The sequence below is a fragment of the Cnephaeus nilssonii genome (assembly GCF_951640355.1).
Source record: "Cnephaeus nilssonii genome assembly, chromosome: 14".
Classification (NCBI taxonomy): domain Eukaryota; kingdom Metazoa; phylum Chordata; class Mammalia; order Chiroptera; family Vespertilionidae; genus Cnephaeus; species Cnephaeus nilssonii.
Window position 1 is genome coordinate 22,684,361 of NC_137085.1, and position 72,089 is coordinate 22,756,449.

Consider the following 72,089-nt stretch of genomic DNA (forward strand, 5'->3'; position numbering starts at 1 on the left):
TGCAGCTTTATAGTAAGTCTCATAGACATGTAGTGTCCGTCTTCTCACTTGTACTTCTTCAGTATCATATTGGCTGTTCCGGGTCTTTCTCATACAGATACTGTACATATTTTGTGAGATTGATTTCTTAGTACTTAATTTTGGTGCTAATAGAAATGGTAGTTTTTAATAAACTTTATTTTTTAGAGCAGTTTGAGGTTAATTAGCAAAATTGAGTGGAGGATGCAGAGATTTCCCATATACTCCATGCTCTCAGATATGCATAACCTCCCTCATTATTAACATTTTCCACCAGAGCAGTATATTTGTTACAATTGGTGAACCTACATTGACACATCATTTTCACCCAGAGTCCATAGTATAAGGGTTCACTGTTGGTGTTGTACACTGTATAGGTCTAGACAAACCTATGATGACATGTATCTACCATTATACTATTGTATGAAGTAGCCTCACTACCGTAAAAATGCTCTGGGCTTAGCCTATTCGTCTCTCCTCCCCCACCCCCTGGCAACCACTGATTTTTTTTCTTTACTGTCTCTATAGTTTTGCTTTTCCTGGATGTCATATAATTGGAATCATACTGTAAGTAGCCCGATTCTCTGACCTTCCGTAACTTTCTTTGAGGACCCTTGTAAGGTGCCTTCTGTTCACACAAGCTCAAGTGGGCTTGCTGTCGCAACTGAGAACTACACCTGGACAGAGAAGGCTCACGGTGGTCCTTGTGACAGGCTGAGCTTCCCTAGCTGCTTTCCTGACTGAGAGGAAGGGTCTCCATGCTTGGATGAAGGAGCAGGCCATAATGTCCAGGCCCAGTGCCTAAACCACACCTCAGGGTCCTCAAGCAATGACCGCTGCCTTGGCCCTGTGCCAACCCCCAGCCCACATACCAGCATATTTGTTTCTGTGAGGGGGATCTGCTCAGGGGCACAAGGGGGTGAGCCCTCATCTCATTCAAAGTCAGGTCAGGTAGAGTCCATTTGGTCTGAGTATGCCAGGTGATGCCACGGTCTCATGTCTAACAAGAAATGGGCCCCCTCAAGCAGAGAACATAGGTCCTCCTGTGGCAACTCACCAGGCTGTCCCTAGAGGAAGAGATAGGAGCCCCTGGTGGTGGGGGGAGCAGGAGAGAGGGGCGAGGAGGATTTTGTGGATGTCAGTCTTCTAACCGATAACAATAGGTCCTGCTTCCTAGGCTTATTGTAAATGAATTAATATGTCTAAAATTCATGGTAATAATAAGAGATAGTCTTATTAGCTGTTCTGTCTCCAAACACCTGGACAGTTTTCCTATAAGAAGTTACCTCTGTCTGAGATGACTCAAGAATTGGTAATGAGGGAAATTTTCAGATCTAGGAGAACATTCTGAACAGATAGAACATCGTGAAAGAAAAGTCACCATGAAAGAGATACTCAGGGCAATGTAAGCCTTTTAAAAATGTTTTTATCTTTATTGTTGAAAGTATTATAGAGGTTCTTCTCCTCAATTCCGCCCCTTCCCCCACCCCAGGCCTTCACCGCACTATTGTCTATGTCCATGGGTCATGCATATAAGTTCTCTTAGACCTCTGGTCCTCTAGTTAAAGGTGGGTGTGTCATGTGGAAGGGAGATGAAGTTGGAAGACAGACAAAAGGCCAGATAGTGTAGAGACCTGTATAGCATGTACTTGATCCAGGCTAATAGCATAGAAAAAGAGAATTTTAATCAGAAAGTCACATCATCAAATTAGACTTGGACAAGGTATAGGAATTCATTTGAACAGGTAGAAACTGGCAGCCAGAAAAGCAGTGGAAAGAAATATGTTTATAATAGTTTAGGAAAAAGATAGTAATGGCCCAAAGCCTATAGCTGTGGTGTTGTAGAAAAAGGCATGATTGTGAGAAGTTTTAAGATTTAAAACATATAGGACTTAGTGATTTATTGAGTTTGTGGGGTGATTAAGGAAAATAGTCTAGGCTGTCTCACAAAAATGACTACAAAATGAAAAAAGCACATTCTTCTAGATGAGTTAAGTGATGACTATTCCAATTAGTGCTGCAATTTGTTTCCACCATACTTACCCCTGGGTGAATTAACAGTTTTACCCACTGATTAAGTACTCACCTGGTTGAAGATAGGCAAGAACATTATTGATTCTTAAAGGGCTGTAGTTAATTCTATACCTAACCATTAATGAAAACTAGTGCTTTTGCTACAAAAATAAAATAAATTTCAATGATTACTTGTAATACAGAAAGTTAGATCTGTGACTCAACAATGAACTTTGAGTTTATTTCTAATTCCAGCCTTTGAAAGCTTTAAAGGCTATTCATTAATAGATTTCATTCCCAATGCAACTATTATGTGGAAATTTAATCAGGCAGTTCCATTAATTCTGTTGGGGAAAGGTTTCTTGTCTATGTACACAGTTGCTACATTCATTTTTATATAGACCATAAAAAATAACAGTATTTTCAGCTTTATGGTTTGGAAAATCTTAAACTCATCCTTAGGAAGCCTAACATAGTCAAAGGAAGGGAGTAGTTTGTGATTATCAATTGGAGAATTTTATATCTACCTGGGCTAGTCTTCTCCCTTAATTGTTCTACTGGTGAGAAGATTTCTCACTAATCCATGTGCTCATCCCAGGAGACAATCATATAGTCAGTGGGCATTCTGTGTTGGTTAAGGAATGGAGGGTGAGTTATAACCTCCCTTCAGATTAGGCATCATGAGGTAGGATGAGATATTTTCTTTCAAAGTGCATTTTTTTCTCTTTGCTAAGTATGGCTTAATCTTTCTAATTTGTGACTATTGGATATTAAGTGAGGGTATGTATTAGTTAAGCAGTATAATGTGTGCCAAGATGCCTACACTGACCAGATGCATCCATACTAGTTAATAATTATCAAAAGTTAAAATTAACACAAGAAAAATAATGTTGGATATATGAAAATATTCTAGAAAGAAATACCAAAACCTTTTTGTTTCCGTCTTTATGTAGAGAAGCCTAAACACTTATTATGAGATGTTGCAGGAAGGCTGAATCAGGAGGTGACTAAAAAATGGTGAAATATTCAAGAGTTTATTATATATACTAGAGGCCCGGTGCACGAAAATTCATGCACTGGGCAGGGGGGAGTCCCTCAGCCTGGCCTGCCCCCTATCATAGTCTGGGAGCCCTCAGGAGATGTCCTACTGACTGCAGGAGCGATCAGTCGATCAGGGAAGGCACCTACCCTCATCACCCCCTCTTTGCTACTGCATCTGGCCTCCCTCTGAGGGAAGCGACCTGGTTGATCATGGTAAGGCAACGCCCCCATCATGCCTCTGCTGCTACCACTGCTGGCTACTGTGGCTGCCTGAGCCTCGGGCCAGCCCTGGCAGCAGCAGCCACCATCTGCAGCTTGCCTGAGCCTCAAGCAGCTGCTGCGGCTTTGTCAGGAAGGACTTCCAGAAGACATCTGCTCTAGTCAGCATATTACCCTTTTATTAGTATAGATATTTTTGGGAAAATGTTTACTTTTTGAACTGTTCTTAAGATTTCACAACTTCTACACCAATTCCATTTTCTCCCCAAAGAATTGATTGAAGGAAAATATACTTCAAAATATTAATATTAACGTTTTAAGTATTTAAGGAGCTTAAAAACGATAGAGTTTGGACCTGAATTAGTTTTATTTTCAGGTTAAGTTTCAATCTTTACTAGGAGAATAACCATAAATAGTTATTAGGCTACGTTATTATAAGCTATGTCTTCCATGGTTACTTAGATTGTTCCTCTTGGGTAAAGTGGCAAGAATTCCATGAAGGCCAAACAATCATTTTTATTTTGTGTTATATAATTTCTTCAGTGGATCATTAAATTATTTGAATCATAAGCAAATAGTCAGGCTTCTGATCTATTTTATGCTTCTCTACTTTGTGATTCTACTCCTCCATAAAATGACAGTACAACTCATTCGAAGGAGTACCCAAATTACAGTTTTTGATCTGCAAAAAACTCTTAGATAATAGAAGAAAGAGAAAATTTCTATAAATACTAGCTAAGAAGGAAACCAACATACAAATGAGCAAAGAATAACAGCTTATAGATATATGTGAAATTCCTTGCTACACAGAAAAAAAATGCTTTGAAAGTATAATAATCTCTAGTGTTATACTACAGGTGAAAATTGAGTCTTACTACTACTAAATTTTGGTAAGACTCTCCATCATATAACAAATAAGATCCATATTTATGATTATAAGAGGTAGAGAAGGGATACATAGTAATTGTTCAACTCAGAATGGTTTATAACTGTTGAATTTATTATTTTGGGTTGTGGGGAGAGTATTTTCACATGGCTGAAGAGGCAATTCTTTCAAAATAGCATTCTCAAGGTGTAAAAGTTCAATTACTATATCATCAAAGAATGTGTGCAACAAACATTTCTGAACCTTGCCCAGTTCATTGTTTTCTCCTGTATTTTTGTTGCTCCAGAACCCTGGGGGTGATGTGAAGAATATGTAAGGTTGAGAGATGGAAAAGTTGTTTGTGTTGTACATCCCCTAATTATTAAAAGGTGAAAAATTTTCTATTTGTAAATTTATTAGGATTATATTTAGCATATTTTTTCTCTAATATAGTTGGTGGACAAGTAGGTCTTTCTAAGCCCATGACACTGAAGACAACAAAATGGAAGAATAGATTGACTTGACCTGTGCAAATTCATAAAATTTAAAAAATATTGAAAGGCATTTAGAAATAAACCAAAAACTTCAATTTCAAAAGTCTATCTGAAGGACAACTTCATGAGCAAAAATAGTTACAAGATATATGACAGGTTAAAGGTTGATGTTTTTAACAGATTCAGAGCTATCATATGTCCTTTGCTACTATTAGATCAGCGAACACTGGGATCCTGGGTAATGCCAAGTGTTGTTGTGGAAGTGAGGGTATAGGAAGCCACAGGCACTGCTAGTGAAAACATAGGTTGGTGCGGCCATTCTGTGAAGAAATCTGCTAGTATTGGTGTGAAATTCAGTGTATACATACCCTGTAACCCAGTGGTTCCACTCCTGGGTAATTGTCACAGATAAATAGTCACATTGATCTGTAAAGGGACATGTTCAAAATGTTCATGAGGAAGTGAGTAACAGACCACAGGTTTCTAGCCAGCAATAGACTGCCTGTACATAATGCAACATGGTCAGATTTAAAAAACTAAGGCCTGTGTTTAATGTGTGTGTATACACACAAATACAAATATATATACATACACATATTTGTATATATAATAAATTAAGTAGAAGTAAACTTATAATACCATACTATCCATATAAATTATATATACATATATGTCATAAAACTATAATATACATTTTCTATATATATATTTATCAAAGAATGTATTAAACATATTAAAATGGTTGCTGGGGTGGGGATGGAAAGAAATGGGAAAGAGATCAAAAGAATAAATCACCTACAATGCTAAGGCCTTGTGTGCACACTGATGACAATGACTCGAACTGAGGAATGTTAAACTAATTAAACAAGTAGGTCGTTAGACTGAGTTAGCTCTAATATCTTAGCAGTCTATGTAAGCAACCAAAACCTAAGCCTGTGAATAGCTATGGTTGAGAAATCAAGACCTAAGGCAAACCAATCACTGACAGCCAACTAGGGTTTCCCAAACAAACAGCCAATCAAGTAATTTCCTTGCTTTGCTTTTCACCTGATCTCCATAAAAATCTTTCTCCTAGCTCCTAAGGCAGAGTGCTCCTAACCACTCTGGTTTGATACTGCCCAATTAATTACTCTAGTAACTGTAACACATTGTACTCCACCATCATTTTGTACATTGTCTATGCTTTCTTGCTATATCATTAATTTTCTACATTTTGTTCCTGATTATGATGTTTTTTGGTTTACATTCTCTCTATCAGTTTGGAAGTTACTCATCTTGTTTATCATACCAACAGGATTAGTATAATAAATGTTTATTGGGCACTTATTATGTACCAGGTTTTGTGTGTATGAGAAAATACAAACTAAAAACGAGGCCTTAGATATGGGGTGTTAGGTTCCAGAAGTTGAGCCCAGGCAGGGAAGAAAACACCAAACTCAAACTCACAGCCAGAAAGAGCAATATCAAGAATGCCACTGGAAAGGAAGGCTAGGCATGGGGCCAGATATTTCAGTCCTCAGCAGTAGCAAACACAGACAGAGGACAGAAAAGAAAATGAGTCCTTAGTTCTCCTTATTGAAAACAAGGGCAAAGACTTTTTCTTCCTTTATTTACATCCTCCCCCCACCCTTGAAAATGGATTTCATCTTATTGAAATTAGAAATATTCTGTGTTTCTCTCACCAAACACCTTCAAACAAAGGTCTCCTCTTTTTCCCCTTTAGGTATGAGTTGTTTGATTTTTTAAAATAAAAGTTGGATATATTTAAGTTGTGCAACATGATGTTTTGATATATTTATTTTAGAAAATCTGTAATTGAGTTCTTTCTCTGTCTTTCTGAGATGTACATAGTGTTTTAAAAACTAAACAAGCCTCTTTCTAGCTTTATGGCCCAGGGAGGTCTTTTTTGAGGACCTGAGAACCATCTCTTTGAAATGTAATCATCAAAAAAGACAGCGCCTTTGTCTCCCAGTTTCTGTGTGAGGTTAAGAGCCTACCTTCAGTGAGTGCCTTACTCCAAGTTGCAAAACTACCTTTTGTCATAAAGATATTAGAAATGGATATTCCTTTGGACAAAGCCAATGAGCTAACACAGATGGCGGCCCCAATTACCAAGTGATTTAGGATGAACTATGTGACAAATGGGGCCGTCAAGTCCACTTACCTGAGGACAAGCTATTGTTTATCTCGAGAACATGTGTGTAATGAATTGTACCTGCTTGGCTATATAAAGGGGTGAGATTTATTTCTGTTTTTACAATCCCTTAGCAAATTGCCTGCGATGTGCATCACATTCTGGTTTAATGCTTATTCAATGATGAAATTGTTTCTTTTGTCTTCTCTCTTTATGGAGGTTTTCTGGGTTAGGAAGAAAATTTATTTTTAATTATATATTTTCCAACATGTGCAAGAACTAAAAGTTCAAGAGTAAAGAGTTAAATAATTGCTTGGAAAGATTTATTCAATCACAATGCTCACATCAGTCTGTGCTTATATATGAGTTTCTGCTTTCATAAATATGTCTAATGTTACCCCCCCCCTTCCCTCGCAACTGAACGTTTAATAACTAAACATCTGCTGCTTTGTTGAATAAAAGGTGACAATTTGATCCATGGAGCACACAGTTGCCATCGATGTGTGCTAAATTTATAATCCAGGTATACTAGGTATGCCATTGCCAAGATTCTAAATTTGAAACTAAGAAATCTGCTCTCTGGTTCATGAAGAGCTGAGTGCCTTGAGGGATGCTTGTAAGGGTTGGGCTTCATCTTTCACCAATGAATACCATGTTGGCTTCATCCTACCTCTACTCTGGAAACTGGGGCTGTGGCCCTGAACTGGAGCAGAGCCCCAGGGACCTTGAAATATGTAGGTAAATTAGCCTTAGGTTGCCTGCATCCTTGCCCAGATTTTGGAATATTACTAATTTATTCATCCCCCTTTATCTCTAGCTACCACTGGTGAATACCACAATACATTTTATTCTGAACTATCCCTGAAAAAAGGTTAGAGAGTGGATCACGGGTTGGGAAGGAGCTGTCTCATACAATTGCCAAGTAATTGGGAAAGCAGTGGGCAGAGAGAAATGCCTTGGGTTGTGGGGAGGGGCAGTAAGGAAGGAAAAGTTAAAAAAGAAATTATTGTAAACATGCTAATATAGTATTATGTTTTGCAGGTAATTCTGAAGTATATATGTGTGAGCATGTGTGTGAGTACATGTGTATTTGGACTCAGTCACCTTTAACTATAATTATTCAAACCAGCCAATACAGTTCAGTTATTTGAGTTGCAGTTTGTATTTGGCTCTAAGGGGCAATATTTAAAATCCTTTTGTTTTTAAACCAAGCCTGTACTTTTTATGTGTCTAAGCCATCTAGATGCCGGTGGCCTGTGCCCAAAAGTGGAGAGCTCTGGACCGGACAGCCATGTGTATAACTTAAATCCTCTTTTGCCTCCTGTCTGAGCGCTTATTCTTGCCTGGCTTCTTTCTTCATCAAGCGGCCCGACTCTTGCATTGCCTACAGCGAGGGATCTCGGTGCTTACTCTTCAGAAGTAACTGTTGACAGATGCACATTAGCTTTGCTTCTGAATATTGGCTCTCCTTCTTAGACATAGCTTTGTTTTTTGGCCTCTCAAGGTAGCTGTCTCTCTTATCTAGACTCTCCTGAAAGAGAATTTGTATTGTTTTATATTAATTGATTTATTCTAAATTGCTAGAAGTTTAGTTCCTAAATATTTTAACCAATATTTTACCACATATCCAAAATTTGTTTAAAATATCCACTGATTGCATTTGTAAATATTGATTATGGGAAGCAAATATGAGTGTGTTCCGGGGCCACATAGAATTCATGAGGTGTATGGATGCACAATTGATCTTGTTTATCTGTACCAGATATGTATTAATCATTAACAGAAAAGTCCACATAACCAACGTAAGCCTAGGGAAGTTTAGAGTAAAATAATAATTCTGAAGTAGAATTAGAGGTCAGAGTGGCAAAGGTCAAAATCTAAGAACTGTGTGTTATTAAAGAGCCATGTTCCAATGTTCACACTGCAAAAGTGGTAAAATCAAAAGGCATGGTCCAGCATATCGTATCATTTGCCTAGAGAAATAATGGTCAGAAAAGGGGGATTAGGACAGTTCAAGGGGTCTGTGAAAGGGACAGAGAATGAACAAGAAATATTTCCATTTCTTTTCAAGGCAAAGGTGCCATTAACTTGACAAATGGCTAGTTCATGGTTGTGTTGTTGATCACATACATTTATAATGTCAGAAAAATGTGGTGTGACAATGAGAAATAGGGTGGTTGGAAACTGTGGTTAGCCAAACAAAAATGAAAATAAATGAAAAATTGTCTTAAAAGTTTTCAAGATAATGGGAATAAAAACGCCATGAGCATTTGACAGTCTCTGAAACTCCCTGACCTTTGAATATCAAAATTAAAAGAGTTAAATTTATATAAAAATATCAGCATCACCTAAAGTCAGTTATTTCTTGGGGGAAATTCTGAGAGCTTATATCCATTAAAAACATTATGCCAAGTGTTTCGATAAATACTTCCCCAAACCTAAAATTTATTTTGCTGGGCTAGAGATGGTATATTTCCCTGGAAGGGGTAATATAGGAGGCAAAGCAGATTGGAGGATCCTAGAAAGAGGGAAAGTGAAAGACTGTTAGGAATGTGGCAAGATCTAAAATAGAAATGAATGTATACATGTCGTCAGATGGACCATACATAATCTTACAGAAAAAGGTTCCATGTCCTTCACATGAAATTGAAGTAGCAATAAAAGAACAAAGGCCTCCATGTGAGGCATTGTTTGAGTGCCCAACAGCTTCGTGGAAGCTGAGTTATCCACAGACGACCACCCAGCCTTCATTGAACCTGTACCCAGGATCTATGATGTTGGCTGTATGAATTTTGATGTGGGCTTGTGTTCACCAGTAACTAGAACCTAGCCTAGAGATGTCCCAGCAGTGATTTAATTTTGACTATGCCCTGAGGTTTTGTTTAGACCCCATTCTGTCTGAAGCTGTGTGGACACGCAGCAACCATATATACAATGTCGAGTGATACCCACAAATTCAGGACGTGATGTAGGCCCACTCTCCTTGACATAGGTGAGGGAAGAACTTGCTTTTGGGAGCAGGCTGCATGAGCATCTCAGTTACATTTTTATTGAATCAAACAAATGATAGGTATTCCATAAATGGTGATGATTGTCATTATCATCATAATTATTTCACTCAATGTATGTTTATAATTTTGGGAGAAATGATTTTTATTATTTTTATTATTTTTAAAATATATTTTATTGATTTTTTTACAGAGAGGAAGGGAGAGAGATAGAGAGCCAGAAACATCGATGAGAGAGGAACATCGATCAGCTGCCTCCTGCATACCCCCTACTGGGGATGTGCCCGCAACCAAGGTACATGCCCTTGACCGGAATCGAACCTGGGACCTTTCAGTCCACAGGCTGATGCTCTATCCACTGAGCCAAACCTGTTTTGGTGGGAGAAATGATTTTTTAAATTACTCCTTAAATATTGTAATAAATACACGAACAAGTTGAATTCAAAACTGTGATGTCAAAGGCCAGTCTTCCTTGTAATGTGATGGAGCAGGACTTGTTTCTGACTGGCTGCTTAGCATATCATGTATCTAATATTGAAAATTTTATTTTCCTGGTCTTGGTTCATATTTGCTTTGTAATTCTGGGACACATGTTTTACATAAGTTGGCCACAAACTTATTTCTTTGTATGTATTTTATACTCTTTTCATCTTTTTGAATAAAATAGTGCTCTATCTCAGTGCCACATCTGTCACTCCTACTTTCACCCCATGATTGGTTCAGATGATCTATCTGTTTAGCAGTTCCACTTTATCTTTTACTTGTCCAGATGTTCTTTCCTAAAGCTGTATAAACTGAAGAGACAATCCCCTCATTCATTCAATGATAGTATTTACTAGTGGCCTAGTGCACAAAATTCACGCACATTAAAAGGGAATTAATTAGAGGAAATATTTTAATATTGCTATTCACGTCCCCCAGCCCAGCGCTGGGCAGGGAGGCAGCCTCACGCCCCCGGCCAAGTGCCAGGCTGGGAGGCAGCCTCACGTCCCAGGCCGGCGCAAGTCCCCGCCCACAAACACTGCAAGTCCCCGCTCACCCACACCTGCCTCGCATGCAGCCTCCTGCTGTTTGGTCATTACAGTGTCAGGGCATGATGACCATTTGCATATTAGCCTTTTATTATTATGATGATATCTGGCCCAACTTATTGATTATTATGTGTGATAAATGCCTGGAAATGTAATCATCCAGCCCAGGAGCCTGAATATTTGCTACATCCTGTCAAACTGTCTCCAGAAATGCTGTCCCCTATACTCCGTAGCAGTGCTATCAGGTGTCTGTTTCATCACACCCTTTCCAGTACTGAATATTGTGATTTTTTAAATGTTCCAGGTATCTTTCCTTTGCAATTACTTGATTACCTTTGAAGTTAACTTTTCTCGTGTATATTAGTTACTTTATTTCTTCTTTAGTTCAAGGTCTTTGCTCAGACATATTCTTCTTTGATTAATCCTATTTTGTTTGAGTTCAGAGGAAGCAATAGCAGCTTCCATGGAGGAAGGTGGGGGGCTGAAAGGGGGAGAGTGGTGCTGGGCCAGATGTGGTTGGCATTGGCTCCTGTTAAAGGTTAGATCAGAGGTGAGGGGGTTAAGGGAGGTGTTAGGTTCTGAGACTGAAATGTTAGGGTGAGGGCGCACAGTCAAAGGTCACCATTTGGGAGGTTGGGCCCCTGGGGTCTGTTGGGGAGGATGAGGGTCAGACCCGGGTTTGGTGAGGGATGCAGGAGGGGAGCGGTCTAACTGGGAAGGCCCGTGGGTCTGGGCGGCTCCCCAGATTCAGGTGCCCAGCACTTGTCACCAGCGCCTGGGCCACCGCACTGTCCAGGCCCCACGGCAGCCAGATGGACCTGCAGCTTCAGCTCTGGCTGCACTGCAGGGGCTGCGGGGAGTCGCGTGGCTCCCAAGCCTGTACCTCCTCGCCTCTGAGCTGGCGCGTGCCCTCTTCAGGGAAACTGTCTGAGCAGCCCCTCTAGGTGACGTCACCTGGTGACGCCATCAGCGGGTGCGCGCCACACAGCCTGATGCTGCCTGGGCTGGGGGAGACTTTATGGGAGGAGGTCCTCTGTCCCCTAACTCTGCCACTGCAGGCCTGGAGCCCTCATCCCTGCACACATGGTTATCTATAACTGGCACCCAGAGGCCTGGGTGGGGGCAGGGGTTCACAGAGTCGGAAACCGCTTGTCCCAAGGGTCCCACGGTCTCAGTGTTGCCACATGACTGCATGGCCTCGGTGTTATGCTACTACTTTCTGATGCCAGTTTTGCATCTTAAACTCTTAAATTAATCGCAAGGACAGCTTTCCTCTTCGCCCTCCCGGGACTCACAGTTCTGTTGTATACGCTCTTTTCAAAGGGCAGTTTCTAGTTCTTGGCCATGTGGGGTGTTGCTGACTTTTCATTCTAGGTTTGCACGTGGGGCATAATGAATTCTGTGAGGCTGGTGACTCGGTGAGCGAATAAATATTATCCCCATTTTACATCTACTCTCTCACTGTAGTAACATTTCCCCAAGTGGGACTGGATCCTATAAACCAATTCCCACGCTCCACTACACTGAAAAAGAATGAGGATCCGAGCTCACCTTTCACATGAGGAGCTAATGAGGCAGCCTCATGTCCCTGGCCAGGTGCGGGGTGGGAGGCAGCCTCATGTCCAAGGCGGTGCGAATCCCCGCCCCCATCTCGGACGCTGAAAGTTCCGGCCCACCCGTGCCTGAAACGTGTGCAGCCTGCTGATCGGTCGTTATGTGATGGCATCCTGACCAATTTGCATATTACCCTATTATAAGTATAGATTGTTTCCCCGGCCTTATAGAACTTAGAGTCTACTAAAAGGGAGAGATTAATTAATCAATTTATTTGTATGCAATTAATTACTATATAAACTAATGTTAAAAATTTAATGTGATAAATGAGATGAGATGAGAAAAGACTCTCAGGACTCTAAGAGGGTATAATGTAGGGCAAGCATGTCAAACTCATGGCCCATGGGCCACATGCCTCATTTATTTGGCCCATGTTAGCCTTTGAGTTTGACATGCTTGATGTAGGGCCTTCCATCTATCGATGATAGTCTTCATTAAAAGCTTTTCGAAGGACAAATGTTTGTGCTGAGATTAAGAGGATGAATGTGAGTTTATTAGACCAGGGAAGTGGCAGGAGGGATGGGATTGAGAACACCATTTGAGGACATATATTTTGCTAGATTGCAGTATGATTTGCTAACAATAAAAGAGAAGATTTTTTTTACTGCTGATTTTCATTATTTCATTTGACATAGATTTATTGAGCACTTACTATATGCCAGACATTTTACAATATGCTGGGAATATGATGGTGAGTAAATAGTTATTGCCTTGGTTGTTTGTTTATGCAATTATTTATTCACTTAGCAGGTAGTTTAGTGAGGTAGGAAATAACAAAATGATTTTAATATAAGTATAAAAGTTCAAGTGCAACAGTGTTATTATAGTTACAAGATGCTGTTATCTATCTATCTATCTATCTATCTATCTATCTATCTATCTATCATCTATCTATCTATCTAAAAGCCTAATATGCAAATTGTCCCTGCAGGAATTTGACCAGGAGACTGATCGCTCGCTATGACATGCACTGACCACCAGGGGGTGGCATGGAACAAAGGAAGGCTGCGGCTGGCAGCTGGCAGCCGGGGAAGGAAGGCCCCAGCAGACAGCCAGAAGGCCCTGATCGGCTCTGACCACCGGCCAGGCCTAGGGACCCTAACCATGCACGAATTTCGTGCACCAGGCCTCTAGTAATATATAATAGAAGGAAAGTTTCCCTGAAAATTATATTCTTAAGCTGGGAGATGAAAGAAGAATAGATACTAAATAAGGAAAGAAGGGAGGGAATTAAATTCCAGTGTTAGAGAAGAGGGTATCAGAGAAAATATGTACAAGATGAAAATGGATGAGTAGGAAGAGGCTAAGCCATACTGGACCTTCTAAGTAGAATGTGTTAGTCTGAGTCCTCCAAGAAACAGATATCAAGACAGAATTTTATTATGGGGAGTAATGTGTGAAAGGAAATACAAAGGAATCTGGAAAAGCTAGGAGAACTTTCAGACCATAATGTAAATTAGGTGGAAGTATCTCAGACTGATATGCAATCTAAGGAAATTGCAGGAAAGCTTCCAGGGATACCTGGCACCAATGTCTGTAGACGAAGGAGTCTGTCTCTCAGGAAGACGTCTTCCTCAGTAACTGGTAGAGAGTAGTCCATGGGTGTCATGGCCTTGAAGTAAAAGAAGAGATGGGTTTCAAAAACCAGCAGATTTGTATTTTGCTGATTGCACCTCTAGTGTCACTTTAACATATTCTTCGGCGTTTATAATATCCGTAAACTGGTAGCTACGTATAGAGACTAGATCAGAGTCAAGTATAATTTCTTTATAGGTATAGCTTTTCTCTTAACTTTTATTAGGATACCTTTTGGTGTACAGACATTTTACATTTTGCTGTATTTAAGTCTGTCAATATTTTCCTCTTTATTCCATTTCTTGTTTACAATGTTTACTATGTGCCTATCTGGCTCTAAGTAGTAGTTTAAGAGAATGCGGAATTTAGACTGCCTGGGTTAAAATCCTGTCTTGTCATCAGATAACCTTGGACAGGTTTCTTTACAAAATTTTTATTGAGTTCCTACAATATACCAGGTGTAATGTAAATTTTATTTCTTTGGTATTTGTTTCATTGCATTTGTTTTGTCCTGTTTTGTTTTGGTATTTATTTTCCATTTTTGTACTTTTATTCATTTTGTACTTTTGCATTTTAGATGTACCTTTCCTGTCTAGGTTTTGTGTTTTTATTCAGCATGACAATCTGTTTTTTCCCCCCAGTGGAGCACTTAGTCCACTTACACTAAAAAAAATCATTGACATATTTGGAATATTGCAGAAAATTAGCTTAGGAAATTTCATACAGCCCGGCCGGCGTGGCTCAGTTGTTGAGCATCGACCTATGAACCAGGAGGTCATGGTTTGATTCCCGGTCAGGGCACATGCCCGGTTGTGGGCTAGATCCCCAGTTGGGGGCATGTAGGAGGTAGGCAATCAATTATTCTCTTTCATCATTGATGTTTTTATCTCTCTTTCCCTCTCCCTTCCTCTATGAAATCAATAAAAATATATTTTAAAAAAGAAAATAAAATTCCATACAAAAGGCAGTGGAGTTTTCTCCATGTGAAATGGAAATAAAAAAGTTATTTTAGGGATGATAGTTATGGCCTTATTTTTAAAGAAACTCTAGCATCAGTATAGAAAAGAGACTTTATAAGTAGGGAAATAAATAACTGCACTATTACAATAATGCAGATATAACAACGAGGGTTCCATCTAGGGCAATGCCAGTGGGAAGAGAAAGGATAGGAAAAGTTAAGACTCAAAGGACAAATAATTACATATGTTGACTGAGGAAGGGCAGAGCTTTGTCATAGAATTTGTCATAGGCTTTTAGACCTTTGTAACTTACAAAGATGTGTATTTAGTCCTTTCTATAAGAAATAAAGGTGGATAAGGAAACTTCTGCTAAAAGAAGTAATAGTTATTCTCTTAGATAGGAGCCTGGAGGTAATCTAGGAGTTTAACATTTAAATCTGAAGTTCACGAGTTAGATTAGAATATAAAATGTCACTTAAGGAATCACTAACATATAGGTGATAGAGGTGATAGTTGAATTTATGTGAGTAGATTATTCCAAAATAAGAGTGCATACATAGAAAAGTGAAGAGGGCCAATAATAGACCCCCAGGGAACAGCAACACATTGAAAGAGGAGCAGACTGTAAAGAAACACGAGGAGAGAGAGAAAGCACTATCATAGTGTGTCCTGATGGAAACCGAGGAGGGGAAGCGTCTGACAGCAGGAAGTGATGATTACTGTCAGAGACCTCAGAGTGTTTTCATAAAGTAAGGCATGAAGAGAGAGCACCTATTGGGTTTAGAAAATTGGAAATAATTTGGAAATCTTAGCAAGGATATTTTAAGAGTTGTACTGATGAGTACTGAAATTAAAATTCTTGCCCCAGGTCACAGGTCGTATGTGCACCTGTGGAGCTTGAAAAATGCCCCTCAGCTAGGATAGCCACTGAGAGTGCCGCTGGGTTCTGGCAACGAGAAAGTATGTGCCATCACCCATCGTCTTCTCGTTCATCTTGCATCCTGCTACCACAGGGCCTTAGATGTAGGAGATACTCATTTGTTTAACAAACGTTTACTGACCATTGACTCTAGACTAAGCACTGGGAGCATAGAGGTGAGCAAGACTGAATTCTTCTCCATGAGCTCCTCTTTGATGAGCTGGGGAGACAGATGGCAGCACGTTAGGGAACTGATTGCTCTTCCTATAATAGCATCATCTACTAGGTACAAAGTGAAGGTATATTAAAAGCCATATATGTATTATTTCCATGAACTAGTCTTTTAGAACTAGAGTAATTTTTTTTTCTCTGTAGTGGAGTACAAATAATTGAAAGCATGTGCTTTCATGAATAAATAGCTAGATGATCAAAGATGTCTATTAAAAGATAAGGTCCTTCCCTGTAAATGCAATACCTGCCTCAGATCTTTTCTGCAATAATGGACAGATGCTAAATTATTATTAGTTTATGTATATACAGATCCAATAAAATGATTTTTATTGTGTCTACACAAAACCAATAAAATGATTTAGATATAAATATTTGATTATTGTTATTTGATCTGCAGCAAATATGTCAAACATCTGATATGCACACTTCCAGTTGCTCTTTCTGCTAATCAACTTTTCCCTCCTTCTTTTTAGTCACAGTGCAGACACAAACTCCATTTCAACACAGTGTTCCAGGCAGCTATTATAATCAATTCACATGGTGCATGAAATGAAACCTAGTTGCTCTCCATGATCTACATAGTGTAAAAATACAACATAAATGGCATGATCAATCATTTTAAAGAAAGTCTCTTAAATATGTACCTGCCTAATAGGTATTAAACTTTAACAATATAACTAGCATTTATAGATAGTTGATTATATATTAGGTGCTATATAAGTACTTACTGGTATATTAACTAATTTAAATTTTATAAAACCATTAAATAGATACCATTGACATGTCCACATTACAGGAAGGAAACTGAAGCATAGAAAGATTAAGTATGTGTATTGACACATCCCGTGAGCAGGAGACCTGGGATTCATTCTGGCTCCGGAGCCTATGTAGTTAACCACCATGGACCAAAACTGAGTGTGTATAAAGATGCACCTTAAAATTGATTTATCCAGAAAAATTAAGAGAAAACAAAAACTAAAATTTTAATTTGTGCTAAAAGATTGTATATATACATATTTTTAAGAAAAATGGAAATTAGACCCCATGGTAAATATGAAAGTTAGCTACTATATTAACATATACTTTTTGCTTGTGTGCTATGCTCCACTAAAAACATTACATGGAAAAATCAGGAACATGGTGTCAGTACTGGTGTGGCTGCTTGCATCTCCAGGCCCCAAGGAAACTGGGTATTGGCAGCACTTCACGAAATAAATACACACATTCATTGCTGTCGGCAGTGTTGATTTAAATAATATACTTGGAAATTGGTTTGGCAATAAGTACCCAGTCTTGAAAATGTTAATATTTTCTGATCCAGTAATTCCAACCTGGGGAAACTTCTAAAGAAATTTAAAAATTAAGAACTACAGACATTTATACCTCAAGAATATTTTAACAACTTGAAGTTATAAACAACTAATATGTCCCAAAGAAAGATGATGTGGAAGGACTATTATAAATTTGTTATTACCATTCTCATTATTGTAGCTTTAAATATGTAGCATAGAATAATAGATGCCAGGAGTGAAGAACAATCGCCATAGTAAGTTTAATGGCTTTAAATCAAAGAATCAATTGTAGTTGACGTGAAAATTATAATAATGAACCAAAATGGTTTTATGTCGATAAATGAGTGAGAAAAAAGAGTCTGCCATGCATGTGTGAGTGGATGCAAAGATGGCAAACTTCCAGGGAATAGAGTTGGTTCAAGTAGGATTTTAATTGAATTGCTTACCTAAGGAAATTCTTCCAGAGAGAATTACAAATGGCTGTCCTGATGGCCAGAAATCCTACTAATGTCAAGACATTGACCTGTGGCCAAAGGATGCACTTGCCAAGATGCCAGGACTTCCTGACATGACCTACTAAGCTAGTTATTTAACACATCGGAATGGATTGTGGACCTTGCAGAATGACAAAGAGGGAAAATCAAGCCATTGCAAGTAGAAGGGGTAATGTGTGTGCCACAGTCCCATTACTGTGCAGAAAATATCCAGGGAAAAAGGACATCTTCAGTATATTTTATCAAAATTAGTGACTAGAGTCTCTTAACTCTTACAAACCAAAAATTAGAGCAATTTGTTACTTTAATGTGTCCACTGAACATTCATTATGTGTTAAACAGTCTATTAGGCCCTTCCCAAGTGTTATCTCACTTCATCTTCACAACAGCATTACTGATTTATTTAGCAAGCAATCATAAGAAAATTATTATTATTTTTACATTATAGGTAAGGAAAATAATACTCAGACATTAGGCAACATATCTGATGCAATGGAGCAACTATACCATATGCCAGAAGAATTTGAACTCAGATTTGCCTAATGCCAGAGCGCTCTCTGCTAATTCACTTTGCCCCCCAGATGAGGAGAGGGTTTCCTTCCTCTCTGTTTAGTAATTTGGCAGCAATGGAGTACACTGCTCAGGTCTTCCTTGAAGAAAGACTTTGTTGCCGGCTGTAAAGAGTGTGAACCTCCGGAATAGAACTTACAACCACAGCCACATTCAGCATTCAAGTCCAGGCCACCTTCTTCTGGAGAGGTCCTAGTCAGTGATTGAGCATAGCGGGGAGACTAAGGCTTAGAATTTCTGCCCAACATTTGCCTCTTCTAATGGGCAAAATATATTCAGAACTGCCTATTGGGTTAGACTGCCGATTGCCTATTCAGAAACAAATCATTTCCTCATCTCTTCCCCAAAATTACCTCAGGAATTAGAAAAGACACCAAACTAAAGAATTTCTTACATATTTATTATTACTTTAAATTTTATGTTACATTCGTTTTTAAAAAATATATTTTTATTGATTTCAGAGAGGAAGGAAGAGAAAGAGATAGAAACATCAATGATGAGAGAGAATCCTGCCTCCTGCACGTCCCACACTAGAGATCTGCAACCTGGGCATGTGCCCTGACCAGGAATTGGGCATGTCATCTCCTGGCTCAACCACTGAGCCACACCAACCAGGCTTGCTTTGTTTTTTCCATCACCTTTTATCCCCTCTATGCCTTCTACTACCTCCACCCATCCACCTCCTCTACCCCCACAATCACCACACTGTTGTCCATGTCTTTTTCTTTTTTTTTTTCTGCTGAAGTACATCCTGAATGAATTTTCAGGGCAGAGAAAATACAGTTCTAAACCTTCCTGTTTCTGAAATGGTACCTATAATATGTCTTCACATTAATTTGCCAGTTTGGCCAGATAGAGAACTAAGGACCAAATTAATCTAATTTTCAAATTTTGAAGACATTGCTCCCAGCTCCTCCATCTTTTTGTGTCCAATGTTGATGAGAAGTCAGGTGCCTTCCATAATGGGTGTCCCTTTTCCCTTTTCTTCTATCAGTTTTCTGCAAAATGAACTTGTAGCTTGTCATGATGGACTGGCCTGACTCCACACATCCAACTCTACACTTTAAGTTTCTCTAGTGTTATCCTGGAATAGTATGTCTGTCTCCATCACAGCATCTCCCAAGGTTGTATTCGCACTGGAGTCTTCTCCATGCATATAATATGATGCTGCCCAATCTCCATTCTCTAGAAATTCTTAAAAATGTACTTTATTCATGAAAATTTATTTTGCCTTAAGTTGCACTAGTGTTAAAAGCTACATTACAGTTATTCCAGTGGGATCTAGGGAGGTGGAAAAAGCATTTGTGTGTACTGTCACCTGATACAGGATATACTTTATTGCTGCTGTCTATAGATCCTCAATAAGGGAATCTACATGTTTTCTTGAACCAAGTGGATACAGGATAGTAGTGTGGTTAGCCGAATGGGTAGATCAGATAAAGAAGATAAAATTATCATAAGTGATCTTTTCTTAGCAGACAGCAATATAAAATTAAACTACATGTAAAATCTGATCAGCATAAAGTATCAAGGTTTTTATTCTGCTGATGAGGAAGCAAACTGCCTTTTACAGTCATCATTGCTTTACTGTATTTTTTTATTCCATTAAACTAATTATTTTTTTACTATTAGGATTTGCTTACTCAAAGAAGTGGAATTTTAAAATAAGATTTTTGGGTGTTAGTATATCTAAAAGGAAGGTTAAATGGTCTCAGCTTCAAAATAAAATAGCTAGTTCTTTTACTAGCACTTATTCGGGAATAGCATAGAATTGCAATTCAGGACAAGGAAGTTATGGCTATCATAGGCAATTCTGAAGCAACAAAGGAAGATTAGCTTTTATTAGGTTTTAGGAGGAAATTGGGGAGGGTTGTTTTGAACAAAAGTTGGAGAAGAATGAAAGTTTGGGTTATGGTGGTTTCTCATTGGCTGTAAGTAATGGTTAATGGGTTGTTGCTGGGAAAAGAAGAAATCTTCCTTTTCTTAAAAGCGGGAGATAAAATTTCTATGCGGAAAATATCCTCCCTTGTCAAAATAATTCTTATCTTTCTTCTTCCTGCTGGTTATGGAGGCTGAAACTAGTGGTATCTGCATGAGATATCACCCTTCAGGGCTCCCAACTCCATTTTAAACGAGGTCACCTGTGTTTATTTTCATAACAGTCAACATGGAAATGGCAGAAATCAGGGACGCTCTAGGAGCCCTAGCCATCAGTACTTATGAACCCTCTTTCAGGGCAGGAAATTGACAACTTTATTGACTTCCATTTACTATATCCATTCCAAATTCTTGTTAAGGAGAGCTATTCATTAGCTCAGCATTTGTTAGGACTCTGCCCTTCAGTTGTAAGGGGTATAGTTCCAAAATACAGTCAACCCTGGGTACCTCAGGACAGGGGGGATTGGTTATAGGACCTCTGCAGATGTTCAAGTCCCTTAGATCAAATGGTGTAGTATTTGCATATAACCAGCATGTATCCACCTGCATACTTTAAATCATCTCTAGATTTAATAGAATGTAAATGCTATGTAAATAATTGTTATGCAGTATTATTTAGGAAATAATTACAAGGAAAAAATCGACATGTTCAGTAAAAATTCAAACACCACTGGTCTAACTACATAGTACATGTCAGCAATGTAAATTTTTTTTTTAAATTTTTGATCCGAGGTTGGTTAAATTTATGGATATGAGAACCATGGACAAGAAGGACAGACTGTATAAACAGAGGCAAAGCTCAGCCCTGAAAAAAATGCTAATATAAAGCACTAACAAAATGCCTATGTTTTCTGTGGTATTTATGGCTTTCAATTCACTCAAAGAACGTTTCAAGGTCAATGTCACATTGAAGCTTATTAGTCAATGGCCCAAAGGTACAAACATCCTTACAATAAACTTCTCTGGCTGGTATTGCTAATCAGGAAATTCATTAGCTCACGTTGACAACAAAACCTTCCCTTCTTTCTATGTATTTTTCATGGTTTCAGATGTTGTTTACTTAATTTATATCCCTTCCAAACAAATAAGCAAGCAAACAAAACCCAATAAAATTGAGAGTAGAAGAAAAATTACTCAATCAACGAAAGGAAGCAAAATAAATGATTAACCTTAGGAGGCATTTCATGAATAAGTCACTTGGATGTAATAATTGCCTTATAGTAGTGTTCCAGTTGTACAACCCTAAATTAGAGATTGTTATATCTATACTTAAAATAATAGAAATGTGTAACTCAAAATGATTACTTAAGTAAATTGCCTCAATTTATAGACAATAAACCAGTCTCAGGAAAGAGAAGTAGTTTTCTAAGACTAAAGAGTTTGCTATTGCAAGAGGCAGACTCTAATCCAGACCTCCTTACCTTAAATTCAGGGCTTTTGGGACTACTTTCTAAATAGTATTACAGTATTTCAAGAGGTTCTGTCAGCTGTTGGAATCTTTTGGTAATGATTAGGCTTATTCTACTGAAAAAGCATCTTTCTAGATTCTGTAAAATAATGACTTTTTACCAGAGTGATCTCTATTTTATTTTTTTAGGATATTTGTCTGGAGAGGTTAAAATTGCCAGTGATATAATTTTGGTTATTTTCAGACTTTTATTTGAGGAATTTTATAAAGCTAAGCAATATGACAAGCCTATTGCTCTGAGATTCTAATTAATAATTAATTTTAATATGATTTTTTTCTGATGACTTCTGAATATCTAATTGCATTTTATCAAAATGCCTTTAGTAATTTATTTATTAAATTTCTAATCTGAATGCTTATTTAAAATAGGAGCCGGCTATTTTTTAATATAAAGACATAAAGTGAAATTATATATGGCTTCTACTTTTGAGGAATCCATAGGTTAGATAACAAGTAAAAGATACATTAAAATAATTATAATGCAATGTAGCAAGTGTTATAGATGGAGAAGAATTAGAATGTACATGTCACAGGGAGTATGTGAATGTGAATAATTACAGTTTCTTTCCTCAAGGATTTCACAGTTTGTTCCTCAAGGATTTCACTATTGTTTTCTATCTAATGGGGCAAATGCCCTATTGTGACCTCAGTTTGCATGCACATTTTTAGGGCAATAGATGTTAAAGAACATGAAACTTTCCTAGAGTTTTTGGAATTAACAAAATGAGACATGCATTTTTTTCTTCTCTTTCTAATATGAAAATAAGATGTCAACAACACAGGTCAGAAAGTCACAAATTTTTATAAAAGTGGTACAGACAAATGCTATGGGAATTGAGAGGTGGGAAAGGTCTTTTCTAGATAGGAAGAGTAGGCTCCACTGAGGATTTGGTCATTTTGCTAAGTAAATGTATGATCAAGATGTGAGAAATTTATCAATGGGTAAATATTAAGGATATTTCTAAAATGTGAATGGCATCAGCATGCTTAATATTTATTTTGCACTTATGGGGAAAACAACTATATCTGTGTGGTTAAGAGCATAAAGTGTATCAAGAAAAGTGGTACAAAACTAGGTTTAAAAAGAAAGTTGGAGCTTAAATGCTTAGGTCATTAAATAGCAAAATGCTGATTTTTCAATTTGTCCAATAACCAGTTTGGAGCCCTTAAAAGACTCTGAACTATACAGTTATGGTATTAGGGTTGTATTTCAGGCAAATTGATCTGCTAGTCTCAAGTAGTCTGACTTGGAAGTGAGAAACACTTCCAATAGAGATCAATCAGAACACTATTTCAATAATCTAGGTATATTATAAAGATCTAGACTAGGGTAGCAATAGAAGAGATAGTTGGGAAATGTAATGCAAAATACAAATTTTTTTCACATTCAGTTTATCTGCTCCACATATTATTCACGTCTTACTAGGGATATTTATTATATATATTACTAGGGGCCCAGTGCATGAATTTGTGCCCCTTGAAAGGAACTGTGGGCCGCAAGGCTGCAGTGGGCACAAGGGCGGGTCTCGGCCCATCCTCCATGTCCCTGCCTTGCCCCTCCTGCTATGGCCCCCAGTCCTCTGTCTGCCGGCAGCCCCACTCCTGCCGCCTCCACTCACACACACTGACGGTGCCAGCCCTGCTTGCACCCACTGATGGCACCGAGTGATTGGGGCCAGTGCCAGCAGTGAGTGTGAGCAGCGGCTCTGGCGCAGACAGTGGGTAAGAGCGGGGCCATTGCTGGCAGTGAGTGCAAGAGGCGGCTGCAGGCCCCGATCGCCCCTCAGGAGCAGGAGGAAATGGAGAAGACCTCAGGGGTGATTGGGGCCAGCGCCAGCAGCAGATGCGAGGGGCGACTCCAGCGCTGGCAGCGGGTGCGAATAGGGCCAGTGCTGGCAGCGGGTGCGAATGCCAGGCAGGACCGCAGTGCGCCGGAGCAAAGAATTTTCAGTAACCACGAGAGGCTCAACCCCATGACAGCGACTGGTGCCCTGCCTTGGTCTGGCGCCCCCGCTCAACTGCTCCACCATCCCACTGTGGCTGACGCCCACCATGTTCCACGCTCTGCTTGCTGCCTGCTGCCGACACCCACCATGTTCCACGCGCGCCCCCTGATGGTCAGCGCACGTCATAGTGACCAGTTATTCGGTTGTTCCGCTGTTCGGTCTATTTGCATATCAGGGTTTTATATAGATAGATGTGTGTATATATAACCCCATGACAAATATTTTGGAAGAATAAAGCATATATTCTTAATGAAAGTTACCCAGAATGTCATGTACTTCAGAAAAATAGGAAATAGAGTGGATCAATGTGATGGATTTAATTTTGCCTTTTAGGTAGGGGTGTTAAGGGAATGAGATAGGAGACAAAATTAAAATGTAATGATAAAAACTGATTTAGGTGTCAGGAGAATGCATCCAAGGAACAATTATTTGTCAGAGAGGGGTATGATCCAAATTAAGGAAGGAGGTTAAGGAGCTGAATATATGGTAAGATTGGAAGATTTATGGGGAAAGAGAATATGTCCCTCTTCTTTCTACTTATGACCCCCCAGTCTTAAGCTTTTCAGTATCAATTTTCTCATTTTAAAAATGTGGATAATATCTACTGGTTGTTGGTAATTACTGATAAAATGAATGAATTGGAACACTAGAATTTATTATGCACTCAATAAATACTGCCTGAGACAGCATAGATGGACCTAGCAGGTATTATGTTCAGTGAAAGACAAATATCATATGATTTTGCTTATATGTGGAATCTAAAGAACAAAATAAATGAACAAACAAAATCGAAACAGACTTAGATACAGAGAATAGATTGATGGTTGCCAGAAGGGAAAGGGTTGGGGACTGGGTGAGAAAGGTGAAGGGATTAAGAAATACAAATTAATAGTTACAAAATAGTTATGGAGCTGTAAAGTACAGCCTGGGAGTATCTATAATAATAAAAGTGTAATATGTTAATTAGACTGGACAGACGAACCACCTTCCAGACATCATTCTGGATGTCCTTCCGGACGAAGCTACAGCTGCGAGCGTCGAGGCAGGGGTGGATAGGGACAATCAGGCAGGCAGGCAGAGGGGTTAGGGACAATCATGTAGGCAGGCAAATGGTTAGGGACTATGAGGCAGGAAGGCACAGTGGTTAGGGGAAGTTAAGCAGATAGAGTGGTTGGTGGTGATCAGGCAGGCAGACAGAGGGGTTAGGGGTGATCAGAAAGGCAGGCAAGTGGTTAGGGGCGATCAGGCAGGCAAGCAGGCAAGCGGTTAAGAGCCAGTGGTCCTGGATTCCAAGAGGGATGTCCGACTGCCGGTTTAGGCCTGATCCTGGACCGGGACTAAACTGGCAGCCGGACATCCCCCGAGGGGTCCCAGATTGTGAGAGGGTGCAGGAAGGGCTGAGATAGAAGACAGAATTTCATGCACTGGGCCTCTAATACTAATATATAAAAACCCTGGGTCATAACTAAAGTAATGACAGAGGCTCGACCAACTGAAGTCAATCCTGCAGTTAGCGCTGGGTTGCCATGGCAACCCAGTGGCTGCAGGTGCAGTGCCCCAGCACTGACTGCTGAGGGGGCTGTGAATCAGGGCCAGAGAGAGGCCTGAAGAGAGAAGGAGGGACTGATCCATTGCCTCTCTGGCAGCTTTTGATCAGCACTTGCCTCTCTCTTTCTCTCCCAGTCTGGCCAGCAGCCGCACCTCCATTTCTCTCTAGGCCTCTACCAGGGCTGCTGATCAGCCCCGCCTTTCTGATCAGGCCCCATTGATAGGCCCAGAGACATTGACTGGCATAGGAACCAACCAATCAGAACCAAATGTGGGTGCTGTGAAGAACCAATGGCGGCCTAGGAGGCAGAGCTTTGATGCTGACTGGCATAGACACTGACCAATCAGAACCAAATGTGGGTGCTGTGGGGAACCAATGGCTGCCTAGGAGGTGGAGCTTCTGATGCTGACTGGCATAGAAACCAACTAATCAGAACCAAATGTGGGTGCTGTGGGGAAGGGAGCCAGTGGCTGCCTAGGAGGTGGAGCTTTTGATGCTGACTGGCATAGAAACCAACCAATCAGAACCTAATTGGCCAGCAGAGGAGGGCAGTTGGGGGCAGATCAGGCCGGCAGGGGAGGGCCATAGGGGGCAAGATCAGGCTGGCAGGGGAGGGAAGTTGGGGGCAACCAGGCTGGCAGGCAGAGGCAGTTAGGGGTGATAAGGCAGGCAGGCAGGTGAGCAGTTAGGAGCCAGTGGTCCCAGATTGCAAGATGGATGTCCAGCTGCCGGTTTAGGCCCAGTCCTACAGGGATAGGGCCTAAACCAGCGGTTGAACATCCCCCAAAGGGTCCCCAATTGGAGAGGGTGCAGACTGAGCTGAGAGAAACCCCCCTTCCGGGCGTGAATTTCGTGCACTGGGCCTCTAGTAGTAAATAATATAGTAAGAAGTATGTATGGGTGCTTGGTGGTTACTTGAAATATCAGGGGGACCACTTTGTAAATTATATGATTGTCTAACCACTATGGTGTGTATCTGAAACTAATACAAAAATAATATTGTAATTGAAAAATAAATTAAAAATATAATTATTACATGGTCGAGAAGTAGAAGATGGAGAATAGTGAAATCTATATGGCAGAGAACAAGGTGGTGGATGGTATAAATTAAAATGAGTGAAAGGGAATATAGTGTGTACTCCTAACAGAACACAGCGATATTCCTGACACATAGGAAAGGTTTATAAAATAGTTTTCTGAATAGAATTTAAAGTATGGGTTTCATAGCTGACTATACTTATATTCTTTGGGATACACCTTTTGGGACCTAACTGACCCCAGTTGAACACAGCAGCAGAATAATAGCACCATGAATCTTCAATCAAATTCATCAGTATTTATATCTATACTAGAGGCCCAGTGCACAAAATATGTGCACAGGTAGGGTCCATAGGCCTGGCCGGTGATCAGGGCCGATCGGGACCTTCCGGCTGCTGCCCTGGGCCTTCCTTCTCCGGCTTCCAGCTGCTGGCCAGGGCCTTCCTTCATTCCGTGCCACCGTTCCACACCACCCCCTGGTGATCAGCACACGTCATAGCAAGCGATTGAACTGCCGTTCTCCTGGTCGAACTCCCAGTCTCCCAGTCGAACTCCCAATGGGACACTGCATATTAGCCTTTTATATACTGGTATATAGATAAGGAAGACATAATTCAGTCTCATTGGATGCCCAGTTAATGAGATGTTTTGTCCTAGTGAGTTTGCCCATAAACCATGTTTTTAAATCTAAAGTAAATGAGAAAGCCAATTTCATATGGCTCCCTGGGATTTTGCCCATAGACAAATTCCTTTAAAACCCCAAGATCCTTTGCTGCATTGCTTTAATGATGTTCTTCTATTAAAATGCCTATGACAATTAAACATAAGACAATAAATACTTATATGCATAAAAACAAGGAAAAACTATAAACATTTTAAACTCCAGTGCACAGTATAGTTATCGTTCTCTCACCACAATTTGCTGAGCAATTTGAAGAAAATTTGTGATCTGCAGTGCGCCCTGCAGAGACTTAGCATCATCCTGCTGTTTCTTCCAGAGTAAATGATAAACTCTGTTTGGGTTTCCCACACAATTATAAAATAATTAAGCTTAGCACTTTAAGGATGCGTTCAGGACTAGAACTGACCTCTTCTTGGCTAAATAGTGCTCTGAGGACAAAACAATTATAGAAGATCAGCTTAAACACACACACACACACACACACACACACACACACACACACACACACACAGTAACTTAAGTCCTTTGAAACAGTATCTCCAAAAAGTGCTGCCTTTTTTTTTTATGGATTTAAGTGTTTTGCAACCAAACTGTTTTCTACTTACAAATGAACAGAAATAGAAATACACTTCTTTCAGAGGTGACACACACAAAACCGCTCATTGAGTAAAATCAGAACATTAGAAACCAGCAGAAAAATTCCAAAATCTACTCACCTCAAGAATATACAAGACCCCAGTAGGTTATGAAAAGAAGGTTTCTAGAGACCCTCAGATCACTTCATCTCTGTTGTCACTTCTGCTTCTTTGGCTCTTTGTTTTGGTGAACAGAAAGTCAAAGGAAGAACGTGTCCTCTTATACCTCTTCTAAAAGAAGTAAAATAAGATGCTCCAGACAAATGCTCATACATGACCTATAAAAGGTAGCTATCTTTAATATCTCCTTATTTGCTGACGCTGGTTGAGTTGGCTGGACTTTGCAGAAAAATAAATCCTGAAGTTTTCTCTCCCAACCTGTTTTCACTGTGTGAAATGAGGCTGTGATCTCTTATTTCATAGGATGTTGTAAGCATCAAACCACGTATGTATGTAAAAGTGTTTATTGAGGTTTGGAGGATAAAGCAAATACTCAAAATGGGTTGAACATATCAGGTTCATCTATCATTAAACTTTAAAAAAATATCTATGGAAGTTAGGGTTAAGACCAGAAAGATTGCTTTTCTTTATGAAGTTCAGGCAAAGAAGAGTAAAATATTGTATTTTTGTTGTCCAGAGCTTGGAGCTTGACTTATAGAAACTCTACAATCTAATAATAATATGACTACTTTAGTAAACTTTTTTAATTAATACAATTTAAGAAAAAAATGGCTACTGCTACTTCTCATCCCAGCTAGATCAAGATTGAAATAGCAGACTAGTTTAACTGAGGCCTTAACAGAATAACTGGGCTTCAGCTCCTATAGGTATATAAATGTTTAATCACAGGTTTCATAATTATCACAATAAAATCATATATAGCCACTAAAAATGACTGTTATAAAGACTGTAGCAACAAAAATATTCTTATGAATCACTTAAGCAGAGTATGACTATATACCTACACTATGGTTAAAACACTGTAAAAATGATATATTTTTGGGGACAGGTCTGGAAAGGAACAGTGAAAATAAAGACAGTTTGATTCACAGAGGTGATAAAACATGGTTTTTCAAACTATAGTGCGCAAATGAATCATTTGAAATACTTAAAAATTCACATTTTCAGGCCCACCCTTAGAGATTTGTATTCAAATTATTTGGAAGAGAGACTTCAGAACTTACATAATACTAAAACATTCCCAAGTGATTCATAAGTTGTTCAGTTTTGGGCACTGTGACAGGATCATGGGTGATTTAAAGGATTATAGCCACAGTATTATAATCCACTGATGTGGTTATGTTGTTTGCCCACAAATGTGAAATGTGGGGCAAATCAGGAATATATTGCAGTTGATTGCCCAGTCTCTAGTCAGAACGTAATGGACTGAATTTTCCAAAGCTGTTGTATGATTATGACGTGTATTTCTGACTCACATTAGCCATTCTTTATTATTAGCCTGTGTTTGTGGACACTCTTTTCCCTATCTGCTCCCTGGGAAGAGACTGATGCCATTTGTTAACTTACTGCCATTTAGTTTTCAGTATCCAGCAGGGCAAACAATAAATGTATAACAGTTCATTAATTGACGAGGACTTTAAGTGATAGGTCTCTAATGGAGGAGGATTGGAGTTCAGCCTGCTGTCATGGATTCAGTGTCCACATTTCTGGTGTAATCTACATTTGCTGTATCTTGGCTATCATCCTGCTTCCTCAAACCTGTTGAAATGGATCCTGTCTGTGACCTGGCACATGTCATACCCTGCTGTATTCTTGCTAGTACTCTCTCTAGGGTACTGAACTTCCTTCCTCTCTTATATCAACTCACTAGTTAGCTTTCTGCTTTGAAGGGACTTATCAGCAAGAAGCACAGAGCTGTAGTTTGCTGTGATTTAATTAATGATTTCTCCCTAAGTGGCCTCTGTGCTTAGAACTATGATTGGCACATACTTAGAAAGTTTACAAGAAAGGTTCATGATTATCCACTCCATCTGTTGGTCTGTTACTTTAAATATCAACATTGTCCCTAACCCTTCATGTCTCTGCATCTACATTGAAAACTTGGACTTTAAATAAGTTAACCACTATGGCTTCATGGGTGGCCCACACCTCTAGCTTCCTTCTGGTCCTTGATTCATCTTCCTCCCCATCTATTTGGGGGGATGAAGTTCCAGCAAGCCTTGTACCCAATCTCATCATATTTTAAACAATTTGATTACAAATGATATGTAATTTAATGTAGACATAGACAGAGAGGCACAATAGTTACCTTCCCAAAGTGTACACACAAACTAACTGCAATGGGAAGGAAAAGGTGGCAGTATTATGTGAGATACTTGGCACACATAATTAAGTTTATTCTCACAATTCCTTATTACATGAGGAAACTGAAGTCTGGAGATAATAGAGGTTTACATGAAGTGACAGAGGCAAAATTTCAACTCATATCTCTGTGGCTATAAAGACACCTCCCCCCACCCCCTATAGTACAATGCTAGTCAACCTATCTGGTTCGTTGAATTTAGTTTAAAAGCTAAAAACGACCACTTAGAAGGAAATGCCAGTTACTAGCAGCATGATGTCAGACATGCCGGGCCTTCAATGATGGGCTTTTTTGCTTGTATGTTCTTTGTTTTTCTAGAACTGTATATCTCAACTATTTGATGGTTGTCTAACCTTGGATTTTGATCAAGGCTAAAAATTAATGAAACAGAGAAGAAAGATGAGGTTTTAAGTGAAGATACTATGAACAAATTCTCAACATAGAAGTAATGTACAGGGCAAATGGGGAGCTGAACAAAAAATGATTAATTGCTCATTAAAATTTGCCATGGTATTAAAGTGTGTCAAGGGCATATAGTTTCAAAAGGCTATTGGACAATACTACGAGTGTGAGAAAAATAAGAAGGATGGCTATGCAGTCATCCTTCTGTTCTGTGAATTAACAGCATGGGAACCATTGCATAATGACTGGGTGTGATGCTACAGATCAAAAATGAACCATACAGCAATGCAAATTAAGAGGCTGATGTTGGTCTGCCTTAGGATAGGAATAATGAATGGCAGGGTCGGGTCATGTGATAATTTTTCTCTCATTTAAGCACTCTAATGAGAGTTTTAAACAGAAATTAAATTGTGGTTTGTATTTTAAAGATATCAGTATCTTTTCCATTAAAATACTCATGGAGACAGTTAATGATAGCACCTAAAAATCGTTTTGAGACTGAAGTTATGTGCCCATCATTGAAAAGAGGCCCAGAGGAGTTTCCACGAACTTCCAGAAGCAGATAAAACTGGATTGAGAAACGAATTATGACCTATGTTTTGAATCCTGGTGGGAGGAAGTGGTTATTAAGGATAATAGGAAGCCAGTATGAGTATAGGGTTTTTTTTTATTCTTTCCAAATTGGAGACTTTGGATAAAACAACCTGAACAACTATGGATTTACCCTGTCAGTTTACTTTCTTTACAGCTAGAACCAGGGCCACACGCCACCCTCTGTCTTTCATCAACACCTCCCCTTTTTCATCCATTCAAAGAAACACACTCTCAGAGTATAAAAGACTAACAGTGTATTCTATTTCTTGATGTGGTTTTTCACTTACATGCAGTGATATATATGCAGGGAGATATAAGAATAACATTGAGGTAAATAAAGCTTAAGATTGTAGGAGTTTTATATATATATATATTATTGATTTCTTAAAGAGAGGAAGGGAGAGGGATAGAAAGTTAGAAACATCAATGTGAGAGAAACATCCATCAGCTGCCTCCTGCATACCCCCTACTGGGGATGTGCCCGCAACCAAGGTACATGCCCTTGACCGGAATCGAACCTGGGACCTTTCAGTCCGCAGGCCGACGCTCTACCCACTGAGCCAAACCAGTTTCAGCAGTTTTTAATACTCTGTTTATTGGAAAAGAGCCACAGATATTTTTATCTCAGATTTATTGTTGATGTACTAAAATTAAGACTTTCTAACTTCACATCGAGATCAGTTCCATTTTTATTAACTTAATGTGCTTTTAAATTTAATTCTTAACACTACCTGATATTTATAATCTTGATTGTTATTTCCATTATTTTATTTGTATTATTTTTATTTTAAATTTATTTTATTTATCCCTTTTCCATTCACTTCTCTGCCCTTAGTCTGACTGTTGATTTTTGTTCTGTGAGCCCATTTTTTTAGGATTACATATTTATAATGTTTTAAAATATTCGGTAGTGCCAGTTTCACTTATTAGTTTTTTAAAAAATGTGGGTTTGCCTATTCTGCTTTTCCTCTCAGAATTATTTTAGCTAGCCTCAAATGTATCTATATGCAATTTTGGACATTGATATTATGATGAAACCAAAAATGACTTAGGAAAGAATTGTTACCTTTATAAAGTTCATTCACATGCAGGACTCCCTGAAATACTTTACAACTTGAATGAGAATTTTTACATTTCTTACATGGAATTCCTACATATTTCTTGCTTATTCATTTTTAATTGTATGTAAAATATTTTTTCTTTATATTATCAAGCTGGTATGATTACTATGAAGGAGACATATTAACATTTAAATCAGAAGACTATGATGAGAATTTGGAATAAAATATAGCATTGATTAATAGACTAGATGATTCAATCAAATAATGCCTCTACCTGAGTAGAAGCTAAATTCAAATGACTTGAAAATTAGGTAATGTTATGACTCAAACATAGAGACAACTACTCTGTGACCATCTCATTCCATAAGTTGCAGGATTCCTATTACTGATTTTAGTTTGATTTAAGTCTGCCACATCATTGTCACAGACAATACGGTCATGTCACAGCCAATATTCCTATTCATTAGGAAACTTCAGCAAAATCTGGGAAAGCAAACTCAAAATTCCTTACAAAGTTTATCTCCAAATTTGAATGAGACAATTATTTCCTGAGTGAGTAAACATCTGATTATCCAGGGAATCAAGAAGCAAGAATATCATAGTTTGAAGAAATTAAAATGATACATTTTTTACTTAATAAATAAACTTGCCTTTCAGGTAGCTATAGACAATGAAGTCAGTATATTAAATAACCAAGATCTCTTGCACAAAATATATAAAGTAGCCTCACATCAAGCAAAGTCAAACCCTAAGCACTACTTAAAGACAGAGGAAGCTGAAATTTCAAAAAACTGTAAGGCAATTAAAAAAATCAACAGAGATTAGCACCATGGACTCATTGATCCAGTGCAGGAAATGTACTCAAATGAATAGTAATACTCAATTTTAGCAAAAGACATAATCTACAGATTACAGAGGTAAATGAACTCTAAACAGAAACACTCCCTCCCAAAATTCACACTAAATGTATCTTAGTCAGTCATCTGAAAGCCAAAGAAAATGAAGAGAAAGACATCACGGTCTGTAAGAAAAGATAGTTAACTCACTATCCTGCATCCAATGAAAACACCTTTCAGAAATGAAGGGGAAATCAAGACATTCTCAGATGGAAGAAAGCCAGGAGAATCAGTTACCAGCATACCTGCCTTAAAGAATGGTTAGAGAAAGTTTCTAGACAGAAGGAAATTATAAAAGAAATGACCTTGGAACTCCAGGAAGGGAAAAAGAACACAGTAAGCAAAAACATAGCTAGATAATTTCTTTCTTCTTGACTTTTCTAAGTTATGTTTGACAGCGGAAGCAAACGTAGTCTGTCTTATGTAGTTCTAAATGTCTGTAGAGGAAATATTTAAGATAATATAAGCAGGGAGAAGGTGCTCGGTGGGCTAGAGTGGCCAGAGAACAAACTTGGACCTCTCTGCTCCGCCAGAAGCGCTTCTCGCTCCAACAGAAGGTTCTGGAAGCTTGGGAGCAGCGATCTGGTTTCAAGGACCCACTGATCTGTTTGTGGTACCATTAGAAGATGGATTGATCCAAAGACAGATGGCTGAATGTGCTGAAAAAGAAAATATAAAATGAACAACCACCATTATTATTAGTTCATCTCTTAAGAGTTGTGAAGTTGCAGCTGCCCTAGAAAACCGAAGTCACAAGGTTCGGTATTCAGCTTCAGTGGAAAACGGATCAATTATATTTTCTCATACTGGAGTTGCATTTTTATTGATGAATGCTAAAGAATGCTTTATGTCAGCTGAAGAAATATTTCTAGCCAAAATTGAGAAGTTTATTAACATTCACCAAAATAGTTTCTTGGTTCTGTCTGATGCCCTCCATGGCCTCAAGGAATGGAAACTGATGTTTATGATTCAGCAGAGATTCCTGGGTAGTAACTTTCAGATACTTCCAGTACACAACACAGTAAATGCTATTGATCTTATGTGCATTATAGCTAAGATCACCTCCAAACCATACATAGATAGCATCTGCTACAGAATGATAACAACTAAAGCTTACATCATTGAGCAAAGTCCTGTTTGGAAAACACATCAACAGATAAATTTCAGTGACTCATTTAACCCAAATTAGAGTATCAATTATAAATGTTATTTTGGAAGAATATTAAAATAATCAGACTGGTTGAATTATAATGTTTAAATATATATTTGTTTTAAAGATTTAAAATTTAAAAAATAACAATATATACAATTAAAAGTGAAAAAAAAAGATAACTATAAGCAGAGAATGAATCTAAAAAAGAAGATAAAAATAAACCCAGAGCAAACAAAAGGGAGAAAGTAATAAAGATAAGGGCAGAAATCAATAAAGTTGGAAAAGAAAAAATATATATATTAACTAAGTAAAGAGCTGGTTCTTTGAAGAGTCCAATATTGTTGACAAAACTCTGTCAATACTGATTTCAAAAATAGAGAAGATTCAAATCACTGTAGGAGGAATGAAAGAAACATATCACTACCGACTCTCCAGAATGTATATATATCAAGTATTCTGTTTGAGACATATCAAGTGTGGTATACGTTATGAAACTTCCAAGCCATAAAGCAGGCCCTGGGACTTAGGTGCCTTGGAGCACAGGGACTCTTGTTGAAACCGGTCTGAGCAGATCACAATGTTTTTTGGTCATTTGCCATGTGACAGTGCACCCTTCATCTGAGAACAAACAAACCCGATTACACTATTATGAGGAGTGCATGGCACAGCAAGGCTAAGTTTGTTTCATTCCGTGGAGATAATTTATTTAAGACATAAGAAATAAAATGAGAGCATGTAAGTTTCCTCTCATTACGCCATGGACATTTTTGCATGATTGCTACTTCATTAGTGAAATTATTAGCCACCTACCTCCACATCCTAAATGACGTCATATTGTCACTGGCTGTAAATGAAGGAAGGTCACCTCATGGAAGAAAGGAATGACAAGCTTGTGTCTATGTACCCTAACTGCCAAGGAACCTTTTTTATCCTCCTCCTCCCAAGACAGCTGGGGGCTGTGTGATTGATCAGGAAGCATGTTCTCCAGTGCTGCTCGGACTTTTGAAACTCTAAGTGGAAAATCATCATCAGAATGCAGAGAAGTCAGAGAAGGTGATAGCTGATTGCTACTTCATTCTGCGTAGAAAGTGGGGACTCTTTTGAGAAACTGCTCAGACTGATGTCTGTCTCAAAGTTCTGAACATTTCACTCACTGATTACAAAAAACATATATTATATAATTAGGCCCTGAGAGGGAGAAAGTAGTTTCTACTGACTTTTGATCACAACCATCACTAAAACGTCAGAAAGATACCACCGTATATGCCATTTAAAGTCACAGGAATTTCTGCAATCATATGCAACAGTGTTTCTCAACCTTTTGGCCACTTTAGGTCACCCATTTAAATTACATTTTAAAAAGATTATAAAAATTTTAAACAATAATACAAATAAAATGTATATTTAAAAATTGATAATTCCAATGATTTCAATGATTTGAGAGATGAAATTATTTGAAATCTTTTACCAAGTTTTCTATATCTGGTATAGTAAGGAATGAATGGCTATCATTGACAATTGGAGTCATATTCAGTTGCTATGTTTTTAATTTTTTCTATTCAATTAGAAAGTTCTAATTTAAATTTTAGTCACCACAAATGGTCAATAGTCTTCAGTGTATCTGTTTGATCGTTTTGGAAAATCAGATTAAAAATGGACCTAAAATTTATAGACAGATTTTTCAGTGACTGCAAGTAATATCATCTCAAAAGTTGCAAAGTCAAATGTCTCAACATGATAGATAATAGTAAATGGGTCTTTATATATCTCTCTTTCATTCATCTCTGTAAAGCATTCCTCAACTATTTCATTCTCTAGCAGGTGAAAAAGCATCAGATATTGTGAAGGAGTGAGGTTCAGCAATCAAGCAGTCTGCAACATGGTTTAATTTTCTTTTGAAACCTTAATATTTATCCTTAACTTGAAATTTTGTGGTATTTTAGCATGGTGTCATAGATTCAGACTGTTCAAGATTCTGTCCATTTCAATCAGAAGCATGATTTAAATAATTCACTTATAACCTTGGAAATGATCTGGCATTATTAGAAACTAGAGGTCCGGTGCACGAAATTCGTGCACTGGTGGGGTCCCTCGACCTGGCTGGTGATCAGGGCCATTGGGGCCAGGCCGATCAGGGCTGGGCTGGAAAGGAGGCTATGGTCGCCAGGCCAGGCACAGAAGGAACAGACGCTGGATGCTGATGCCACCATCATCGATGCCCTGCCACCACGCGGTTCCCCACTTCCTCCCCATGGCAGGTGGGCGGCAGGCTGATCAGGGCTTGCTGATAGGAGGGAGGGACAGGGCACGGGAAGTTGGCTGTCAGCCCAAAGGAGGGAGCTGGCCTTCGGCCCCCCTGGGAAAGGGGCTACGTCTGCTGCCACCCACCCCCGGTTCCCTGTCCCAGCCCGGGCGGAGGGACCATGGGAGGTTGGCCGGCCAGGGGAGATTGGCCGTGGGAGCGTACTGACCACCAGGGGGCAGCTCCTGCATTGAGCATCTTCCCCCTGGTGATCAGTGCACATCATAGCAACTAGTCGTTCTGGTCGTTACAGTCGCTTAGGCTTTTATATATATAGATGTTTCATCAAATGTCTCATTTCACTCATTTGCATACATTTATAGCAATCTGCATTCTTATGTCCATAAAGTCATTTCCTTGCATAGCATATTGAGGGAAATGCATGATTGATCATATTCACAGTTATCCTCTTTTCTTTTGACTCTGAATGGAGATGAGGAGTGGGCTCTGGAGCTGGACTAGCTGGGTTTACCCAGCTCCCCTACTTTCTAGCTGCGTTAATGGACAACTTCCTTACCCTCTCACTTTTTATATTGACAAATTGAGCATCATATTAACTAGTATCAACTTCATAGGTCATAGTGGTAATTAAATGAGTAAATTCATGTAAAGGTTTTAGAGCAAAGATTGACAGATAAGTGCTCAGGACAAGTTATCTCAGCACAAATCCAAAGAACTTACTTAAATATCAGTAATTTTATCTAACTGTAGTATATGTAGTACATGTGGTTTTAATTACTTTTCTAAATAATTAGTGTTTTTAGTCGGAATTTGTTCTGATATGAATTGAAAGAAAAAAATCATACACCTAGCTTAACTAGAGAAAGGACTACATTGGCTCACATAAACAGGAAATCCTAGAAGAGATTTCACATTAAGCCTGGCTGAATTAAGAATTCAGACAATGTTAGCAATAATAAATCAATCTATTTTTCTCTCTCTTTTCAATCCCTTGGTTCTACTGTCCCAAATTTGACTTTATTCTCAGGGAAAAAATGACTTTCAGCCACTCTGTCCTTGTAATTCTTAGCTATCACAATCTCAAAAAACAGAGGCTACCATCTCACAAAATCCTTATTAATCCCCATGTAAAATAAATAATGAAAATGGAAGAGGGTCTAGGATATGGCCTCTGTCTTCACATTTTTAGTCCAACTAGGAGCTAGGCGAGTAAATCAACATGTATAGTTCAAGGTCCTGAAAATGATAATGGCTTTATTTGTTGAGTATTAACTATGTGTCAGGCTTTATATTACAGTAGGTCCTCGGGTTACATCGGAGATCCATTCCTACAGTGCGATGTAACGCGATGTTCACCGTAAGTCGGAACCCACCTACATAAGCACCTACATCACTCACATGGAGCACATACACAGCAGTAATGAAGTGAAACAGTAAAAAAAATTAAAAGAAAGATAACAATTCCTGACCTTTACTTGTGGTAAATAAATAATAAAAAACATAAAGCACATATGTACATATGTCGAAATGACTGAACATTTAAAAAAAAATAAATACTGTAAATGGGAGATGGCAACGTAACCACAAAATGACATACGTCGAGTCCGACGTAACCTGAGGACTGCCTGTCTACTTTTTTATTTAATCTTCACAGCAGCCTTGATTTAGGGACTATGATAATCTTCAGTTTACAGATCAAGGCTGAGAGAATTCAAATAACTTGCCCCAAGTTAGGAAGAATCAGAGCTCAAATTTGAACCCAGGTCTTTCTGACTTCAGCTTCTTAATCTGCACCATTGATGGCCTTACTCTGACTTTTAGAACCTTAGAGTCTAACAGAGAGCCAGCCAAGCAAATCTCCAGTTTCAGGATATAGTACAATAAGAAAGACATTACTTCTCTCCAGTGCTTTGATGTAATAAATATCATGACGGAAGGTGTTTCTTCATAAGCTTATGTCAATACTTGGCAATTATAGTGTCTGTCTTAGTCAGTGTGGGCTGCTATAGCACGGGACCACACATGGGGTGGCTTATAAACAACAGAAATCTATTTCTCACAGTTTTGGAAGCTGGAAGTCTGAGATCAAGGTACCAGAATGGTTGGATTCTGGTGAGAAATCTCAGGTTGCAGAGAGCTGACTTCTTGTTACAAATCACATGGCAGAAGGAGAGTGAGTGAGCTCTCTGGCCTCTTTTTATAAGGGCACTGATCTCATCCACCCTCATGACCCAATTGCCTCCCAAAGGTCCTACCTCCAAATACTATCACAATGGAGATTAGGTTTCAACATATAAATTTTGGGGAAAACAAATATTCAGCGCATAATAATATCCTATGAATAAATGCATGGGCTTGCATGAATCTTAAAGCTTGTGTCTCTCTAGCACCCAACCAGTTCAGACACTCTTCACTGTGTATATGACCATTTGTATGTGCTCACCAGAACCCAATGCATTGTAAATATATTCTGAAATATAAGAAAACTCTATTCAGAATCAGAAAATCCCACCATTTCAGAGATTTCAAAGGGTTTATTTTTACTATATTACATATTTAAAGAATGAATGACATTAAATTTCACAAAAATAACATTAGAATCCTGATTTTACTTTAAAAGCGATATTTATGCATCCATTCATTTTATACTTATAATGATGCTATGGAGTAGATTATTATTGTTATTAGTATTATAATTATCATTACACTATAAGGAACCTAAGGCTCAGAGTTATGAAGTGGCTTGCCAAGTCACACAGTTAGCAGCTGGCGGGACCGTCTTCTGGTTGTAAATCTTTCTACTCTACCTCAGTACCTCAGGCATTGCCAGCAACCATGCTAGCTTTTCTTGGCTAGTTCTTCCAGAATGATGGATATCTTTAAAAAGTTGCCAATGTGACTGCAAGAGCTGATTATTGGCTAGCTAGAAATAAAGCATGTATCAGACACTGTGGTGAAGTACCAGTGCATTATTTTTAATCATACAAACCTGGTATGACAGGTAATTTTTTGAAATATTAAATTGTGTTTTGCTTTTCCAGCTATAAAAAAATAAAAAAGAAGGAACAGTATTTATGTTTTATACTTTGTATTTTCCTCTCCTCGTTCTAAAAGGGCAATCAGGACTTATTAGACATCAAAACATGCCATTTTAGTCATCTTCACATATGACAAATATGTCATGCTTTTGTGGGGGTAGGTTAATAATTTGAATCAATAGCCAAATGCTTTATCATATACAAGGTTATTGTCCAATATTTGATTCTATAAAAATTTTTTAAAAACCAAAAACTGAATGAAATGTTTCTGCTTGCTTTAGTTCCAGGGAAAGCACTACTGGGGTAGAGATGGAACTTAACTGCAGTCCCCTATCCACTAAAGCCGCTAGATGCGGATAATCGGGCTGCCTTTGGTCTACCAGACTAGAAGCAGATGAATTAAAACCTTGCCTGGACCCTCGTCAGAGTTTGAGGACTAATTTTTATTTCCAAAATCAGACAAGAGCCCTGGTAGCCAACTCCTGCCCCAGACCTTCTCCCTAAGTCCTGCGGGTGCTGTGGGGTTCCTCTGGCAGATTCTATGTGAGTTGTCGGACTTGCTGATGCTCCTGAGTTGCCAGCCTCTTTGAAATTCTGCCATGGGACCTGCAGCTCGGCAGGGCCTGAAGCCTGAACCAGCAAAGATCCTTCCTTCAGGATAGGTGTCTAACACCAAGATACCCCAGGTGAGGAAAGTTCAGCCGAGGGGAGTCTAAGGACCACCCCAGAGGACTGCAGACCTGGGATGACTGCCTGCCCTCTAAGCGGAGCTGCTCTCGGGAGGGACTGTGCTCCCCTCAGCCAGTGATGCACCAGCAAAAGCTCCCACTGGCTCAAGAAGATGTGAAACTAGCTCCTGAGGAGCCCATACTCACAGCCAGCTATCCACAGACACACTGAGGTCTTTGGGGGAATGCCCAACCATCCAAGAGCAGCTACTTCCCCAGAGAAAACAGCTTCTACTTGGGAGCTGCCACCAACATTAAGGCCCGGAGAGCTCCTTGACCCTCAGGGATGAGGATGCAGTACCCAAACCTCAAAAAGGTTTCAAAGCCCCCCTCCCCAAGGGCCTCCCACATGGTATGTGGGAAGAAAATGTTACAACGCTTATTTACATTCATTTTTATCTAATAGGCTGAAAAGAACATATGCTTTACCAATAAATAGATATGATTGGCAGTGGTATCTCCTCTTGGTCCATGTGTCACTTAAAGTATAAGTTATTCCCTGAGGGGAGATTATAAATTCCATAACTCCACGGGTTGACAGCTGCATGCTCACACTTGTTCAAGCACGTCGCAGCCCAGTGCAGCTCACGTATGTTTGGCGCGCACTTTTATGAATTTGGTAACATAAAAAGTAGAATGTTTATAATACTGAAGTTTGTCATGACAAGTTGTGACAATATAATTCTATTTTATGTATTCTTTTCATTTTTGTTTTGTGCCACATAGTTCCCTTGTTATCTTTTGGCGAAAAAAAAAAAAAAAAACACCTAAAAGAAAAACAGTTTTCTTTCACTAAATGACAAGTGCTCCAAATTTGCTGACCTTTTCTGGGGTGACAAGTAGCTGTCAATAGAATGCCACCTAACAGATCCTCAAAAAAGATAATGACACTTACTGTCTTCTTTCCAGGTGAAGGTGACATTCTGACAATGAGTGAGAAAGTAACTGGGTTTTGTTTTATTTTTTTATTTCTGCTATGGAGAAAGAATGTTGAAAAATAGATGTTTGGAAATGTTTACATAAATGTAGTAAAAAATGATATGTCTCCGACATAAACTTCTCATAGCTTACACTAAAAAATATTGCAACAGAATTCTCTAACCTATTTTAAGATCTTCCAAATGAAGAATTTCAGTGATTTTTTAAAAAACCATTTGATTAAAATATTAAAATGATATTTTTTCTTTCTAAAATATCTTATTTTGACATCAGGGAAAGGGAGAATTTATTAAATTTTAACTATACAAGTGAACAAAAATTTTGTCAGTGGAACTAAGAAACTAATATGATTTAGGAAGTGCAGCCAATGATGTACCTCTTCTGTTGGATCCACATATCTTTTGAGAAATATTTGCAGCTAAGACAGTTGTCAAAACCAAGAATCAAAATAAAACAAACACCACCAGACCTTTAATTTCTGTAACATAAAGCATTAAGCCAACATTTTATTTAAAGGATGAGGCATATTCCATCACATCACAATTCTAATATTATTAATGTTATTAATAATAATTTAGAGAGACCTTGAATATAGATTTTTGTTTTATTAATAGACATAATTTAAATCTTTAAATTTTTCAGTTCATTTTTTATTATATCCTTTGTACAATGTATATATTTTTTTCTACAATGTATATTTTGGTAAATAGTTTGTAGAGGGCATAATACCTAGTATTGTATTACATACATGTATACTACATATGTGTACATATCAACATACAGGTGTAAACCACACACACACAAATATATATATATATATATATATTTTGTGTGTGTGTGTATGTATATATATATATATATATATACATATATATATATATATATATATATATATATATATATAGAGAGAGAGAGAGAGAGAGAGAGATCCCAAAATGCCCCTGGGTCACACACATGAGATCCAGAATAACTGCCTATGCCTTTTGAACCACAACTTGGAACAGGGATGATGCATTTTTGTATCCCCAGCACAAAGCTTGGCTATAAACTCAGTATTAATGTTTGATGAATAAATGAAAATTTTGGTATGGCCAGAAGTTTGAATTATTATTATATAAAAACTAGTGTCCCGGTCCATGGATTCATACACATTGAAAGGAAATTAATTAGAAGAAATCCTATCTAATAAAAGAGTATTATGCAAATTGACCATACCTCTGCTACACACACAAGTCATGCCCACCAGCCAATCAGGAGTGAGTATGCAAATTAAACCAACCAGATGTTGCGGCCACGGAGAGAGCAGGAGGCTTGGGTTTCCTCGGCAATGGAGGAAGCCAAGCTTTCCACCTGCCCTGGCCTGCCTTGGCCTCTGCTCAAGGCTACAACGTTTCAATTATAGAAGATAAATAAATCCCAACAAAAATGGTGGCAGCCACTGAGCTGGAGAGAGCAGGAGGCTTGAGTTACCCATGGCGATGGAGGAAGCCAAGCTTCCGCAGCCCTGGCCTGCCTTGGCCTCTGCTCAAGGCTACAAAGTTTCAATTATAGAAGATAAATGAATCCCAACAAAAATGGCTACAGCCACGGAACAAGCAGGAGGCTTGGCTCCGCTCAAGGCTACAAAGTTTCAATTATAGAAGATAAATAAATCCCAGATACCAGGGCCTCTGCTTGGGTTGCCAGGGGGCGTGGCCGGCCTGCAAACCACCACAGGCCCCTTGCCCAGGATGCCCCACGCCCCAAGGGAACCCCCACCCTGATCCAGGACACCCTTCAGGGCAAACCAGCCGGCCCCCACCCATGCACCAGGCCTCTATCCTATCTAATCCTATCTAATAAAAGAATAATATGCAAATTGACTGTCACTCCAACACACAAGATGGCTGCCCCCATGTGGTCAAAGATGACTGCCCCCATGTGGACACAAGATGGCCACCACAAGATGGCCAGCAGGGGAGGGCAGTTGGGAGGGACCAGGCCTACAAGGGAGGGCAGTTGTGGGTGCTCAGGCCAGCAGGGGAGGGCAGTTGGGAGGGACCAGGCCTGCAGGGGAGGGCAGTTAGGGGTGACCAGGCAGCCAGAAGAGGGAAGTTGGGGATGACCAGGCCTGCAGGGAAGGGCAGTTGGGGGGGACCCAGGCCTGCAGGAGAGAGCAGTTGGGGGAGACCAGGCCTGCAGGGGTGACCAGGCCTGCAGGGGAGGGCAGTTAGGGGCAAACAGGCTGGCAGGGGAGCAGTTAGGCATCAATTAGGCTGGCAGGGGAGTGGTTAGGGGGTGATCAGGCTTTCAGGCAGAAGCGGTTAGGGGCAATCAGGAAGGCAGGCAAGCGAGCAGTTTGGAGCCAGCAGTCCTGAATTGTGAGAGGGATGTCCGACTGCCCGTTTAGGCCCGATCCTAACTGGATCGGGCCTAAACGGGCAGTCGGACATCCCTCGAGGCGTCCCAGATTTGAGAGGGTGTAGGCTGGGCTGAGGGACATACACTCCCGTGCATGAATTTTGTGCACCAAGCCTCTAGTATTTTAATATTGCTAATCACCCTTTCTCTATAATAGAAGTATCAACCAAATTCATGATCAACAATGACAGATTGAAACACATGCGTGCGATTGGTACCATCGAGAGCTTTATATTTATTGCGCATGTGCGAGTCAACTTAGCCCTTTATAGATATAGAATAAACTTGCTTAATTAGACCTGCTTTCTGATTTAGCTAAACTTTCTCCAGCCCAGTGAAGCACCCCAATTCTCTTTCAGGTAATTGTCAGCAACACACAGCAGTAAATACAACACGAAGCGGATTGTTATTGTAGATCAGGCAGGGAAAACAAAAGGTAAAATATTTAACTGTAGCAGTGTTTGACTATGTTCTACACAGTGAGAAAACCTGAAGTCACTTTCAAGTTCTACCATTTCTTACTTCATTTCAGTCGGGTCAAGTTTCTAAACTTTCTAAATCTCTGTTTTCTAGCTAATGAAAAGAAAATAGTATTCTACTGAGTCTCCTATCTATCTACTCCAGGATTTCTGTGAGGATCAAATGAGATGAGGCACGGGAAAATGCTTCACAGACATTTGGTTAAAATGTAATAAAATGTTTGCACCTGGCTATAAAGCAAGCATTTTCTGGGCTGAAGAAACTCCAAGGAGGCTAGGGAGAGGAAGCCGGGCATTGCTATGTGATGTCATTACCTGGCACCCACAGCGACCGTTTCCGGCTGGGCTGGGCTGTGGGCCGCATTTTGTGCCATGGGGTCTTGGCAGCATTGGCTGCGATTTGGTGGGGTGTCACTCCGGGATGGTGGCGGGGCCTGTGTCCCATTGGGGGAAGCTGAGTGTTGGTTTGTGGGCACCAGGTCCCTGGTGCAGTTTAGTTTTAAATGACCAGTGTGCGTCATGGCAGCTCCTTCATTGAGTGTCTGCCCCCTAGTGGTCAGTGCATGTCATAGCTATGGGTCAGACGGACACTCAGCCTTATATATGTAGACTAGAAGCCCGGTGCATGAATTCGTGCATGGGTGGGGTCCCTTGGCCTGGCCGGCGATTGGGGCTGATGGGGACCGGCCAGGGGGAGGGACTGAAGGAGGTTTTCCGGCCACGGGAGGTTGGCTGTGAGAGCTCACTGACCATCAGGGGGCAGCTCCTGCATTGAGCATCTGCCCCCTGGTGGTCAGTGTGCGTAATAGCTACTGGCCAGTCATCTGGTTGTAATGGTTGCTTAGGCTTTTATATATATAGATAAGCATACATTAGTTCTTTTAGAATGTTTTAATGTTTTAATCCAACCATACATACACAGAGCAGTGAAATAAAATTTAAAAATGACTTTGTAAAAAAAAAAAAAAAATTTACTGTTAGACCTGAGAAAAGGTGCCTGATATTTCTTTTACAAACCACTAGATGGCAATAGCTCTACATTACTCTCCGTCTTCTCTCACGCTAGGAATCCTTCCCTATGGTCTAGGAGTTAGTACCTGGAATGAATGTTATTTCTGCAGATGTTTGTCAAGGAGAGGCATGTCTGCTTTAGGAACTCTGAGATTCATATTTGTAATGCAAATACATTTCTGTGCTTGTTTCTTGTTACATATATCTGCAGCAAGTTACCCACCAATTTTTTTTTTATCTTGAAGCTGTATATTATTAGAGCAAAATCAATAAAGAATTTACTTTAAGCCACGGGAGTCCATAGAAATCTGCATATGGACTTTTTAAGATAATTGCAGTGCTTTTATATAGCATTCTGTTTTTCTCCTCTCTCTTCTCCTTCGCCTTAACCTGATAGCTTTGGAATTACGGAATGAAGACATGAGCATAGTTACAAACATAGATAGATGGCAGAAGCTAGAGTTCTGCTCTTGCTTCTCTTCCTGGGTATTGCTTGTATTCACAAACAAACCAGCTAACTGTGACTGAGAGCTGTCCAGCTTCTCTTCCATGGAACAGATCTACAAAGAGCACCTGCAGAATTCATGAGTTTGGACAGAAAATGACAGAATTGGAGACAAGATAACAACTGAGCAGCATGAAATGCTGCAGCTCAGTACCTAGGGAAAAATGATACTGTGAAGTTTTCTTTTGAAATAGGAACAAACTCTAAATCAATACTTTCATGGGGCTTTGTTGGAATTTATTCATATAGCCATAGCAGGGTAGTGGAAAGAATCCGTACCTGAAGTCTAGGAATTGATAACTAACTAGTTTGGTCTAAAGCCCGCACAGATCATACCTAGATCTTTTAAGATTTCTTTGTTTTCTATGACTTCATAAACTATTAGTTCTAGATGACTAAAAATTTTGAGAAAGAATCAAGTTAATTTAAGTTTTTTAAAAAACCTATTGACCTTTGAATTTGTATTTTTTTATTTCTCAAATACTTTTAGCTCTGATGGGTTCAGAAATGCCATTGTATTTTAGCATCTCCCTATGGCATGACCACTGCCTCCTGTCCTCTTCCCCTAATTTTTAGATTTTTCTGAGGGCAATATTAAAAATGAGAGAGCAAGAGAGAGCTAAAGTGTGGATACTCTGAGAATTTATTTTTAAAATTAAATAGGCATTAGTGATGAAGAAACAAAAGCCACAGATTTCTGTGATTTATTCATGGCCATATTTGGCTATTTTATGATAGAAAATAACCCAAGTGATTACTCTCCCTCATGCTTTCTGTGTTTATTTAACTTAAATTCCATTTCAATCTAGCTGATTTCAGAGAAGAAGGGAGAGGTAGAGAGAGACAGAACATTAATGATGAGAGAGAATCAAACTGTGATCTCCTGGCTCATAGACTGACACTTAGTCACTGAACCACACCAGTCAGGCTCAATCTAGTTCTAATTGGTTTCTTCAGAGAGAATATTAAAGGTTTATCTTGAGATTGAATCTTCTCTTGACTACCTGCAATCAACTGTTTCGCAAATTATTTTAAAAATGGACCAAACCAATTAGAATCACTGTGGTATCTCCAAAAGAACATTCATTCATTCATTGAACAAGCTCACATAGACTATCCAGCCATTGTATTCTCACATAACAGTGTCCAGAGCTGGAAGGAAGAAAAGGCTAAGAGGTCTTCAATGTGTGCTGTATTTTTTTTTAGGGGAAGATGATCTTTGGGGATTTCTCCTAGCTCACTTTCCTCACATCTCTTTGGGCAGATCTAAGCCTTGTACCTCCTTTAGTCCAATGCTGGGGAAAAATAGATGGGGTTTCTGTGACTCTCTTAGAGCAAATATGAGCCATTTCCTAGACAGGTCTGGGTATATTGTCACCTGAACAGGAATGGCTGGTAAATCCTAGAGGTGGGAGACGGTAAGTACATGTATATAGCACAGGATACACTTTAAAGGAGAGACGCTGGTAAGTTTAAACAGATAGTAGTGTACCAGAAATAGGCTAGGGCAGAGGGGGTCTCAAGAGGAGACAGAGAGACTGCAGCATGGGATGACCAAGGCCACGGTGTGTCTAGCACCATGGAAGGGAGCTCTAGCTCCCTGTGTCATTGTTAGGGATGAGACTGGTTGGTCCCAAGCACTGGATGGGGAGCGTGTATTTTTAGCCTTCTTTTGGGATAATTGTGGTTGTCTTGGGCATATATTAGGCTTGTTTGCATCAGAGTGAGAGGGTGTGTCCGTGTCCAGTGTGCTTGCAGAAGTAACCTGAGAACCGTCATCTGTGGTTCCACCACTCGACACTGAAAAAGGACAGCACCACTGCAGTGGACCACCGAGGGCCAGAATGTCTGCCGTACTGTCAGGGGAGGTCCCAGTGTGTCTGCCACAGTCAGGGCTTTTGGAGACTCCGGGACATGAGCCACTGACTAGAGAGGGTGTCAGAACCCTGTGTCTTGAAAGATCCTGAGTGTCTTAAATATTGGAGACAAGAGTTTGCAACTTAAAGAACAGTTAGGATGAGCATTCCATGTGGCTGTACCAATGACTAGGGGCAGAGTTGACATTTTTGCAGCTCTGGATAATGAGGCACCTCTGTGTGCTTACAAAAACCTATGAGTTAAGTATGGTGGTGTAAGGAGGAGATGCTGCAAAGCAAAGGATAAATTATATTCTATTTAATGTGTTTGGTCTGTGTGTCTGTATTAAATTGTCCTTTATCAAGTATGCATCACCACTACCCCCTTCAAATGTGCTCTTTTCTAATGAAGGTAGAGGACAAGCAGCAAATTCATTTTCTAGAATGCTCTTCCCCACATGGTTCAAATTTAAAGTGCGCCGATGAAAACCACTCACATGTGATTCGGAAAGTAGACTAGGAGAAGCCACTCTTCCCTGGGACGGTTGCAGGCAGACACCTGGATACATGTGAAGTGTACAGTAGCTTCCTGGGCAGTAATAGGAACCAACCAATGCAGCATGTCAAAATGAATGGTTTCTAAATATATATCTTACATATGTATACTAGAAGCCTGTTGCACGAAGTTTCGTGCAATAGACTTTTCCTTCACCTGGCTGCCGGCACCAGTTTTCCGCCAGCAGCAGTTTTCCTCTGGCCACCCGCCGATCAGAGTGCCTCCCGCCAGCACGATCGGCCACCCCGAGAGGAACTCCGATCAGGAGGCACTCCAATCAGCAGGTGGCCAGAGGAAAACTGCTGCTGGCGGAAAACTGGTGCCGGCAGTCACCCCGAGTTCCGCCACCAGCGTCTTCCGCCGCCCCATGGGTCCTGCTCCTACCACCAGCCAATCAGCCACCCTGAGTCCCGCCCCCCGCGCCTCCAGCCGGCCCAATCGTGGGCGTAGCGGAGTGATGCAATTTGCATATTACCTTTTTATTATGTAGGATAATTATATATGTACTGGGTTGGAAAAGAAACACAATGAGGCTGGCAGAAGCCATTTTTTGTAAATTCCTGGCTAGGTTGCATTAACTAATCTGTGGTTTGTTGGGGTTTTTATTAAACAAACCTGGAAAGTAATATAAGGTTATGTGTGGATTATACCTTAATAATAAAAAAATGTGAAGTAGAATATGAATTTGTTGAAGCACTAAGAATTTTAACATCTTTTTTGGTTATGGTAGTTTTATCTCTGTGAGCAATTGTTTATTTTATTCAGACTCCCATACCAGTTTGTGATCATGGTGGATACAAGAAAGGAATAATATTTTCCCTTCTGTCTTTAGATGCTGCCATCCTGTGTGAAAATAAGCTGAGCTATGATAATCTATATTGGAGTGATAAACAAGAGTGTACTCATTAGGGGTCCAGAAACAAGAAGGAGAGCAGTCAGGTTTGGAGTCATTAGAAAAGACTCTGAAGTGGGGAAGCTGCTATTTTTAAAATATTGTGGTAAATATACATAACATAAAATTTACCATCTTAACCATTTTAAGTGTATAGTTCAATAGTGTTAAATATATTCATAACATTGTGCAGCCAGAACTCTTCTTTTTGCAAACCTGAAACTCTATACTCATTAAATAACAACTGTCTAGTCCTCCCTCCTTCGCCAACTCCAGTATCTGCCAGCCACCATTCTACTTTCTGTCTCTATTAAGTTCACTACTCCAGTACCTCTCATAAATGGAATCATAGAGTGTTTGTCTTTTTATGTCTTTTTTTTCACTTAGCATAATGTCCTCAAGTTTCATGTGATGGGGGATTTTTTAACATGTCTGTAAGAACTTATAGAATTAGGAGATGTAGAAAAGGTGACTTCAAATAGGAAAATAATACGTATTTACTCAAAATACTTTTAAAAAATCACAGTCTTTATATGGGAGATCCATCTCTGTAACACACCCTACTATTTAAAGGCACCATTTTATTATAATAACAAAAGAAAAAATAGTATATAAAACAAAAATGTTAGGAATTTGAAGAAAATTTACAAAATTGCTATTAGAATAAAAGAGTTTAAGAAACCTGTTTCAATCATTGTATATCAAAAAGACGATGTGAAATAAGGCTGTAGGTCATTTGAATAATATAAATGATGTTTAAATATGTAATCTCCATTGATAAGCCCCATAACTAATTGGCTTGTAGGTTACTTTTGTTACCTTGATAAATATTGATGTCTAAGGAAAAGCATAATAAGTAAAAATAAGAAAAGTAAACTACTTGACTCTCACTTTAGGATTAGATCAATTAGCCATTTCCAGCTTCAGGTTATAAAAAAAAAAAAATCAATAACAACAAAAACAGGTAGCACCATGGAAAGAAAACAAGAATAAGTAGGAAGTCTTGTTAGTGTAGGCCTTTATGCACGGCACTTTCCCCCTTTGCCTCATTTGTTTATCCATGAAATGGGAAGAATGATATCTAATGTCTCCTTTAAGTACAACATTTTGTGATATGAATATAATTTTCATGCAGATAACAGGAAACCAACTTTTAATATTCATTTGGCAAGCATTTATTGGTGGTGTGTCCCATAAAGGTCTCATACTAGTTGATAAGAAATGTCCCATATTAGTTTGGAATGTTTAGGGGAAACTTTATAGGAGAAAACACTTGAAGCTGGGTCTAGAGCGAACACATAATACATACAGAGAATAGAAAAGCATATCCATCATTTTCATTCCAGTGGGTAATTTATGGTCCTCAAAGTACATTGCACAATTCCCTTTCATGCTCCTGGGTTCCTCTGATTATGTTAGAAGCAGAAAAGGAAAGCAAATTATTGTATCTGAGAAATCACCCCACTGGACCAACAGATATAAAATAGTTTGTAATGTTATAAAGGAAGATAGGAGTGTAAGAAAACAGGAATGAAGCAGAAATAAAAATTTTGAAAAATCAATTGAAGTTAAGAGATCAGTCAAGAAAGGAAACATAGTAGTGATAGTTCTGAAGGTCAGCTATCGATTAGCCCAGTTCACACTGTTCCTGATGGGTCCTTATAGACACATCAAGAGAGGGTAGTAAAGGTTAGCAAAATAGAGACAGACTCATAGATAAAGAGCAGGTAGACAGCTTGGTGTGTGTGTTGTGGGGCGGTGGGGCGCACAGGGGAGGTGGTGGTGGTGGTGGTGTTGGGGCAGGGTATTGAGCAAAGAAGAAAAAAAAAAAAGAACTCATGGACATGGACAACAGTGTGGTGATTGTTGTGGGGAGCCAGTGAGGAGAGGTAGAAGAATGCATAGAGGGTATAAATAGTGGTGGAAAAAATAAAATAAAATCAAATAAAAAGAGCTTAAACTCTAATAAAGACCAGTTTTATCTTGGCACTAAGGAATATAATTTCCACTTCAACGAGAACTAGAAAGGGCATTGTTCCAGGGTATTATCTAGTGCTAACTAGGGAAGTAAATTGAAAGAACATTTCAAGTTAAGTTTGGAAAATTTCTAGCTGCATGGGCTCCATGGGCTTTAACTCAGATAAGAGGTTAGCTCCAATACTCTTTGACTTAATAGCTGAGAGACCTTGACAAGTCACTTATTTTTCTGTCCTCATTTGTAATTGTCATGCCAATAATAGTGTCCAGCAAGAAAGAGTTGCTGTGAAGATTAAATAAGATAATGAGGAAACAACCAGTAAATACTAGTTCCCTCCTCTCTAGACTGGTTTCTAGCCTACCCAAACCTGTATCAGTCTGGGTCCAATCAGGAGATAGATATCACACAGTGATTTTAATGAGTTTATTACGTAAAAAGAATTTATGTATATAAAAGGCTAATATGCTAAGTGTCTGATCATCCAACTGGTTGCTATGACACACACTGACTACCAGGGGGCAGACGCTCAACGCAGGAGCTGCCAAGCTGCAGTGAATTGGCAGTGGCAGTTCTTGCGTGACACACCCTGAAACCAGAGAGGAGGGAGCCTGATTCCTCGCGGGGCCACACGGTTCCACTTTTGGCCGTGGGTTATGTTGTTGCTGGGGCACTGTGGGCCCTATTTCTGGTTTACTGCACACTTGCATTTGTGTTTCACACCCTGTACCACAGCAACTTTGCAGAGTGCCCTCTCACACTCTGGGACCCCTCAGGGGATGTCAGAGAGCTGGTTTCAGCCCAATCCCCGCAGGCCAGGCTGAGGGACCCCACCTGCCAGAGTGATCCCACTCACTCCGCAGATGCCGGGGAGGGACCGCAGGAGGTTGGCTCCAGGGTGTGTCTGGCCCATCTTGCCTAGTCCCACCCCACCGGCCACCTTCTAATTAATTTTCTTTCAATGTGCACAAATCTGTGCACCGGGTCACTAGTATTAACAATAACAGGATTGGAGTAACAAGGGATTAACTAGCAAAAATTAAAGAGAACTCTAAAGAATATACGAGGGTGGATATAAGGAGTCTTCACTACCACGAAGGGTCTGATAGAGCATCTCATCCCGACATCCCTCAATACAATGGCTGAGGTCCAGATCTTGCTGAAGAAGTCATGGTCCCTGACAGCAGAGAAGTCGCTATGGTGCTGCACCAGCACACAAGTTGCTGGAGGTTTTTCCTCTGTAAGTGCTGGGAAAACTAGTCACTGGGAAGTATCTTGCCAGAGACATTGCAGAGTGCTGGAGAAAGCTGTTGGTCACAGGTGCTACTGGCCACTGTGCACTGCAGGAGCAAGGTGTTGAAGAGGACGTGCGGGCCACAGAATCCTGTTGCTGCAGAAGCCACAGCAGTGCAGGACCTGGGTGCTGGAGAAGCCCTGGATGCTGCTGGAGCAAGTGTGCACTAAAGAAGCCACACACTCAGGAGCCCATGGAGTGAAACACACTGCAATCAGGAAAAGGGATCCCCTTCCTCCTCCATTGATCCTCTCTCCAAAACTCCCTATTGACAAAACTTGATCTTGTGCCATATGGCAAAGGAGAAATACTTGAAGAACCCAGCTCCATCTCACAGATCAGACAATGAAGAATAGATTTGTAGCTGAGAAGCACTAAAATTAGATGTCACCCTGGCTCACCTCGTTTCCTCTTTGAGATGCATCAGTGTGGAATCATTCCCTGTGAATTTGTCCAAAGGACCCAGAGGTAGGCTGGCTCCCAGGGAGGGCCGTCTAGAGATGCTGACTGCCACAGGCAGGGGAGATTTCAGTGTCTTTCTCTCTGCTTGTATCCTAGCTCCCTCATCTTCCCATGTAGAAGACATTGCTCATCTTATTCATCAAATTCTGGGTCAGATATTCGTCCACATTTGCTAATGGGCAGGAAGACTCTGTCATAAATAGCAGGAATCAACACTAGTTCTCTTTCACTTCTTCCCTTCTATGGTGCTCTTAGGGGGAAGTCTGTCATTTCTCATTTATTCCACAAAACTACCTAAGTATCCTGGTCAGTGTTCAGGTCCCTGTACCATGTGGCTGGTCAGTAGGTGGTAATATTTCAAGTTTGGAAATTGGTCAAATGCAAGCAAAGAACTGCAGACCTCCAACTCAGCTTTGCCAACATTTTGCATTAGGAGTAATTAGGTACTTAACACAAGTAATAATAAAGTAAAATTTGCTTCCTACTGGCTTTTTCTCTCATGTGTATCTCTATGTACTGGTAGAATTCTCAGGGATGAGCTGTGATTTGCAGAAGAGGATACAGGCATTCCTACTTTTTTGCAAACACCTTCAAATTTTTATCTTAATTTCTAACAACTGACATCTTGTTCTGGCAGCCAAATGCCTAATGTGGTTGGCATTTAAAAAAATACTTACACTACCCAGCTGGTGTGGCTCAATGGTTGAACATCGACCTATGAACCAGGAGGTCATGGTTCGATTCCAGGTCAGGGCACATGCCCGGGTTATGGTCTCAATCCCCACTGAGAGGCATGCAGGAGGCAGCTGTTCAATGATTCTCTCTCATCAGTGATGTTTCTATCTCTCGCTCCTTCTCCCTTTCTCTCTGAAATCAATAAAATATGTTTTAAAATAACTTATACTAACCATTATAAAAACAGAAATATTTAATTAGCAGTTTATCATTTTCAAAAGATATATCTACTTTACAAACACCTTTTCACATGTTTACTTAAGTCATCCTCACAATTTTTATATGAGATTCTTCTTCTATTTTACACCTAAGAAAACCAAAATAGAGAGATTAAAATCATTTACCAGAATCACATAATTTTAAAAAGACAGAGTTGGGAGCTTAGACACTGGTGTTCCAATCCTTAATTCTATGGTTTTTTTTAAATTAAATGAATACATAAATATATTTTTAAAAATTCCTGGCACAGAGTAGGTATTTTATAAATGTTGATTTTACAAGTCTCAAAAACTGCACTTGTGCTGGCTGCTTTCTTTGTACAGGAAGTGGATCTGACAAGGCAGCTTTTTTCAGCTCCCATTGCTATGGTAATGCTAATTACTTAACATCTTGTTGTAAAGGTCAAGATCCCAGTGAGATCATACCTAGGGCTCCTGATATAACAAGCACAGCTTCTGGTGGTGGGAAGGAATTCATTTTTGCATTAGTAATCTCTGTTTATTTTGAAACAAAGTAAATTCTTCCCAGTATGCTCAGGCTGCTTAAACCTCCACATTTGTTTGCAAAATTTCTCAGGAAATGTAACTCTAAAACAGTGCTAAGAAAATCAGTATCTATGTTATCAATAGATTGAGGTAATGAAAAACAGAACAGCTGATGCTTTTAAAAAGAGATTTTCCAGATATACTTATGTTGGGGATTAAGAGCTTTTATTTTTTAGTTAATCTTCACCCAAGGATAGTTTTTCCATTGATTTTTTAGAGAGAAATATCGATGTGAGAGAGACACATTGATTAGTTGCCTCTCACAAGGGTCCCCACCAGGGTCTGGGATTGAGCTTGCAACTGAGGTACTTGCCCTTGACTGGAATTGAACCTGGGACCCTTCAGTCCATGGGCTGATGCTCTATTCACTGAGCCAAACTGGCTAGGGCTCAACTGTATTTTTAAATCCACAGGGTCTTAAAACTTTTACCTTTCATGCATTCTTTCTCATGGTAGGAAGCTACCAGGGGTAATGCTTCATGAAAAATGAAGAAGTTAACCCAGAAAGAGAGAGGCAAGTGATCCAGGAAGCAGGCGTTCAACACAGGAGGGTGGAGAGAGACCAGAGGCACCTCCAGGTAGGCTGGGGCAGGTCCGGAGATGCAGGGACACTTCTTCAAAGATGGACTAGATAGGATCTAGGAGAAGCTGGGTCTTGTTGCCACATAAACACCTTGCAAATATCAATGGTTTCTTTCTGGGCCCTGCTATGCATCCCTAGTGAGGCACCTGGGGAAACCCAGGTTGATGGAGCAGCTTCTCTAGAACATGCTGGTGGCCACACACACACACACACACACACACACACACACACACACACGGATAGGGTTGCGGGGGGGGGGGGGGGGCAGGAGGGGGAGCTTTGACCCAGAGGAGTGGCTCATGTTTCTTAAATGGAAAGGAATGAGGGAGGGAGAAAGAGAAAACAGAGAGAAATGTGAGAGAGACACATCGATTGATTTCCTCCTGAACACACGGGGGCTGGGGCCAAGATCGCACCTGCAAACCAGACACCTGCCCTTGACTGGGAATCTACCCTTCAGGCCGATGCTGTAACCACTGAGCACACAGGCCAGGTTTTAAGAGCTTTTAAACAATATTCACTTACTATTGTTGCCAGACCACATTTAAATAGTCCCCTATTCATTCACAAGCTATGGCCCACACATGCACTTCATTGGCAATGTAGGAAACTTGAACTACATTCTATAGAGAAATAGAAAATGAGGAAGGGGGATGCTCTTTTCCATTCTCCTTCTCTGTCTAGATTATTTCTATGAGTAGTTCTGGCCCTTGTACAGCATCCCCAGAAGTGAGTGTGCTCTCAAATTCTGCTAGCAACACTTCTCTTCTGTCTTCTAACCCTAGGGGAGGTTCTGCCCTCTCTAGGTATTAATCTTCTGCAATGTTCCCTCTTTCTCTTTATCTCTCTAGGACCCCTCCTCATTTTTGCTCTTCCAGCTTTCCAATACTAGTTTAACCAGTTTCTTCTGCTAGAAGTCAGAAAAGGATTTCTATTTTCCAGATTGAACCTCATTGATAGAGGAAACAAATCAGTATGTGATTTTTAAAATGTGGCAAGTGCTTTGAAGGAAATAAAAGGGAGTCTTTAGATACTATTATTAAAGCATCCTTAAAAGTGAAGTCCTTTGAGCTACAATCTATAAAGATAATAGTTCAGAGATCTGAGGGAAGTGTGTTTCAGCCAGAGGGGACCTTCTTTGGGTGATAATTAGTGGTATCTTGAATTAGAAGAATGGCAGTGGAGGTGAAGTGAATGGAGTCAAGAGATATTTTTCAGGTAGGACCAGAAAGAATTGTTTATGAAAAATAAAAGTTGGGGAGAGAGGAGAGCAATAAGAGATGTGTATTCAGCTGAATAAGGGCCACTCAAAACCTGCAGTGGTAATCCTTGGGGCCTGTGAATATTACCTTATTTGGCAAAAGGAGGCTAAGGATTCCGAGATGGAGAGGATTTTATCCTTTGTTATCTGGGTGGGTCCTATATGCAATCACTTATCAGAGGGCTATTTGACCCAGAAAGGAAGGAGGCCAGGTGACCTAAGCAGGGGAAGCAGTGGCGGAGGATGAAGATGCCAGGCATTGGCTTTGAAGATGGAGGACGGGGGGGGGGGGGGGGGGGGGGGGGGGGTCACAAGCCAAAGAATAAAGGCAGCTACAGAAGCTGCAAGAGGCAGGGAAAGGTTCTCCCTGCGAGCCTCTGGAGGAAGTGCGGACCACTGACACCTTGACTGTGGCCCGGCGACATCCATATCGGACTTCTGGCTTCTAAAACTGTCAGAAAATTAATTTGTGGTGTTTTAAGCCACCGAGTTTGTGGTAATTTGTTCTAGCAGTCATAGGAAATCAATATGGAAGTGAGGTACACTTACTAAACTGAGAACTATTGGGAAATGATCAGGCAGGTTTGAAGGGTGGGAATTATCAAAGAAATATCAGATCATTTTTGAACTTGTTAGTCTAAAGATCTATGAATAACTCAAATTGAAATGATTAGTCTATTGAATGTATCCTACTTGGATATATTGGCTGAATTTCTTGGATCTATTGATTGTTGTTTTTCATCAGATTAAGGAAATATTCAACCATTATCTCTTCGGTATTTGTTCTGTTTCCTTATCTCTCTTTTTCCCCTGGGATGCCCATTACCAAAAACTGTTAGATTTTGTGGTATTATTCCAAAGCTATTAAGGCCCTGTTCATTAAAATTTTCTTTTTAATCTGTGTTTGAGTTTGGAAGTTTCTATTGACCTGTCTTCAATTTCTCTGGTACTCTCCTTCTGAAAGCCCTTTCAGATGTTTTATTTTTCAGCTAGGATATCCATTTGACTCATTTTCAATGTTCATATATTTTCTGAAATTTCTTATATTTATACTCATTATCTTCATTTTTTTCCTAGTAACTCTTTAATACATTTTTAATAGTCTTTTTTGTTTGCTAATTCCAATATCTGGCATGTCTGTGTCTGTTTCTATTGACTGATTTTTATTTTGAATATAGGTCACAATTTCCTGACTCTTCACATGCTCAGTAATTTTGATTATACATTGAATGATATTTTGTAGAGACTTTAGATTCTGAAACCTTCATCTGAAAAATGTTAATTTAGCTATAACAAGCGGTTAAATTGCTGGTGGACCAACTTGATACTGTGGAGGCTTTGTTTTTAGTTTAGTTAGAGTGGCTGTAATTACGTTTTTCTCTCAGTTCCAGAGCATAGACTTTAGTCCTGGGAATGGTCCACCTAATATAAGATGTGGCCTTTCTGGAGTCAGTGACAAACCCTAGATTTAAGTTATCTTATTAGGCAGGACTTGAACTCCAAACCCTGTCTCCCAGTTTGGAGACAGCTACCAGGCAGCTACTGAAATTCCTGTTCATTATTTTAGCCTTCCAGCTCTTGGTTGTTTTTTTTGTTTTTTTTTTCTAACTCCATTAGAGTCTCACTCTACATGCATTCACATGCAGATTTGGAAGCTGTCCCTTCTGTGGTTTCATCTGTTTATACATTTGACTATCCTCACCAATTTCTAGTAGCCCTGAGCTCTAACCTCAGACTTCTGCTTAAACTCTATCTCCTGTCACAGAGCAAACTGGGGAGTGCTATCAGGAGAAAAGTCCATTGAATGTGGATCTCACCCAGTGTGCTTCCGTTCTTGAAAGTATAATATCAGCTGCAGTTTCTGTCTACATTTAGTGATGTGTAGAAACAGAAGAGACATAGAAATATATTTGTCCAGAGTTTATAATTGTTATTGGCAGGAGAGCTAATCCAATATAAACCATTCTGCCATACTGTCACCAGAATTCTGGCAGTTGAATAGATAAATCCTGATTGCAGGAAAGAATTCTGGAGCAGAAACATAAAAATTGATTTTTATCAATAGGAGAAAATATCTAGGAAAGTGCTTCACAGGATTGGTTTTACATTGGAATCAACAGACAAAAATTTTAATCTATTTGGCCAGACTGCCCAACATCAACTAAATGAGAATCTCTGGCATTTGGATCCATGTGATTTAAATGTACACCTAGTGTTGAGGACCACTGACCTGTAAGAGGGTGAAGGGTAAGAGTAGATTCAGGTTTGAGCTCCAGGATTATTCAGCAAAGGAAACTGGGAGGAGCAACCAGAGGAAGGTGATGTCACCAAAGCCAAGAAAGGATAGTGTTTCTCGTGGAGAAAGATATCAAACATGTTCAGTGCTGCTCAGAGTTGAGGACTGAAAGACAATAGTGTTTTGCAATATTGGAATTTTTGGTGATTCACACACTAAAGAGAAGCAAAGTTTTTAATGTTAACTGTGACCTAAGTAGATGCACCGGCTTGCTATATACAAACTATGTCTTAGAAGCGAAAACAAAGAACACTTTAGTTCTGCAACTGCTCTCATCCTCTCTTGAGCTTTTATTCTTGCATGGTCATGAAAGAAAAAAGTAAACTGTCCACTGTAGCTGTTTCTTCCAGTTTAAAACAGTCTCTTCCCAGTTGAGTCAGCCTCTTGGAGATACTTAGTCATGGCCATAAGTTGGATCAATTCTTTCCTTTTTCTTTATGTATGTGGTAGGGGGGTGGGGAGACTTAAGTTCTTGGGTAGCATACCTATGATCCAGGGTGTTAGGGTTAAAGAATGATAGATGTCCTATGAGTCTTCACTAGCCTCCTTGCATGGTGTCCATCTCTCACCAAGGCACTGGGCAAGTGACTATGCTTGTCAGGTTTCTTGTTCTTGCTGTTGAAATTTGGGATCATAGCTAGAGTCTCTGACCTTGAAGTCTACCAAATCTGTATTCCCTTCCACCAAGCTTTAAGCCTCTATTGCTTTCCCATTTCTTCATTATTAATTCCCCATTGTATATTTAAAACCAAGCTAAAGTGTTTTTTTAAATAAGGACTTAGTAAAGGTGAAATTTTAGTAATAATAAAAGAGAATATAGTAAATAACATGTAAATTGTTAGATTGTACAAAAAATATCAAAGCATATTTATATTAGAAATTTAGATTCACTAGATAAAGACAGAGAGAGAGCCAATATGAGTTATGCTTCTTACCTAAGTTTTGCCTTAGTTCATCATTTCCTGTTATCTTCCTGATCTCATTCTTAAGAACTGCCTATTCTAAAGATAACTGACTGGTAATATCTTAGCCTTTAAGGGAAATTACTCCTTCATATAATCTATCAGTATAGTAATTCCTATGCCCATAAAAAAGATTAACACAGTATCAAGTGGCTCATTTTGCTAACAATTCAAATAACAAAGTATAAAAACATATAAATAAACAGTATTAAAAATGAATGAAAAGAATTAAAGTGATAGACAAAAAATAGAATATCTATGTTTGAAAACAGAACACACATTTTTGTTAGAAATACAATTGATGTGAGAGATGCACACATGATTTGAATAACATATTAGTAAGTTTGAAAACATAATGCACATATTTTCAAGGATTCAGAGGATGTTTGTAAAAATTATGTGTCTTGCTTCAAAGGATACACTAGAAAATCTGGGACACAAACTAAATGATTTGTCTCAGCATTCACTGTGACTAAAGGTCCACCTCCTGTTAGGGACTGTACTTATAGGCAGTCTTTAGAAGGTTGATATATAGGGGAGCTCTTATAGCTAACTATGGAGCTGAGACAAACAATACAAGCTGTAATTGACTAGATGGCCCAAGATCCACACCTGAGAAGTATTCTTAAGTATGCATCTAGGGGATAAGTGAATGGCTGTAATAAGGCAAAAAATAAAAATAAAAAAAATCAAGAAATGCAGAAGAGCAAGTTTGAACAATTATGATGAATTGAAATTACCTGGACCTTACTACTAAAAATACAGTCCCCAGGATGTCATCACCATTATCTAGGAGCATATTATAAATTCAGAATTTCAGACCCCATCACAGACCTACTGAATCAGAATCTGCATTTTAATAAGATCCCCAGATGATTGAAAAGTACATTAAAGTTCAACAACTGATCTAGACTATAGCCGAAAACAAAGCAAAGCCCTCTAGGTAGAGTCTAGGGCTATAATTCAATTCTTTATTATTACAAAGCTAACGTGGATGGTATATGATATCAAGGAGTGGGAAGTCAAGCAGGAGAGGGAAATTCTACTTATCTTACCTAATAATAGAGAAACATATAAATTGACCATAACTCTGCTACACCCACAGCCAATCAGAATGAGTATGCAAATTAACCAAACAAAGATGGAGATTAATTTGCATACATACCTGGGTCCCAGGAACCTCCTCAGCACCCAGGTCACTCCCAGCTGACCATTGGAGGGGCAGGGGGGCCCCCCTCCCAAACCTAAAGCCTGGGCAGCCCAAGCCCATGATCAGAGGGGTGGGGGGGGGGCTGCTCAAGGCTAAAGCCTCGGGTAGAGGCTTTAGGCTTGGGAAGGGGCCAAGCTGGCAATGTGAGGGGCAGGGCCCCCTGCCCAAGCCTAAAGCCTGGGTGGCCTGAGCTGGCGATCAGAGGGGCCAGGGTTTGGGGGGGAGGGGGGGCCTGCCCAAGCCTAAAGCCTCTAGGCTTGGGCAGGGGCCGAGCCTGGGATCAGAGGGAAGGGAAAAAAATCAATGGAAACATATCCTCAGGTGAGGATAAAAATAAAAATAAAAAAAGAAATGTCATATCCTATGAAAGTCACATCTTGAAAATGCCTAAAGAAAGTTGTCATTTTTCATGGTGGAGGGGCTGGAGTCCTTGCTGATGAAAATACCTTGGCGACTGTGGTGGCTGGCAGTGGCTGCAGCAACGGGGTGATGGGGCTGGCGCCTTCCCCTGATCAGCCCGGTCACCTCCTGCAAAGGGAGGCCAGACTGCAGCTTAGGCCCGTTCCCAACGGGGAACGGGCCTAAGCCGTCAGTAGGACATCCCCTGAGGGCTCCCAGTCTGTGAGAGGGGGCAGGCTGGGCTGAGGGACCCCTCCCCCAGTGCACGAATTTTGTGCACCGAGCCCCTAGTTTTAAATATAAAAAGACTAATGGAATAATTTGGCCTCAATGTGGCCTATAATGGTGGAAGGTCAGAGGCAGTAGATGGTAAATGTTTATTGGGGGATACAAGTCATATAGGAATGAATTTACATTAATGCTAATTCTAATTATAGACAGTTTGACCTGAAATATCTCTCTTCTGATGGGAATCAATGCTTCTTCTTTGGTTAAACTGGAAGGAAATGAAACTTATTTCCAATGGAATTGCAAAGGCCCAGGAATAGCAGTGACAGCTCAAAATAAACATTAATTACTAATTCAAATATTTATAGGTAACAGAGATTGAAATTGAAGGCACACTTGGTTATTTAGCCAGGGTCTTAAATCCTGAGTTTTATCACACCTAACAAAGAGTCTTGAATGAATTGAAAGTCTGATATGACAGCTGCTGAAATCTTACCTTCAAAACAACAGTCAATGTTAAACACTGGGACAGTTAAATTGAAGCTTGGAGTTGCTACTCCCCACATAGCTTTGCATAGTCTGACAATTTTCTTCCACTGAATGGGTTTTAATAAATGGTTTCTTATTTTCCATTTGTTCTTTCATCAAATATTTAATAAACATCTTTTATGTATCAGATAATGAGTAGGTCCTGGGCATACAGAATTGAATAAGGCCAGTTCTTGACCTTTGTGGCATCAGGAGGTGGGGAAGCATTCACACCAATAGGGAAATAATTTTTTAAAAGTGGCATAAATGGGGAGTTATGAAGAAGAAGAGGGACCAGTGGGAGGTTAAAGGACCAGAAGACATAAGAAATACTGAAGAAATGTTTGATATGTGTAAACTTTATCAATGAAAAAGTGATTAATTCTGAATGACTTATCTGATCATTTCAGGAACCATGTGAAGTAGATATGAATCCACATTTGCAAATGAAGAATCTGGTTTCTGAAGGAAGTTTGGAGGCTTACCCAGGATTTTGCAGGCAAGTAATTGGATTCAAATGAGAAACAAGGCTTTTTAATTTGCCGGCGGAAGTGGGTTTCTTGAAGTGTTGTGAGAAAAAGCATTTTCAGGGGCCCACAAGGGAGGATAAGGTGTGGTAATATTTATTTGGGTAAAAATAGAATGTGGCCGCTGGTTTTCCAATGTCCCATCTCTGCCCATCCTGCCATAGAAAATCAGGGCCAGAAATAGGGCCAATGTCCGGAGATTCTGTGCCATATTAAAGCGACTCCAGTCCAGCCTTTCTTACCATTCTGCTTGTGTTCCTGGCTGCAGTCTGTTGCTATGCTGTGGTATGCAGACTTCTGCCCAGTTACTGCATGGCCAACAGCTGCTAGGGCCACATAGTTATGGAGAGAGAACAGGCGAGTGAACAGGGCAAGTGTGTGTTCCCCAGCAACAGAGAGAACTCTTTTTTTCCCTGGGATTATAGTATCTCAGGCTTGGGAAGGACCAGGAGCTTTTTCAAAATAACCCATCAACTTCCCAAGCTTTCCAAGGCTATGGGTCTACCTCCCAATCAATCCATTCTTTCTCCAGGCTAGATTGACAGGCCTCTATGCGGCCATGCACTGAGCCTGCCTTGGCATCTATGGTGCATGCCTCAGAGAAGCACCTCCCCTTGCACTATTTTAACTTCTATTGCCCCTGTACTTACCTCTTCCTCCTCCCCCTGACAATCTGGTACCTAGGGAAGAAAGGAGGGTGTTATTCCCCTTGGAGGGACAATGCTGCTATCCCCTGGAGTGTATGAAGCTGTAGCTTCCTGGTGAAACAAGCAGGCTCATGATCCCCAGTTGATTATACTTAATAACTAGAGGCCCAGTGCATGAAATTCGTGCATGGGTGTGGTACCTAGCCTTGGCTGGCGATAGAAATGTGTCTGGCATGGAAGGGCAGGTCCCAGCTGACCTCTGAGCCCTGGGCAGCACCTGGGCCCCCGGGTCCCTGCGCACCCCCTCCACCTGAATCTCAGTGCCTGGGAGCCAGGCAGTGGCCCCGCCCCCTGCCACTGCCTCTGGTGGTCGTCTGTGTGGCAATTGGCGGGGCAATTGTGCCCCACTCGCACCCGCCTTGGCCTGGCACCACCCACTCACGTGCTCCACCATCCCACTGTGGTCCCGCTCTCGTCGGGACCCATCAGGGACAGCAGTGCCACCACTGCCACCCACTGCCAGCGCCACATTGCCGGCACTCGCCATGTTCCACGCCACCCCTGTTGATCAGCACACATCATAGCAAGTGGTCAAACTCCCGGTCGAGGGGACAATTTGCATATTAGGCTATTATTATATAGGATGTCTGATTCCCTTTGCTTCTTCCCTCTATTAATATCTAACTACCTACACTAACACTAACACTAATACTAGAATTACAGATCTGATTGATTGACTAACTCATTGATTGCGTGCTTTGGGTAATGTGATCACCCTATTGCTGCTCTTCATCTATCCCTCTGAAAGCTGTCCACTTGTTAAAAAATAACCATGTTCCAATCCTTGGTTACAGATAGCTGAGTGTTTGATTTCCACTGCTAGAATTTTTAAATATGCTTATTATTTTATTTAATGACTATTTATAGGGCCTGTACCCTACTATGTGCAAAATATTACACTGGGGCTGTATGGAAGAACAAAATTTTTTATAACCTCATTGTCCAGGACTACCCCAAATCAACTAAATCAGAATCCCTGGTCATTGGAACCCATGCTTAATGTTTGTCTTATAAGGCCCTATCACATATTGGTTACCATATATATGTAAATATAGAGCCTGAAGTAGGTTCAATATGGAGTAATAATACTAATATTATAGGGTTATTGTGAGAATTACAAGATATACTGTGTGATGTTATGATTTATAATGAGAAATATAATTTGGTCTTCATTCCCATTTCTATCATAGAACTCCTAAAACCCTAGGAATTTTCAAAGTGATAAGAACCATAAAGGTCTCTTTGTTATGTTAATGAGGTGACTTTTGGGATTAGACTGTTGGAATTTATAGTCCCACCCCCACCTCTAGGAAGGGAAAGGAATTAGAAACAGTTCAATCACCAAAGGCCAACAATTTAATCAGCAGTGTGTGTAATTAACCCTCCGTAAAAACCCAAAAGGACTGGACTTATAGAGATCTTCCAGGTTGGTGAACACATGGAGGTTTGAGTAGTGTGGTGAACTTGGAGAGGGCGTGGAAGCTCCTTGTCCATTCCCCTACCTTGCCTTATGCGTCTATTCCATCTGGCTGTTCCTGAATTAATATTATTATATTTTTGCATTTTAAATTACAGTTTACATTTACTATTATTTTTATATTAGTTCCTGGTGTACAGCATAGTGGTTAGACCATCATATACTTTACAAAGTGTTCCCCCTGATATTTCAAGTACCCACCTGGCACTGTACAGTTTATTACAAATTATTGGCTATATTCCCTATGTTGTACTTTATATCCCCATGACTATTTTGTAACCACCATTTTATACTTCTTAATACCTTCATGTTTTTCACCCAGCCTCTCAACCCCCCTCCCCTCTGGCAACCATCAGTCTGTTATCTGTATCTGTGAGTCTGTTTCATCTTTTTATAATAAACCAGTAATCTAGTAAATTACTGTTTCTTTGAGTACTATGAGCTGCTCTAGCAAATTAATTAAACTCAAAGGGTTATGGGAACCTCTGATTTATAGCTAGTCAGTAGAAGTACAGGAAACAACCTGAACTTAAGACTGTTGTCTGAAGTGGGAGAGGCAGGACATATAAAACTGAGCCCTTAATCTATGGAATCTGATGCTAAGAATTGAGTTGGATTATAGGATACCCAGCTGGTGTCTGAGAATTGCTTATTGGTGTTGGGGGAACTCCCTTCATGGTAGAATTAGGTCCAGAACCCTTTCTATGCTGTATATCTTACAATATATAAGAATATAGTAATATATTCTTAGATATTAGAATATTAGGCCAAGGATATCGTAAGTCTCAGTATACTTGGGTTGTTATTACTTCTATTCTTGTTCCATTAAGTGAAAAATCAACAAAACTAATAGAATAATTTCCTGTATGCCAGTTAAACTCAGAATTTCTGAGAAGAGAGGAGGGATATATCACGTAGTTGTCTTTCAAAAAAATCAGGAAACCCAGGGAAAAATGCATGAGTGTAGATACTACAACTAGACACAATAAGATAAGTGTGAGGGAGCAGAGCTTAGTGGTTAGGAGCGCAGGTGGAGTCATATGATCTGCCAATTATGAGCTTTGTGGCCTTGAAAAATTACCTGATGTCTCTGAACTTCAATTCTGTCACCTTTAAATTGGGAGTAATAATAGCATTTAAAAATTATAATTAATTGTGTTAATATTTCTAAAGCTCTTAGAACAGTGTAAATGAGATATAAGAGTGTATTGAATAATAGATACAAGCTTGGCAGTAGCCTTCAAGGAAAGATCTGCTTAATTCTGAATGAGTGACTCAGGGAACTTTCCTTGAAACAAGTGATATTTTAGGTGGCTCTGCCTACCATTGTTATAAAGTTTTTGCCACATACTCTAGTGTTTGGTGATTCAAGATGGATCTTTTTGGATGGCTCCTATTATAAACCTAAAAGACCTCCAACATAAATGGTAAGGCAAGGGACCTTTTCTCTATGATAAAATACAGCATGTTGAAGGTCCTTTTCTCTATGATAAAATACAGTATGTCCAAGGTTGAATACATGACAGAGATAAACCTAAGGCATCTAGAAATCATTTTCCATAATGACTGGAGAGGAGAATGTCTATCTTCCCCTGACAACCAAAGCCTGTGTCACCAACCCAGGCCCTCTCAGGATAGGGAAATTTGGTATTCTGAAATGCCAGATTTGTGGAAGGAAAGGAGATACTACAAAGATACAGGATCTGATGGCCCTAACACTGTGGCCCAATGTGTATCCTTGATCCTAACCCATTCTTACGGATCCAGTGACAATGGGGTACCTAGGGGAGCCTGAGCAGCCTTCAGAGGCCAGCTTTCTCCTAGTTTTCATTCTTTCTTGTATGAATCGTATGAGCTCAAGTTCAGTGGTCAGTTGGAAACATCACTGAATATTTAGGAGAAGAAACAGATTGGTGGTTTATCAGAAACACCTCCTATACCTTCTTGTGGCCCATTACTGATTTTTAACAACTTATATGTAGTCACATGGTTTGAAAGTCTGGGCCCCTAATTTGCTATGCAGTGGGAATGTGGTGATAAGGGAAAAACAGATAAGAGTTCATTCAGCTCTCAGGGAGCAACTGTATGAATTAGACTTCATATTGTGCTGGGATCAAATCAGTCAGAGGGAACTGACTTAAAAAAAAAAGAATACTGTAGAGTAACAAAATTGTCTCAGTCTACAAAGACATTTTAACACAGAATAAATAATAAAGATTAATAAAAGCAAGGTGGAAAGATCATTTACAATGAGAGAGGAAAATCAAGTCTTAACATAAATATAATTTAAGTGAACAAATATAACTTCCTATCACAGACATGCTTGACAAAATGAAGTGTTTAAACTCTTACATTTAGAAGATATGTAGTCAGACATTCATCCTGCTCAGAAAGTCTTATTTTGTTGTAGTAATTATTGATTAATATGGAAAAGGTCCCTTAATCAACATTGACAAGAAACAAAGCATGCACAATTTCATCTTTCAAAAAAGCCATTTTCCATCTGGCTAGCATCTTCATTTATATTCCTGTCGTTACAAGAAATAGATATTCTCATTCCTTCTATTTCTTGTCTTGCCGAGAAAGAAAATTTCAACAGAGTATTTGCATTCCTCAAATACATATGTCCTCAAATATGTTTTAACCCACATTTCTATTACTGAAGTGTGTCAGCGTAATTAAAATTTCCTAATTCCAATTTCCTCAGAGTTTATATTCTAGCAGGGACCAGTTATACTGGCAGATCATCCCCTTAGGCCAGCATGGAAATCCCTTTTTATATTTTCCCCCATAGCCTGAAAAATGGGTCGGTGCAGGAAGTAATTGAGTGACCCCCAAAGGCAGACCATCTATTAAGATAAATTATCCAAGTTTCTACTTCCCCTTTTGCTTCCTCTTCACCAGATAAGTTTATACAAGATGTGTCAGCTAACAGCAGAGCCCCAATCACACAAGGCTACCAATTAAAAATGCCCTAAATTTGCCAGCAAACCTGTTCATTTTAACAGTATCATGAACGTCACATTATTAATGCACCCACATTCCTGTAAAGTTCCATGGGGACCCAAGACACATGAGGGCATCGCAGCACCAGCCCCATGCTTCATTTACTGACACTCAGGGCCCACGTGACACTGGCAGCCTCTAAAACCTAAGCATGTTCCCACAAACACACACATTTTCCAAACAAAAAATGGTATCTCTGAAAAACAAAAGATGTTACAAGACAGACCTTCCTCCTATTACAAATAATATATGACTTCGAAGTCCTTGTAACAACTGGTAGAAGAAGGAAAAAAATAGAAGAGCTTCACAGAGAAAGCTTTCTTGGTTTATGTAGCTTTTCCAGAACATCCATCAATTTTCTGAGTCCAGTGCCTGTGAATTTAACCCTTATATGTGAGAAATCTCGCACTCAGAGATAATTGTGACACTCTGCTTCTTATATTCTGAGGGGAACAATAAAACAAAAGGGAAGAAAATTATAAGAAAAAAACATTGCTCTATATACATTAATTAGGAGAGGTTTATGAAAATCATATATATATATGTATGTATACACAACACACACATATGTATATATATAACATATATATACATATATGTGGTAGTATACAAAGATTATTCTTTATTAATGTTCCCTTTTCTCTTTTATGTTATATTTAATCTATTGAACTTAATTCATATTTTCCTTTCAGAATAGAGTTCTTGGAACCCCAGTTTTTAAGTGGGTTAGTATCTGACTAGGGATTGAATTTCTACTCTCTCTGGAGCTGAGAATTTCAGACTTACAACAGGGATTAGTATAGTTTATGGCCTTGTATATTATACTCTTTCAAAGTCTTGCTTTCTCTCTGAAGTTTTCCATCCCCCAAATAATCACTACATATGCCTTAGCCATTTACTGACATTTGTGTTACTAACAGTAACTGTAGCATCAGCCCCCAGCTCCTGAATTCCTTAGTCCTTGGATTCCCCTCCCAGGAAAGATTTCGTCCTGAGTTGACATTTATCCCTGCTGGAAAGTAGACTTATGAACTGGAGACTTAAGAACAGGAGATGAACTTTGTTCTGCTTTCCAAATCTGTACCATCAGGCCCAGTGCAAGCATTTGTATTTACTCCTCTCCCAAACATTGTTTTTCCTTGAATTCTCTTACCTTCAGAAACCTTCTCTATTCCAATTGCAGCAGAAGTACTCCTTGCATCTTTAATTTATTATCTATAGAATGAAATCTGACTATACCGACTCTAGAAATCCATTTGTTTTTTACTTTGGTGTTTCTCAATACCCTTTTGAAAAGGCCAGTTGACATTTGAACACTTCAAGGTTGTTTGTAATCTGATCTATTTTTCCTTGACTGCTATGCTGAGTTTGAATGTATGTATTCCTTGCTTTCTTTTACTACTTACGAAAGCTCACATTTTAACTGCTAATCAAAACCTTTTATAAGTGAATTTCCTTACTTGTTGTTTTCTTATAAAATGCAAATAGCAGTTTTTTCTATTGCTAGCCTTCTTACCAGCTGATTGAAGTTATCTGTTTGCCTATTAGCAATCCTGATAATAGAGACACTGTGTTGTTTCCTTCAGCAATAGAATTTTTGATAAATGCATTTAATTTTTCTTCAGTGCAAGGAGATGGTACAGCGTTTGTATACTAGTGATTTCCATTTCTCCTTATCTTTACTGATGAACTCCAGATGTGCTGGAATGCATTCTCTGGGATCTGGGTACCCATCCTCCCCCACCCAAATCCGTGGTATTGCCAAGATTCAATAATAAACAGGTCCCTCAGAAACTTGGCTGAGATAGAGAGGAAAAAAAGACACTAAGATCAAGATATAAATATACACTGATCTGAAAGTCAAAAGTCTCTATATAGGGGTGGCAATTTTGAAGTGAAATTTTCATGATCATGGAAATGGCTAACACCTGAACCATAATAAGAGTAGCAGAGAATATGTGTTCATGAAAAACCATTTCCACCCCACTGGGCTCATAAGTAGCCTACATTTCCTAGTCTCCTTTTCAGCTACCGAAGTCTGATCCTTGGGATATGTGCAAAAGTGATGTGTACCACATCCAGGTCTGGCTCACGAAAGCTTTCAGTGTGATCCTCTGCGTATGCTTGTCTCTCTTCGCTTACCTTCCAGTCAAAGACAGGATTCAGCTCAGGCTTCCAAGGCCCTAGGAACAGTGGGATTACACACCGGAGGCGTCTGGGCTTCTGAGAAAGCGTGGAGCAGAACACCCACCCTTCCCCTCCATCCTATTAGACTTTGTGTGAGTGAAACATAAGAGTCTATTTCACTAAGCCACAGAGATGTTGAAGTTATTTGTTTCAGCAAGTAGCCTGCCCTGAATAATATAATAACATAAAGAGTGATATAAGAAGGTTTTTTCCCCCTCTGTGTCAAGGATGGATTTATTCAGCATCAGAGGAGATTTTCTGACTCAAAACTCAAGTAGCAGGGTCTTGAAATTACAACCACTCTAAGACAGCATGGCTCCAGAACTCTTTTTTTTTTTTTAACCATTTTTTCTTTCCTTATCTATTAAAAGTGATGCTCACAATTTTTTTGTGTGTGTGATGGGGAGATGGTGCACATGTAGGGGTGACCCAAGCAGGACAGAAGATATAAAACTGAATATTATAAAACTAGAGGCCCAGTGCACAAAATTCGTGCACTGGCAGGGAGGGTCCCTCAGCCCAGCCTGGCTCCTCTCACAGTCCAGGAACCCTCAGGGGATGTCCTACTGATGGCTTAGGCCCGCTCCCCTTCTAAACCACAGTCTGGCCTCCCTCTGTGGGCTGATCAGGGGAAGGCGCCAACCCCATCACCCCACTGCTGCTGCCACTGCTGGTCACCAAGGTGTTTTCATCAACACGGACTCCAGTCCCTTCACCACGAAAAAAATGACAACTTTCTTTAGGCATTTTCAAGATGTCTCTTTCATAAAATATGATATTTCTTTCTTTCTTTTATTTTTATACTCTCCTGAGGATATTTTTCCATTGATTTTTAGAGAGCATGGAAGAGAGAGGGAAAGACAGAGAGAAACATCAATGTGAGAGGGACACTTTGATTGGTTGCCTCCTTCATGAGCCCTGACCTGGGCATGGCCAGGGAGGAGCCTGCAACCTAGGTACATGCCCTTGATCAGAATCGAACCCGGACTCTGTGGTCTGCAGGCCGAGACTCTATCCACTGAGCCAAACTGGCTAGGGCAGGATATGACATTTCTTAGCCCCTCCAGCAGCAGACCTTTAATTTTCCTCCAGGAGTGAGGTGGAAAAACCCTAGATCACCTTCTTGGATTCTTATTACCCATGTTATCAAGAACACTGTGAGTGGCGTACTGGGAGCTTAGCCAATGAGCTGTAAGAAAAGGTGTTTCCTCCGCAGCTCACGCACAGAGGCAGGCCTGCTGGGGTGCTGGGAAAAGTGGTTATCCATATATTTAAAAGAAATCTCTCCATAAAGTAAAAACAATTTTCAGATGGATAAAATGTGCAAAATTAAATTTCAAAACTTTTAGAAGAAAACAGATTAATGTCTGTAAGACACCAGATTAGAGAAGGACTTCTTAAATGATTCAAAAAGGACAAACATAAATAAGTAAATTTAAACATATTATTATTAAAGCCTTCTACATATAGCAACCCACACCACTGGGCGAAGACATTTACAATGCATATAACCAGTAAAGAATTAAATGGACATGCGCAAATAAATATATATCTTACAAATCATTAAGAATAAAACACTATTTATAAAGAAGAAAGCAATATGCCGAGACCGGTTTGGCTCAATGGATAGAGCGTCGGCCTGCGGACTGAAGGGTCCCAGGTTCGATTCCGGTCAAGGGCATGTACCTTGGTTGCGGGCACATCCCCGGTAGGGGGTGTTCAGGAGGCAACTGGTCGATGTTTCTCTCTCATCGATGTTTCTAGCTTTCTATCCCTCTCCCTTCCTCTCTGTAAAAAATCAATAAAATATATTTTAAAAAAAAGAAGAAAGCAATATCAAATCAAAGTAGAAAGTAGAGAAAAGGGAGTTCTCATACATTATTAGTGAGAGTCTTAGTTGAAACCATCTCTTTGTGAAATAAAGTTGAAGATATGCCTATTCTGGGATTCATCAATCCCCCATTTAGGTATTCACTTAGGCTCTTTACAGTCTTGTTTTTTGCAGCTAAAAATAGGAATCATCTTAATTATTTACTAATTAAGGTGAATTAATAAATTATCATGAACTCACATAATGGAGTCCCATACAATAGTGAAAGTGAATGAACTGAATATAAATTAATCAACAAGGATACTTTCCAAAACTTAAAAAATGTTTAGTGAAGAAAAAAAACAAGATGTTTGCTTTAATGCATGACATTTATCCTGGAGTGTCTGCCTCTCTATCCATAGTCTCTCTCCCAGAGTCGCTATCATAGGATTTACTCCTGTGGGTACAAAGATCCTGAAAGTGTTTGAATCTCTCAAAGTCTCTCTCTTAAAATAATGACTTTATTTGTTTACTGAAGGTATCTGCCTAATGAACTTTCTGGGTCCATCAAAGCTTTGTGTTTTACTAACTTGCCTCTGCCAAATTATCTCTACTCCTTTCTTCAGGAAGAATATAGTTTCTCCTGCCTAATTTCAGATTGTCTTGTGCTTTTCCACCTTTTTGTCTTACCGAATATATTTATCAGCAGGCCTCTTGTGATTTCTTTAGCTCCTTAATGAGTGTGAGCAGTAGTTATCTCCTGGGATCTTTCCTATAATTATCTTAAGC

General features: G+C 39.6%; 1 pseudogene across 1 annotated transcript; it reads left to right on the plus strand.

Moving 5' to 3' along the window:
* Positions 1 to 33,715: 33,715 nt before the first annotated feature.
* Positions 33,716 to 34,258, plus strand: LOC307110476 (protein SPO16 homolog; annotated as a pseudogene). Its single transcript has one exon. The product of its transcript is annotated as a protein SPO16 homolog (transcript).
* The last annotated feature ends 37,831 nt before the right edge of the window (positions 34,259 to 72,089 follow it).